We start from the raw sequence: 72089 nt of genomic DNA, 5'->3' as shown, positions 1-72089 counted from the left end.
ACTTATTTTAAGTATAATTTTAATTGCTTCTATAAGTGAATAACGAGTGTGACATTTTATAAATAGATGGTAACTGGAAAACAAATGTTTTTACAGTGCCAATAAATCCTACTTCGGTTTTCTTGTCTGACAAAGGCTTTGAAAATAAGACCTGATTTCTTTTCATGAAAAACAGAAATATGTTGGAGGGGTGTTCAAGACAGCTTTGCACCAAGAAATTTTCTCTATCTTATGGGGATTAAAAGAGAATTTGCAAAGGGAATAATCTTTTCTCTATGTGATTCAAATAAGTTGAAAGTCGTGGTTCATGTTTCTGCACTGGGAAACACTGCAGTAAATGATTATGAAGAGTTTTTCCAACTCTTGTATTACAACTATATATTCCAAAAACTATATTGTTTTTCTAAGTGTATTTTGCAACTATAGTATTCTATTATCACTGTATTGCCCCAACTCGGGCAAAGGAAATAAAAGACTGGAATATTCCCAGAGGACAGGAAGGGTCTTCTCTTACCATGTCCCCATGGCTATTTCTGATTTAAAAGGAGGCAACAAAGTCAGTGATCTGAAGAAAGAAAGATTTGGTAGCTATGCAGAAGGTAGGTTAAGTTTTCTAGTGGCAGAAAAAGATTCTGGAAAGCAAAATGCCCTGTAAATGGCATGTGGAATTAGACTGTCTATAGGATGGTCTACAGCCAGTGCATTGCCACTAGGCTCGTTAAATTAATACATATTGTATGGCTGGCTGATTTCTCTCTTGCTCATGAGAAGAGTTATCTTCTTTATTTCACACTCTCTGGACCTCAAAGGTAAGAAATCAAAGTCATTTACCCAACTAAAGGAGCAGAAGTTGCCATCTTACGATATTCCCCAAAGGCTATGAATCCAATTCAGGCTATTAAGCCTGCCAGGTTTCCTGTCTTTCATCTCTCAGCCCTGTCTCACAGGACTAGAAAAGTCAAACTCCCTCAGGCTGATGCTGTCTCAAGTAAGTCCCCTATTATTGCTGTTTGATACTGCATTCTGGAGGCTGCACTCCATTTGGTATATCTACACTCACCACCAAGCTGCACCATCTTTTATCAGGCACCATCTTTTAAAACTCTCATTACTGACTGTATTTAAGTCACAAAATATATATATATAATTTCAACATGACTTTTATACCTATGACTAAAGCTAAGGGGAAGTCTGTCACGGAAAGCGATTCTGCCACTTAAATTAAATGATGATAAATGTTGAAACTGTTCAGTTCTCTGTCATCCAAGGCCCTGGTGTGGCTATTGTTCAGGGGAAAAAAATCAAATCATTTACTTTGAAAATTCTGTGGGCATACTTAGTATTACCCAAGTATAGTATACAAGTTTTTAAGCATTTTCTGTAAAATAAAATGCTCCAAAAAGGAACAGATTTTAGAATTATATATTTTAATTTAAAGCCTATTTGTACTATTAGAGTGGTCCTTCTTTTAGAATTGAATGTCAGCTTTACCTTATTTTGACTCTCAATCGGTTGTATTCTCGAATGCTGAGTAAAACTGGGTTACGATAAATTTCAAAGAAAGACAATACTGAATGAAAGGGATGATATTATAAATTGACAGAAAAATGTGATCTGTAAAAATAAAAGTAGAAAGAAAAGAGAAATATGCTACTTATATGGAAACATTCTTAGAAATATACGTATGAGAATTTATGTAGATATATATACATATGCTTTCTAAATGGAAACTTTTAGGAAAAATGTTACAAGATGTGGCTTGTAGAGTAAGTGGTGATTGTAGAGAAGGTTAGAAAAAAAAAAGTTAGCCCTGCACATTGACCAATGTTCCTTCTTATTTTCAATGAACTCATCCAGCTGTTATGACAATCAGATAATGTAATGTGCATGGACATGTTTTGTAAATTCTAAATCATGGTTCAAATATATGGTATGATTTATTTTATTATTATTTTTAAATGATGGAAATAGTCTCATCTACCAAGCATGGAAAGAACTTCTTTGGCCATTGAGAGGTAAGCACTTGAATACTGCAGATGCAGATTCAGGTCTTAATTTGTACTTAGTTAACAAACCACCTATTAAATGTGGCCCAAACGTTTGCCTTAGATTTTCCAGGAAATAAAACATTCTGAGCCTATCGGTAGCATCTAATACAGGCTATACATCAGGATTACCAGGAAAACTAAGAGCTCAAGAGCTAAGAAATCACAAAAATAGGCCCCCAAAAGACCTCTAGGGGCCAGGTGCAGTGGCTTATGCCAGTAATCCCAGCAGTTTGGGAGGCTGTAATGGGAGAATCACTTAGTCCAGGAGTTCAAGACTGGCCTGGGCAGCATAGTGAGACCACATCTGTACAAAAAAGTGTAAAAAAAAAATTAGCTGTGTGTGATGGGCACGTGCCTCTAGTCCTGGCTGCTCCAGAGGAGACTGTGGTAGGAGGATCACTCGACCCTGGGAGTTCGAAGTTGCACTGAGCTATGATCATGCCACACTGCACTCCAGCCTGGGCAACATAGTGAACGCTGTCCAAAAAAAACAAACAAACAACAACAACAACGACAACAAAAACCCTCTAGGAACACAGAACAATGCTCAGCTGTTATACCTTACTGTGACTAAATAGAAAATCAAGAAACTAAAAATAAGTAAGATGCCTTCCCTCTTCCCCCACAAACTTCTTTAAATGAACCCGAGACCTGTTTCTCAAATGTTTATATCATCAGTATTCATAGGTGTGCTAAATGACACGGCCAGTATATTTAAAGTTATCAAAGTAAATTTTAAAAGGTCCTTTTAGTTTTGTAACTTTGACTCAATTTCTTTTTTAAAAAATTTACTAATTTGTTTACAAAAATAGGTAAGCATCCCTCACATATCATTGGTGTAATTTAAAAGAGATTTTTAATGAGTAATGTGTCATCTTGTAGTACATGTAAATGGTCTGCATAATTTCCAATTAGACTTGAATTTATAATATTTATGGATGTTTGCAGAATTTAAACTAATTGGAATAATCATTCAAGTTGTTGATCAAATTAGAAATACCATCAAAACTTTTTGAGCCTTGATTTAAAAAATATATTCATTCTTTCCTATTTCAAAAAAGTAGATATTTGTCTGTCTATATTGGATAATGGAATATTAGACAGTTTAGATCAACCCTGCCCTGAAGTCAATTGAAAAACAAGAGTAAAATTTTAAAAGTTTTTGTAGAAGCACTGATTATATGGCAAAAGAAGAATTATCAGGCCAAAATAAAGTGGAAAAAATGGAATGCAGAGGGATAAGGGTGCACAGATGCTTTAGCCTTGAGGGCATTTCAGATGCAGGGGTGAGTGTAGGAATTGGTAGACTATTTGCTTTGACAGTCTATGGGAGAACAGGATGGAAGGCTGGCAGAAGGTACAGAAGACTCTCCCAACAGTAAGCTAGGATTCTACAATGTTATTTCCCAGGGTGAAGGTGAACCAGAGGTGGAGCAAATCACAGGAAACACAGCCAAGATCAAATCAACTGTCTCAAGCCTTCAACCTGGTTTATAGAGAAACCAAGCTCTAGGAAAAAAGCAAATGCAAATCTTCTCTGAAGAAAAGTATCTTCATTTTAAACCTGAAATTGTTTCTATGTATTTTATTTTAAGCATTTCTTACAGGATAATAATACTAATAATAAAGCACAAGAGGAAATTCCATGAGTGAGAACCAGCAGAAGCAACAGAAAAGATCTTTAAAATTTTGAGGAATTGGAATGATCAGACTCAGACTGTAAATTAACTATGCTGATTATGTACAAAGAAATAAAATGCAAGTTTCAAAATATGTGCAGAGAAAAGAAAGTGATAAAGAGGAACATAAAAGATTAGAAAAAGAACTAAGTGAAACCGTTAGAAAAATCTCAGTGGGGGAACTTTGACTTCTGCCCAAGATGTAGTAACAGGAACTGGATTTACCCTCTTACCACAACAGCAAGCAAACAAAATATATAAAAGTTCAATTGGCAGGTTTAAGAGCAGACTAGACACACCTCAAAAGAGAGTTAGTGAGCTGGAAGATAAGTGTGAACAAACTCTTCAAAGTGTGAAATGGAGAAATGAAAAGATATGACACAGAAGAGGGTAAGACATGTATGTAAGAGATGTATACATTTAATCATAACCCCAGAAGAAGAGACAGAGAGAGAATACAGGGCTATGAATTTTATAATAATTCGTTTTAAAATGAAACTGCATTTTGAGATAATTACAGATTCACACATAGTTGTAAGTCATAATACAGAGAGATCCCCTGTGTCCTTTACTCAGTTACCCCCAATAGCAACATCTTGCAAAATTATATTACAATATCAGAATGAGAAAACTGAAATTGATGCAGGAAAAAACAGTTCCATCATGCAAGGATCTCTCTTATTGTCCTGTTATAGCCACATCTACCTTCCTTGTCTCCCCTTTCCTAACCCTCAGCAATCACTAAACTGGGTTCCACTTCTAAAATTTGTCGTTTTATATAAGTATTGTATAAATGGAATCATAGAGTGTGTGACCTTTTAGTATTGGATTTTCTCATTCAGTATCACTCCCTAGAGATTCATCCGAGCTGTGTGCATCAACAGTTCATTCCACAGTGTGGATATACCTGAGGCTATTTAACATTCATCCACTGGATACTTTTCAGTTTTTAGCTGTTACAAATAAAGTTGCTATGGACATTAATGTACCGGTTGTCATTTCTCTGGGGAAAATGCTTAAGAGTGCAATTGTTGAGTCTCCTAGTAGTTTCCCATTTAGTTTTATAAGAAACTTGAAACTGTTTTCCAGATTAGCTGTAGTATTTTACATTGCCACCAAAATATATAAATGATTTCATTTCTTTGCCTCTTCTCCAGCATTTGGTGTTGTCGTTGTTGCTTATTTTGGCCATTCTGACCGGTATGTGGTAGTCTCTCATCCTAATTTTAGTTTGCATTTCCCAAATGGATAATGATGCTAAATATAATTTAATGTGCTTATTTGCTAATTATATATCCTCTTTGTTGAAATCTCTCTTCAAATCTTTTTCCAACTTTCTAACCGGATTACTTGATTTTTTTTTCACTGTTGTGTCTTGAGAGTTGTAGCTTCTAGATACCAGTACTTCATCTGGTATGTGGTTTGCAAATACATTCTCCCAGTCTATAGGTTGTCTTTTCATCGTTTTAATAGGCTTGTTGTAAAGAAAAAAGTTTTAATTTTTATGAGTTCCAATTTATCAAATTTTCCTTTTATGGATCATGCTTTCGATGTCAAGTCTGATAACTATTGGCCTAGCTCTAGATTAGATTCTAGAGATTTTCTCCTGTGTTTCTTAAAGTTTTTTGAGATGGAGTTTCGCTTTTGTTGCCCAGGCTGGAGTACAATGGTGGAATCTCCGCTCACTGCAACCTCCGCCCCCCTGGGTTCAAAAGATTCTCCTGCCTCGGTCTCTGGAGTAGCTGGGATTACGGGCACGTGCCAACACGTCCAGCTAATTTTTGTATTTTTAGGAGAGACTGGGTTTCACCACTTTGACCAGGCTGGTCTCGAACTCCTAACCTAAGGTGCTCCTCCTGCCTCAGCCTCCCAAAGTGCTAGGATTATAGGCTTGAGCCACCATGTCCAGCTTTTCTAAAAGTTTTATATTTTTACATTTTACATTTAAGTCCATGATCCATTTTGAGTTAGATTTTGTACAAGATGTGAGGTTTGAGTTGAGGTTCATTTTTTTTTTTCTTTCTGGCTATGGAAATCCAATTTCTTTAGCATTGTTTATTAAAAATATTACATTTTCCTTCCTCCACTAAACTCCTTTTGCATCTTTGTCAAAACCAGTTTACCATACTTGTGTGAATATATATTTTTCTCTGTTCTGTTCCATTAATCTTTGTGTCTATTCCTCCACTTAAATCTTTATTGCTGTATCTACACATTTTATTAAACCTTAATATCAGTTTCCTCCTACTTCTCTCTTCTTTTTCAAGACTGTTTTAGCTATTCTGAGACCTCTGCCTTTCCATATAAATTTTAGGTTAAACTTATCTATGTCTACAAAATACCATCTTCTGGAATTTTGAAAGGAATTACACTAAATCTCCGGGTCAATACTGGGAGAATTGACATCTTCACTATGTGGAGTCTTCCTATCCATAACACAGTATGTCTCTTCATTTGCTTAGATATTCTTTGGTTTCTTTCACCAGCATTTTGTGGTTGTCAGCACACAAATCCTGTACATGTTTTATCAGATTTATAATGAAATATTTCATGTTATTTGCTGTGATTGTAAATGGTATTGTGTTTTCATTTCAGTTTCCACACATTCATTGTTATATGTAGAAATGTGATTGATTTTTTGTGTTAACCTTATATGCTGCAAACTTGTTAAACTAACTTATTAGTTCTAGAAGTGGACATTTTTGGGAAGGAGATCGATTTCTTGGAATTTTCTGCATAGATGATCATGCCGTTGGCAAATAGGAACAGTTTCATTTCTTCCTCTCCAATCTGTATGACTTTGATTTGTCTTACTTGCCTTACTGTTGTGGCTGATTTTCACTTTGTTGTTTAAAGGGTGAAAGCAGATATCCTTACTTTGTTCTCAATATTAGAGACAAAGCAATCATTCCATTACCATTAAATGTGATGTTAACTGCACGTTTTTTGCAAATGTGCCTTATCAAGTTGATGAGGAGCCCTCTATTCCTAGGTTACTAAGAGTTTTTATTATTAATGGATGTTAGAATTTGTCAAATGTTTTCTCTTTGTCAAATGATATGATTATATGATTTTTCTTCTTTAGCTTGTTGATATGGTAGGTTTCACTGATTGACTTTTGAATGTCAAAGTAGCGTTGCACAAAATCCAGTCCATTTGCCATGGTATATAATTCTTTTATGTACTGCTGAATTGAAATTGCTAGTATTTTGTTGATAATTTTTACCTGTAAGTTCATGGGAGATATTAGTCTGTAGCTTTCCTTATTTTTGTGGTCTTGGCCTGGTTTCGGTTTCAGAGAAATAAATAGCATGTAAAATGAGTTGGCAGTGTTTCTTCCACCAGTTCTTTCTACAAGAGATTTTCAAAATTTGATGATAATTACTCATGAGAGTGCCAGCTAGCCATCCTTGGCACTGCCTTTTTTACTTCCTTGATGATAGGTGGATGTGGAACTTTAGCTCACCACTGTGCCTTGCTGACCCAGAGATGGGGTACAGGAACCTGCTTACTAGTCCTAACACCACCATCAGTGTAGATGATGCTGAGTAGGAGCGGAGGCTCAGTTGCAGCTGAGTACTGCCTGCTTCTTCCGGACAAGTGATGGAAGGTCAGCTGCATGCTGTCCCTATAGATACCACTAGGCAGGGAACTGGAGTGCTCATCCCACATCAGACTCTACAGAGCGGTGTTGGTAGTCAGATGGGCCAAGAGATCAACTTCTCCTTTGATTGCCTCATGAAACCATGGGGGTGGGGTTGGGGGAATAGTTTTATCCATGAGTATTTACTTGGAGTAGGATGGGTATTGTCCAAATAATTTTCTGTTGTTAGGCCATGCCTTTCCTGGTACTTTCATGAGGGGCAGTAGGCTTTGGAGATATTTTTGTCTGTCTGCTAGAGCCTTTTGCAGCAGCTTGTCAAAGATATATGGGAGGCAATAAGGAAACTCAAGGAAGTCACCACTATGTCTCCTTGAATCCCAAAGTCCCCAGGCATCCTGCCTCCTTTTTTCCACAGTTCAAAGTCTTCCTGTGCTTGTTATTGTGTTTTGTTAAGGGCTTTTTAATTGCAGGAGGACAACCTGAAGGAATGTGAATAATCCATCATGGTAGAACCAAAAGTTCTTCAAGACTTTAAAGACACCAATCTACACTGTTTTTATAGAAACACTGCAACACAGACACAAGGAGTTTGGTTTGGCTGATCTAAAAAGCTAGTGGCATTATGGAAGAGCAGCTACGGGCCTCCTTCTCCCCCTGCAATGTGCCAGTCCATGGATTGGATCCTCGACGGCTCTGGTTCCCCCTCCCTGCACAGTGATTCAAATCCTTCCTTTGGGATCCCAGAGAATTTGAGTCAGTTAACAATTCTTTCCAGACATTTAGTGGTTTAAGTCGCCTGAAAGAAGATGTTTCATGTCAAGGTGGACTCACAGCTGGCTCCCTATAAGGCAGGAAGGTTTCAAGGAAAAAGGGAGACAGCTGAGGTTGGGGGAAGCTGATTTTCTATACTCCAGATAGGTGGGACCTCTGTGTTAGCCTTTTCTCTGGTGCAAGCTGGGTACTGCAATTGAAAACTATGAATTCCAAACTTACTATCTGAAATAGACATAACTAAATACAATGCATGCAAGTAATTACAAAGCACCTAAGTAACTATAAAAACAAATAACTTTCTCCAGAAGCAGAACAATAGTAGTGAGGGGCACTGACAGAGGAGTGTGGCAGAAGCGGATAATCTTAGCAAATTTAGGCAAGTGTCTTGGATATTCCTTATGAAGGGATTAGGGGATAGTAGCAGAACCTACCTTAACACCAGGTGAGAATTACATGAGGTAGTTCATTTAAGGCACCCATCAATAGTAAAGTACCCCCCTAAGCAGTAGCTACCGCCATTGTTATTACTCTTGAGTGCTGAATCTGTGACTTACAGACTTTTTTTGACCCTTAAAAAATATTGTCTTGTTTTTCATTTTACAGAAAAATACTGGAAAGGTATCTATATTCTGAAGCTCAAGTAGGTGCTAGATGAGAAAACTGGATTTAGACCTGAAGCACAGGACCACCATGCTCTTGCCATTAAATCACACCACCTTCTTCAGACAGAAAATTGGTGCCCATGAGATATGGAGATAAAAGGCTTGCAGGCCTCCCAGGAGACAAGGTTCACTCATAAAAGGGCAAAGATAGGCGGACTTCATGGCAAAGGAAGTTTTTAAGCAGGGCTTTTAAAAATCAGAAACATTTACAAATGCAAAAAACAGTGAATGGGCTTTCCAGGTGGTAGAATATGACTGAGGTCACAGCTGCAACCTGCCTCTTTCCGTTAAGGTCACACTATCCTCCCATAAAGTGACAGCAAGATGGCTAAGGCCAGGAAACTGCAAGGGTCTCTTAGGAACTTACACGTAAGTATTTTGGCAGAACCATACCCTCCATTGGCAGGAAATGGCATTTTATACCACATGTCTCTGAAGCTTGGTTTCACTGTGCAGAGTTTTACTATAGAAAAAAAATTATGAAAAACTTAAAATGCATTACAGACAACTATGCAAAACTTTTGAGCTTGTGTCTTTTAAAATACAGGAGTTGATTTTAAAATTACAGTTTTTCTGGTGAATACACTTATTACTTAGATTGTCCGTGTCATATCCTAGCCTCAGCTTTGTCGGTTATGCACCAGCAAAAATATCCTGCATTTATTTCTCTCCCCTGCTTCCCTGCTATTGGTCATATAACAATTCAAATGCAATTTCATGCAATTTTTCAACTTAACAAAAACAGTATTTGAAGCTTCTTAAATGCCTTTTCAGAAACTCATTGTTAATATAGCCCTTGTATCTTTTATTATATCTGAAAAAGGAAACTGCATAGAAAAGGTCAGGTTTTTATTCTTCTGTGGCTGAGTCTTCTTATTAAATAAAAGTATTTATCTATGTTCATAACCTGAGAAAAAGGCTTGCCTGCTATGAGTCATAATCAGAATTTGAACTGTGAGTCACTGGAACATACTGACAGGGAAATTGATTATCCAAAGAAAGTGTGAAGGTGACACTGTATATCATTTTTAATATATAATACATATATGAAAGAAAGATAAACCAAATGAAAACCACATGCAGACACAGCCCGGGTCTCATCCTTCTTCCTGGCTGACAGCAAGCCTCCTCCCTCCCCTGTACCTGCAACTTTTGAATCAAGGGACTTCTGATATTTTCAGTGGCCTCTGAATAACTTTCTTGCTCTTTAAGTAGGAGGCTCCCCTAAGACGAGTCCTGGTTTGAGGTCTCTAAACACATGAGTAGTCTTCTGTCAGGATACAACTGCGAATTTTTCCACCTGCCTTATTATTCAGTGCTCACTATTATTGCCAGTTTATTATCATCATTTGCAGCTCCCAAATTCACAGGTGCTCACTCAGTGTCAGGCTTCATGGACATTTTATTCGTGGTGTCTCATGTCATCCCTGCCCTGATGCCTGGAGGTGCCGTTTTACAGGACAAGGCAACAAGCCACTAAAAGGGACAAATAGGGTGCCCAGGGAGAGCCAGGAAACTCTCGGATCTGGGGGATAACAGGGTGCCTCCCCCTCTTCACTTCTGTGAGCATCCTCTTTAAAGTCAGATCTGCTTCCCTTTCACCAGAAAGGACATTGCTGATGGTGTTATTCATGATTTGTTGCGTTTATACATTCACTGATTCTTGGTGAAATTTAATACACAATTTATATCATTATGAAAACAGAAAAAAGAACTTAGAAGCAAGTTACGCATTACCACCAACTCACAGTGTGACCCTGGAATGCAATTCAACCTCTCCGGGCACTGGATTTCTAAAATACCTAATTAGATGACTCTAATCACTTGCTTCCCACTCTAATCTTCTGATTTGTCTAAGTCAAGAAGGCCAATGTTCTCTCTCTTCATCAAACAGTTTTATGATGGTTACTTTTGTTGTCAGGTGCCTCCCAAAATAGCAATGTGGCCTCTATGGACTGCAGAAAAATTCAACAGGTGAGGCCCTCCACGGCATGCCTTGGACCCCCTTGACTCCTCTGCTCTCTGCTCTGTCCAGCCTCCAGCCACACCGAGCCACTTTCAGGTGCTGAGCACAATGACTCTGGTCCCCTGTGGGCCTCGGCCCTGGCTTTCTCCTCTACACTTGGCTAGCCTTACTGGTGCTCAGGATTTGCTCAGCCAGCACCTGCTCCCCGTCTTCCCTGCCCCACCCCAGGGCAAGAGACCTGTCTATGAATTCCTCCTATGAATCCGTCTTATGAATTACACTTGAGTACTTAACCAGCCTGGAAGTTCTTGAGAACAGGGACAAGATCTTGTCCTTCATGGTAACTGCAGTGCCCAGCACAATATCTGGCACATAGTAGATCTTCAGCAAATCCATGAACAAACTGGTGAATGAACCACCCAAATGCCACCCTGCTTCTGACCACCACTGTGCCAAGAGCTGTTACTCCTGGGCAAATCTCCAATCCATTAGTCATTGTGGAAAAACTCCCATAAAGCATTTTCTTAAAACAAGCAAACAACAACAAAAAATCTCCATGCCCAAAGCCTGCTCCTAATAGCACAAGGTCTGGTTTCCCTTACATATTTTTCACTGCAGCCCTTCTGTGCTGTCTGAGATAAGAGGTCTCAGGCTAGGAGAAGTGAGGTGTATTCTCTAGTGCACAGCTCTATTGCTTAAGCCTCTGAACAAACCTCAAAACTCAAACCATCCACAGCTTTGGGAATGGGAAAGTGCTAACTTAGAAAAAATGATTAGCTATTAAGTCATAGGCATGTTGACTTTTGCAATAGCTAATAACTCCCTCAGAGGATTTCAGACCATGCCCAACATATTGGCATCAGTAGCAGAGGAGGAATTCTCAACATCACTAGCACTTTGGACACTCCTGTACCTTCCTCTGAGATTCACTCATACATTTGCTTACTCTTATAGCGCCACATCAATAACTATGAGTAAGTATTATTCTAGGATTTCAGATACAGTAGGGAGCAAAACAGGAGAAGCTTCAGTCTTCATGGCACTCACCTTCTAGTGAGGGAAAACAGGCAGCAAACAAAAGAAATAGACAAAGCAGGTAATGTCTGGGGTGGGTAACAATGCTGGAGGAGAGTAAAGTAGGGATGGTGGTCAGGGAAGGCCTCACTAAGAAGGTAACACTTTAGTAGGACCTGGAAGCTGCTGAGGAAGAGCCAGGAGGGTGTCTGAGAAAAAGTTTCCTGGCAGAGTGGGAACCAAGTGCAAAGACCTGAGGAAGAAACAGGCTGAGAACATCAGAGGAATAGCAAGGAGCCCAGATTGACTAGACAGGAATAAGGGATGGGTGAGTGAGCAGATGGGAGAGGGGCAGGAGGCAGGCAGTGAGAGGCCATGGTTAAACAGAGGGCTAGGGAAAGTTTTGAGCAACCAATAGCTGATTTGCATTTCCACTGGTTTCCTTTGACTGTGTATTAACAGTCAACTAAAGGAGGCAAAGGCAGAGTAGAAAGACAGGTTAGGGTTTTTTGTTTTTTTTAATCTAGTGGGAGCAGGGTGGTAGTTGTGAAGGTGTTGAAATGTTGTTCACAATGAAATATGAAATATCGTTTCACTCCAGCTAGAATGTCTATTATCAAAACAACCAAAAATAACATATGATGGCAAGGATGCAGAGAAAAGGGAATTCTTACACACTGTTGGTGGGAATGTAAACTAGTATAGCTACTATGGAGAACAGTATGGAGGTGTATCAGTCTGTTGTCATGCTGCTATGAAGAGATACCCAAGACTGGGTAATTTATAAAGAAAAAAGGTTTAATTGACTCACAGTCAATTTCTGCATGGCTGGGGAAGCCTCAGGAAACTTATAATCATAGTGGAAGGCACCTCTTCACAGGGCAGCAGGAGAGAAAATGAGAGAAGGGGGAAAAGCCCCTTATATTATGTGTTACATTTATATATATATAATATTTATATTTATTATATTATAATAAAACAACCAGATCTCACAGAAACTCACTCACTATCACAAGAATAGCATGGGGGGACCACCCCCATGATCTAATCACTTCCCATGGGGTCTCTCCCCCAACACGTGGGGATGACAATTTGGATTACAATGCAAGATGAGATTTGGGTGGTGACATAGAGCCAGACCATATCAGGAGGTTCCTCAAAAGACTACAAATAGAACTAGCATACAATCCAGCCATCCCACTGCTGGGCATTTTCCCAAAGGAAAGGAAATCACTGTGTCAGACATCTGCACCCTCATGTTTATTGTAGCTTTATTCACAACAGAAAAGATAGGGAGTCAACCTAGGTGTCCAAGAACAAATGAATGGATTTAAAATGTGGCATATATACACAATGGAGTATTATTCAGCCATTAAAACAATGATATCCTGTCATTTGAAGCAATGTGGATGAGCCTGGAGGATATTATGTTAAGTAAAATAAGCTGGAAACAGAAAGTTAAACACCACATGTTCTCACTCATGTGTAGAAACTAAAAAAAGTTGATCTCATAGAAGTAAAAATTAGAACAGAAAATACTAGAAGCTGGAAAGCGTAGAAAGAAAGGAAGGATAGGGACAGACTATCCTCCGTAACCTTTTGTTAAAGGCTACAAAATTACAGCAGATAAGAGGAATAAGTTCTCATGTTCTATAGCACTGTAGGATGACTACAGTTAACAATAATAGTTTCAAATAGCCGGAAGGAAGATATTGACTCTTCCCTACACAAATAAATGATAAATGTTTGAGATGATGGATGTGCTAATTACCCAGATCTGATCACTGAACATTATATGTATCAAAACATCACTAAATACCAAATAAATCTGTGTAATTTTTATTTGTTGATTTTAAAAAGTAAAATTGGACTAGAAACAGCTGTGCTCAGAGGCTCCCACCAAGAAGAAAGAAAATGGCAAGTGAATCCTGCACTGGCAACTGAGGTATGCAGGTTCTCTCACTGGGGCTGAGTGGGCAGTTGGCATGACCCATGGAGAGTGAGGAAAAACAGGGTGGTGCAACGGCCTATCTGGGAGTCACACGGGGCGAGGGGAGTGCCCACCCCCAGCATAGGGAGGTGGTGAGCGATCATGCTACCCTGCTTAGGAAATCACGCTTTTTCCATGGATCCCTGCACCCTGTGGATCAGGAGATCCCCCTCGTGAGCCCACACCATCAGGGCTTTGGGTCCCAAGCACAAAGCTGTGCAGATTCTCAGCAGCCACTCAGTTGGAGACTGCCTAAGATTACCAAGTTCCTGGGGGGAAGTATGGCCACCATCACTGCGGCTGCCTGCTGCCTAAGATGACTGAGCTCCCAGGGAGAAGGGTGGCAGCCATCACTGCAGCTCCTTGTCTGCCATTTTTTCCCTCCTGGTGCTGGGGAGACTGGACAGTTTGGACACAGGAGGAATTCACAGAACAGTACAGTAGCAGTGCCAGGTCATGACTAGACTGCCTCTTTAGGCCAGACCCTGGCCCATCCCTTTTCACTGGGTGGGGCTTCCCTGCAGGAATTTTGGCAACTTCAACCAGGGGTTTAGGGATAGAACTCTAATCTCCCTGGGGCTGAGCCCCTGGGGAGAGGGGCAACCACAGTCTTCACATATCAGCAGACTTAGTCTTTACTCCTGCTAGCTCGGAGGAATCCAGGCAGTCCAGAGGAGTAGGATTTCCCCCAGCACAGCACACTCCCTCCACCAAGGGGCAACCAGAGTGCTTCATTAAGTGGGTCCTGGATCTCCTACCTCCTGACTGGGTGAGAACTCCGCAACAGGGATTGTCAGACACATTGTGCGGGAGTGTTCTTGCTGGCATTAGGTCAGTGCCCCTCTGGGACAGAGATTCCAGAGGAAGGAGCAGGTAGCTATCTTCGCTGTTCTGCAGTCTCCACAGGTGACACCTCTAGGTGCAGGAGGGACCCAGGCCAATAGGGTCTGGAGTGGACCTCCAGCAAACTGCAGTAGTCCTATCGAAGTGGAGCCTGGCTGGTAAAAGAAAAACAAATGGATAAATTGACAGAAGTAGGCTTCAGAAGGTGGATAATAACAAGCTTTGCTGAGCTAAGGGAGCATGTTCTAACCCAATGCAAAGAAGCTGAGAACCATTATAAAGCATTACAGGAGCTGTTAACCAGAATAACCAGTTTTGAGAGAAACATAAATGACCTGATGGAGGTGGAAAACACAACACAATGTAACCACAAGTATCAATAACGAAATAGACTAACCAAAGGAAAGAATTTCAGAGCTTGAAGACTACCTTGTTGAAATAAGACAGGCAGCCAAAATTAGAAAAAAAAAGAATGAAAAGGACTGAACAAAACCTGCAAGAACTATGAGATTACATAAAAAGACCAAACCTACAACTGATTGAGATACCTGAAAGAGACTGGGAAAATGGAACCAAGTTAGAAAACATACTTCAGGATATTATCCAGGGGAACTTCCCCAACCTAACAAGACCTGCCAACATTCAAATTCAGGCAATGCAGAGAAGCCACGTAAAATACTCCATGTAAAGATCAACCCCAAGACACGTAATCATCAGAGTCTCCAAGGTTGAAATGAAATAAAAAATGTTAAGGGAAGCCAGAGAGAAAGGCCAGGTCACCTACAAAGGGAGGCCCATCAGACTAACAGTGGACCTCTCAGCAGAAACCCTACAAGCCAGAAGAGACTGGGGAGTTAATATTAAACATTCTTAAAGAAAAGAATTTCCAAACCAGAATTTCATATCTGGCCAAACTAAGCTTCACAAGCAAAGGACAAACAAAATCCTCTTCAGATAAGCAAATGCTGAGGGAATTTGTCACAACCAGGCCTGCCTTGCAAGATCTCCTGAAGGAACCACTGAATATGGAAAGGAAAAACCATTGCCAGCCACTGCAAAAACACACTGAAGTGCAAAGACCAATGATACTATGAAGCAACTATATCAGTAAGTCTGCAAAATAAACAGCTAGGATCATGATGACAAGATCCAAATTCACACATAACAATATTAATCTTAAATGTAAATGGGCTAAATATCCCAATTAAAAGACACACAGTAGCAAGCTGGATAAACAACCAAGACCTATTGGGATGCTGTACTCAAGAAAATCTCACATGTAAAGACACACACAGGCTCAAAATAAAGGGATGGTGGAAAATTTACCAAGCAAATGGAAAGTAGAAAAAAACAGGTGTTGCAATCCGGTTTCTGACAAAACAAACTTAAATCAACAATGATAAAAAAAAAAAAAAAAAAAAAAAAAAGAAGGGCATTACATAATGGTACAGGGATCAAATTCAACAAGAAGAACTAACTATCCCTCTCCTAAATATACATGCACCAAATACAGGAGCATCCAGATTCATAAAACAAGTTCTTAGAGATCTACAAAGAGACTTAGACTCCCTCACAGTAATAATGGGAGGCTTTAACAACCCACTGTCAATATTAGACAGATTGACAAGACAGAAAATTAACAAGGGTATTCAGAACTTGAACTCAGCTCTGGATCAAGTGGACTGAATAGATATCTATAGAACTCTCCACCCAAAAACAATGGAATATACATTCTTCTAGGTGCCACATGGCACCTACCCTAAAATCAATCACATAATTGGAAGTAAAACACTCCTCAGCAAATGCAAAAGAACTGAAATCATAACAAACTGTCTCTCAGACCACAGCACAATCAAATTAGAACTCAAGATTAAGAAACCCACTCAAAACCACACCACTACATAGAAATTGGACAACCTGTTCCTGAATGACTCCTGGGTAAATAATGAAATTAAGGCAGAAATCGAGAAGTTCTTTAAAACCAATGAGAACAAAGAGACAATATACTGGAATCTCTGGGATGCAGCTAAAGCAGTGTTAAAAAGGAAATTTATTCCAAGTCTTTTCTATTGTGAATAGTGCCACAATAAACATACGCGTGCATGTGTCTTTGTAGCAGCATGACTTCTAATCCTTTGGGTATATCCCCAGTAATGGGATGGCTGGGTCAAATGTATTTCTAGTTCTAGATCCTTGAGGAATCGCCACACTGTTTTCCACAATGGTTGAACTAGTTTACAGTACCACCAACACTGTAAAAGTTTTCCTATTTCTCCACATCCTCTCCAGCACCTGTTGTTTCCTGATTTTTTAATGATTGCCATTCTAACTGGTGTGAGATGGTATCTCATTGTGGTTTTGATTTGCATTTCTCTGATGGCGAGTGATGATGAGCATTTTTTCATGTGTCTGTTGGCTGTATGAATGTCTTCTTTTGAGAAATATCTGTTCATATCCTTTGCCCACTTTTTGATGGGGTTGTTTGTTTTTTTCTTGTAAATTTGTTTGAGTTCTTTATAGGTTCTGGATATTAGCCCTTTGTCTGATGACTAGATTGCAAAAATGTTCTCCCATTCTGTAGGTTGCCTGTTCATTCTGATGGTAGTTTCTTTTGCTGTGCAGAAGCTCTTTAGTTTAATTAGATCCCATTTGTCAATTTTGGCTTTTGTTGCCATTGCTTTTGGTGTTTTAGACATGAAGTCCTTGCCCATGGCTATGTCCTGAATGGTTTTACCTAAGTTTTCTTCTAGGGTTTCTATGGTTTTAGGTCTAACATTTAAGTCTCTAATCCATCTTGAATTAATTTTCATATACGGAGTAATGAAAGGATCCAGTTTCAGCTTTCTACTTATGGCTAGCCAATTTTCCCAGCACCATTTATTAAATAAGGAATCCTTTGCCCTTTTCTTGTTTTTGTCAGGTTTGTCAAAGATCAGATGGCTGTAGATGGTGTGGTGTTCTTCCCAAATGTCCATCAGTGACAGACAGAAAATGTGGCACATATACACCATGGAATACTATGCAGCCATTAAGAAAGATGAGTTCGTGTCCTTTGTAGGGACATGGATGCAGCTGGAAACCATCATTCTCAGCACACTATCACAAGAACAGAAAACCAAATACCGCTTGTTCTCACTCATAGGTGGGAATTGAACAATGAGATCACTTGGACACAGGAAGGGGAACATCACACACCGGGTCCTATTGTGGGGAGCGGGGGAGAGGGATAGCATTAGGAGATATACCTAGTGTAAGTGATGAGTTAATGGGTGCAGCATACCGACATGGCACATGTATACATATGTAACAAACCTGCACGTTGTGTACATGTACCCTAGAACTTAAAGTATAATAAAAATAAAACAATGAAATAAAAAATAAAAAGGAAATTTATAGCACTAAATTCTCATATCAGAAAGCTAGAAAGATCCCAAATTAACACCCTAACATCACAACTAAAAGAACTAGAGAACCAAGAGCAAACTCAAAAGCTAGCAGAAGACAAGAAATAACCAATATCAGAGTGGAACTGAAGGAGATAGAGACTTGAAAAACCCTTCAAAAAAATCAATAAATTCAGGAGCTGGTTTTTTGGAAAAAAAAAAAATGACATAGATAGACTGCTAGCTAAACTAATGAAGAATAAAAGAGAGAAGAATCAAATAGACACAATAAAAATTATAAAGGGGATATGACCACTGACCCAACAGAAATACAAAGGACCATCAGAGAATACTATAAACACCACTATGCAAATAAACTAGAAAATCTAGAAGAAATGAATAAATTCCTGGACACATATACCCTCTCAAGACAGAACCAGGAAGAACGTGAATTCCTGATTAGACCATTAAACAAGTTTTGAAATTGAGGCAGTAACAAATAGCCTAACAACCAAAAAAAGCCCAGGACAGATGGATTTACAGCTGAATGCTACCAGAGGTACAAAGAGAAGCTGGTACCATTTTTTCTGAAACTATTCCAGACAACTGAAAAGGAGGGACTTCTACCAATGGAACAGAAGAGAGGTCTCAGAAATAAGACTGCACATCTACAGCCACCTGATCTTCCACAAACCTGACAAAAACAAGCAATTGGGACAGGATTCCCTGTTTGATAAATGGTGCTGAGAAAACTGGCTAGCCATATGCAGAAAATTGAAACTGGATCCCTTCCTTACACTTTATGCAAAAATTAACTCAAGATGGATTAAAGACTTAAATGTAAAACCCAAAACTACAAAAACCCTAGAAGAAAATCAGGCAATACCATTTAGGACATAGGCAGGAGCAAAGATTTCACTGAGAACATCAAAAGCAATTGCAACAAAAGCAAAAATTGACAAATGAGATTTAATTAAACTAAAGGGTTTCTGCACAGCAAAATAAACTATCATCAGAGTGATCAGACAACCTACAGAATAGGGGAAAATTTTTGCAATCTATCCATCTGACAAAGGTCTAATTTCCAGAATCTACAAGGAACTTAAACATATTTACAAGAAAAAAACAAATTACCCCATTAAAAAGTAGACAAATGACATGAACAGACACTTCTCAAAAGAAGATATTTATGCAGCCAACAAACATATGAAAAAAAGCTCAACATCACTGATCATTAGAGAAATGCAAATCTAAACCACGAGATACCATCTCACACCAGTCAGAATGGCTATTACTAAAAAGTCAAGAAACAACAGATGCTGGTGAGGCTGTGGAGAAATAGGAATGCTTTTACACTGTTGGTGGGAATGCAAATTAGTTCAACCATTGTGGAAGACACTGTGGTGATTCCTCAAAAACCTAGAACCAGAAATACCATTTGACCCAGGAATCTCATTACTGGGTATATACCCGAAAGAAGACAAATCATTTTATTATAAAGATATATACATATGTATGTTCATTGCAGCACTTTTCACAATAGCAAAAACATGGAGCAACCCAAATGCCCGTTAAATATAGACTGACTGGATAAAGAAAATGTGGTACATATACACCATGGAATATTATGCAGCCATAAAAAGGAATAAGGTCATGTCCTTTGCAGGGACATGAATGGAGCTGGAAGCCAAGATCTTCAGCAAACTAACACCAGAACAGAAAACCAAATACCACATGTTATAAGTGGGAGCTGAACAATGAGAACACATGGACACAGGGAGGGGAACAACACACACTGGGCCCTGTCAGGGAGAGCATCAGGATAAATAGCTAATGGGATAAATAGCTAATGCATGTGGGGCTTAATACCTAGGTGATAGGTTGATTGGTGTAGCAAACCACCATGGCACACGTTTACCTATGTAACAAACTTGCACATCTTGTACATGTATCCGAGAACTTAAAATAAAATTAAATTTAAAAAATAAATAAAAAGTAAAGTAAAGCAAAAAATAGGCCAGATGCAGTGGCTCACGCCTGTAATCCCAGCACTTTGAGAAGCCACAGTGGAAGGATTGCCTGAGCCCAGGAGTTCAAGACCAGCCTGGGCAACACAGTGAGACCCGTTCTGCACAAGAAAATCAAAAAATTCCTGGGCATGGTGGTGCATGCCTGTGGTCCCAGGTACTTCCAGCTACTTGGGAGGCTAAGCTGGGAGGATTGCTTAAGCCTGGGAGTTTGAGGCTGCAGCAAGCCATGACTGGGCCACTGCACTGCAGCCTGGGCAACAGAGCAAACTGTGGTTAGATTCTGGATGAGTTTTGAACATAGAAATGACAAAAATTGCTTAGTAAGTTGGATGTAAGGTATGAAGAAAGTGAAGAGTGAAAGATCACTCCAGAATGTTAGGCTTGAGCCACCTGAGTGGCCATTAACTGTGATGCAAAGCATTGCAGAAGAGGCAAGCCATGGAGGGAAGTGAGGGGGCAGAGGATGAAATCAGGAAGCAGGGCATGGGCACAGTAAGTCTGAGAAGCTAACTTAGAACATATGGTATCCTCGTCTGACAGTCAAACATTCCCCACTCAAGTACTTGGCTGGGGAGGGCCAGTGCCATCACCATTAACCTGTGTGAGTCTCGGGAGGTACACTGACATTTTTTGATGAATTTTCAATTCCAATGGTGTTACCCAATCCAGCCTCAAGCTTTCAGCATGTAAATGACTGAAAACTCTGCTAAGATTACTTGAAGATATTTAGTAAAACAGCATTTGGATATTACAGAAGAAAAACAACAAAGTCTCAGCTTGAATGTGAACAAGTGTGCATGGCCACCATCCATTGGGAGATTTAACACTTGATGGAGACTGGGCGGCAGGAAGGACTCACTCAACCTCAAGAACAGGGCAAGATCCCACAGATGCATAAAGTCAGTTTGCTATGCTCCGAGTGTGCCATTTTAACAGATTTTGAAGTGCAGTTAATTTTAAAACTCTGATTTGTTGTATGCTTGCTATTTTGCTTCCTGCTTTGAAAATTACATGTTTGTTTCAAGACAACCTGGATGGAGTCCGCCTTAATGTCATTGATAAGCAATGCACACGCCTGTCACGTTTTCCATTCATTCGACACTGGCTGACTGGCTCTGCTGAAGCAGAGGAAGTTAATGCAATAATATCATGAAGAAGACAGAGGAAGACTGTACAGGGAGGTAATTATCATCAACTAGGGAAAGCCTAGTTCTTGATATGCAATTATTTCAAGGAACGAAGAAAGCACTGACTTCTGCCTTGTGACCTGTTTCCCTTCTTAAGTTTGACCAAAGGAGAAATGGCCTTCCAAAACACTAGGAGTGAGCGGCTGTGGTAGGTAGCTCATTGTTAGTAGATATTTTTTGAGATTTTTGAGGTGGATTGTCATCATCACTCCCTCACTTAGCATTTTGGGTTTTTTTCCCTTCTTTTTTTCCCCACTGGAAATTACTTTTAGAAAATGTATTGGTTATTTATTACTAGCATAAGAATTTTGCTCAAAGTTAGTGGCTTAAAACAATACAGATTTATCATCTCATAGTTCTGTAGTTCAGGTGTCCAAACTGGGTCTCACTGGGCTCACATCAAGGTGTTGGAGGGGCTATGTTTCTTTAAGGCGGCTCTAGGGGAGAATTCATTTCCTTGCTGTCGTGAGTTGAATTGTGTTCCCTCCAAAATGAGTGCTAAGGTCCTAACTCCCTGCCTCAGAATGTGAGTTTACTTGGAAACAGAACCTTTGCAGATGATCAAGTTAAGTTGAGCCCGTTAGGATGGGCCTTAATCCAATATGACTGTGTTCTTATAAAAAGGGAAAGCCTGGGAGTAGATACCGGAAGACCACCATGTGAAGAATGGACTTACCCTGCCACGTCCAGGGAACCACCAGAGGCTGGGAGAGAGTACTGGAGCAGATCCTTAGCGTCCTGCGGACACTGTGATCTCAGACTTCTGGGCTCCAGAACTGAGACAGAATAAACTTCTCTTGTTTGACCCACTCATTTTGTAATACTTTGTCACGGCAGCCCTACAACATTAATATGCTCTTTTTTTCCAGCCGTGGAAGCTGCCTGCATTCCTTGCTTTCGTCTCCTTCCTCCGTCTTTAAAGCCGGCAGCATTGCATCTCTCTGACTTCTTTCATAGCTGCGTCTCCCCCCAACCACAGCCAGAACATCTTCTCCAATTTTAAAAACTCATGTAACAATATTAGGCCCATCTAGGTAATCCAGAATAATCTCTCCACATCAAGGTATTTAATTTAATCCCACCTACAAAGTCTCTTTTGCAATGTAAGGTAACATATTCAGAAGTTCCGGGATTAGGACATAGGCAGCTTTGGGCGGTGGGCATTATTCTGCCCACCTGAGAAGAATACATTTTAAAATATCATGATGAAATAGATTAACAGATATTTTTCTCTAGGGGGGCTTGCTGAAAGCCGAGGTCAAGAATTGGGGGAAATGCCTGGGGTGGGAAGAGATGATGTTGGAGGAGGTGGCATCAGGAGACACACCTGGGAAAGGCAGGCCTAGGCAGAAGCCATGTAGGAGAAGCAAATATCCAGGTGCAGTGGAGGACTGCCAAGTAAAGTTCAAAGCCAAAACATTTGCTCAAATCCTTGCTCTGCCAAGTAGAGCATTACTTATACCCACGGATAGAGCTATCTGACTTCGAATTTATTACTTATCTTCTTTGCATCTCAGTATCTTATATAAAGTAAAGGAATATCATCTACCTTTCAGAGCTATAGCAAGACACAAATGAGATCATAATAAATGGACATCTATGAAGTGTGTGGCAGGCATTATATGTGTTACGTCCTGTACACTATAAAGCTCTCTAACAATGACGATATTATTGCCCCCTGCCTCCCGGAAAAAAACAGGAATGCCAAAGGAGAGGAGAGACACTCAGAAAGATACAAACTTGTATATTCCCACAACTTGGCTTAGAATAAGTTATAGCACTGAGACACATTTCAGGAAAAGGGGAGAAGGAGAAAGGGAATGAAAACCTACCGACCATCCACAGTTGGCCAGGTGTTGTGATAACACATTGCCTATATTTTCACATCTGCTTTCATACTAAACATCAGCTGGGGTTGTCACTAACCATTGGCAGTTGAGGAAGTCAGGTCTTAAACTGCAGTGCTAAGGGGCAGATCTGACTTCCCTTCCAGCCTGTCAGACTCCTAAACACTGTCCGCCCCACTATGTAGATAATCCAGGATAACCTTTGCATCTCAAAGTTAGAAGCACAGTTAGAAGAGGGTCCCAAGGAACTACCTTATCCAATAAACTCATTACATAGAGAGTCAGAGGTAAATTTGTTGCAGGATCATTGTTTTGTCTTGAGTAATTTAAGGGTAGAGTATAATTCCCACATAAAAGATAAATTATTGGCTGAGCACGGTGGCTCACGCCTATAATCCCTGCACTTTGGAAGGCTGAGGTGGGCAGATCACGAGATCAGGAGTTCGAGACCAGCCTGTCCAATACGGTGAAACCCCCTCTCTACTAAAAAATACAAAGAAATTAGCTGGGCATGGTGGTGCACACCTGTAGTCCCAGATATGCCAGAGGCTAAGGCAGGAGAATTGCTTGAACCTGGGAGGTGGAGGTTGCAGTGAGCCGAGATTGCACCACTGCATTCCAGTCTGGGTGACAGAGTGAGACTCTGTCTCAAAAAAAAAAAAAAAAAGATAAAAAGATAAATTTTCATATTCCGTATTTCCATAGTTTTCCTACAATATTAGAGGCCTTGATCTTTTCATTTCAAGTAGACAGGTATTTCCCAAATTAAAAGACTATTATCTAAACTATTTGCTCAAACCACAACTTTCAAGGGTAATGTGGATATTCTTCTGACAAATACACATTTTTTCCTATTCCTTTCAAAATTACAAGAAATTTTTCTTTTCTTTTCTTTCTATTTATTTATTTATTTTTTGAGATGGAGTCTCGCTCTATCACCCAGACTTGAGTGCAGTGGAGCATTCTCGGCTCACTGTAAGCTCCGCCTCCCGGGTTCAAGCCATTCTCCTGCCTCAGTCTCCTGAGTATCTAGGACTACAGGCATCCGCCACCAAGCCCAGCTAATTTTTTGTATTTTTAGTAGAGACAGGGTTTCATCGTGTTAGCCAGGATGGTCTCAATCTCCTGACCTTGGGATCTGCCTGCCTCGGCCTCCCAAAGTGCTGGGATTACAGGCGAGAGCCACTGTGCCCAGCCAAAGATTTTTGAAACTCAGAAAGACATGCATAATGCAGTGGAAATGTACCTAATTAAAATTCTGTTGGACCAGTTTCATTTTCTTGGTCTGTTGCAAAACAAATGATTAAATGTAAGTGCCAACAACACATCTTCCTGATGATATTGGTATATTTTTTTCCTTTAAAATTAAAGTAATTATTTGCTTATGAAGCAATTTGTTTCTGCAGTTCATCAACTGTAGTCTTGATAGCCTTAGAACCCAAACCATTTAATACACTTTGCAAAGGCTTATTCGTTTTAGCTGAGACACGGTTGTTCTCAATTACATAGTTTTCATGAATTATTCTGGACTCTAAATAATTTTGGATGTCTCCAGTGAATATACTTTCTTTATAACTTCTCTGATTACATCTGTTTATGTTCTGAATGCCAGCCCAAACAATCTCTCCCTCTTCTCTCCATTTCCTTACCCACCTCCCCCCACTACCTCCTCATACACACACTCCTGCCACTCTCCCCTCTGAAATCACTTCCAAATACAAGAGGTTTAATGCAGTCTCTCTTCAGAGTGCCTCCACTGTTCCAAACCCCTTGGTCACTCATTTGATAAGCCTCTTCTTAAAAAGATGTTGTCTGTCACCACCCACATCCAATCCATCCCAATTTCCCATGTGAAACTTTCTCTAACCCTTCCCCTACTCCACATCTTTCCCAGTGCCATCATCTCTCACATTAATAATTGCAATAATCCCTTATCTGTTTTCCCTTTTACCAGCATGATCATCTTAAATTTGTCCCCACTCAATTTCCAGAGTTATTGACTGAAGCAGAAACCTGGCTAATTCATTCAACCATTAAATCTCTTTGGCCTGTCACTCACAGAGTAATTTTTCAAATGTTTGGAATCTTAAAAGATTCTGGGGAAGAACATCTTGGGGTTCAAAAAAATCAAGAGTTGGGGGTGGCAGCTGGGGACCACGAATATCCTAGACCCCTTTTGACTTGAAGAAGTCCTCTTTTTTTGTTTTGTGATTTATATCTAAAATTTCACTGAAGAGAATGAGTTACAGGGATTAAAACAGTTTGAGAACCTGGCTACTGGCTGAAGTACATACCCTCAGGAATCCATGGCCAAGTCCTGTCCTGACCACTTTCTGACTCATACACCCACTAGTAACACGCAGGGGAAGGGCTGATACTTTCCTGAACACGCTGTGTTTTTTTGTGCCTCTCAGCTCTGTCAGTGCTGTTCCCTACGTCCCTGCCCTTCCCTCGTTTTCTAAATCCTCCTGTGAGCATGAACTAAGATGTACCCCTTCCAGGCAGGCTTACTGGAAGCCCTGAGTTGTGTAATGATGTTTGAGTCTTTGCTTCCACTTTGTATCATGCTTTGTCATTTTTGACTGGATGCTGGACATTGTGTATTAAAATTAGTAGATCTTCTGAAATGAAATGTGTTTTCTTCCTTCTAAAATGATTAAGTTTTATTCTGAGAGGCAGATAGACAACAAGCAGATTACCTACTAGCTTTAAGTTTGTTAGGGTTGATCTATTTCTGTGGCACTTCTGTGATGTCAACTGAGAACCTGGGGTGTTGACCAGGGTTCTTCTATTTTCAAGAGAACTTGAACTGTACCTCTGTCCTCCAAGCACCTTGTGGCTGCTAAGATATCTGCTCAGTACTTTATTGGCCCAATTACTGTTTTCTGCAGGATCTCTTGGAGTTTTAAATTGAACAGCTTAGGAGTTGGTTAACACCTCAATGGGAGATTGCACACAGATTTGGGTGCTCACCTAGCTGAGTTTCCCTCTTTTCCTGTATCCAGGCTCAGCTTCTTTGACGATCTGGATCCAACCTCTCCCCTCAACCTAGCAGAACTGCAAACTTCTGACAAAAATCTTCCATGGCATTTTGACTTAACAAGTACTCTCAAGGCAGAAGCAGGGTGAATGGAGCTTGCTTCTGTGTGTCTGCCTGCCCTCAGGGACTATAGTGTTTTGAGTCCTGCCAACTTGATTGCTCTCATGCTTTTCAACAGCAATCATAATTTCGTGGATTCTTTACAGTTTTTATAGTTGTGTTTTGTACGAAGCCTATCTAATGCAAGCCACTTCATCATGATCAGAGCAGGAAATGCATGTGTTTAGCTTTGATTTGCATATGATGTTATAAATTAGTTTATATTACCATATCCATTGTTATATATTGTGTTTATCACATCATCCCTGTCTATAGGCATAAAAGTTGGCTTCAACCATAGAAACAAAAGCATGACAAAAAGATAACGGCCTTGTTAGTAGAATCAGAAATCAGTGAACTCAGGGTTTCTAAAATTCCCCTTTACACAGAGTAAGATTGGCTCCAATGCTAATATAAAGACAGATCCAAAAGGTGAAAAGTATCCCAGATATTTGGATTGGTGTTAGACTAATACACACACCTAATGCACACACACACACATACACACACGCCTGCACACAAACACACTTCTTTACTTGCTACTTCTCCAAGATGGTAGAAATTCTAATTTATCACATTTTCATAGTTTATGTGGTCCATCCTTTATTACTTCTTTATTTTTTACAGTAAATATTCTCCAAACTGTCCATTTCTTTTTTTCACTGGTAAATAGGTTTGTATGTACTATTTTAGAAAGATTCCAAATGCTAGGGGAAATTAAGGCAAATTGTTTTTCTTTACTCTTCATTTTATAAAACCTATACTATATATCATTCAGCTCTATTGTATCATATTGACAGCATAATGACTTCCTTAGAAAATCAAGTTGACTTTCATCCCAAATCTTTAATACATCATTAAGACTCTGTATCAAGACTTACTATATTTTTTGGATTTTATCAAAATTGGTGGCTCAGTATTACAGAAAGATGCCAGGTAGGTCAAAAAGTGCTCAAACCAGGAAGTCTAAGATCTTGGGCCCGTTTCCATTCTGGAGGACAATAATTAATCAAACACCAACACCAAAGATAGAGTTCACAACAACAATATCTTGCATTCCTCTTGTCTGAGGCGTCATTGCTGACATTTTGTTTTGTTTTGTTTTTGGTCACTGAGGTGACCAAAACTCTCTGCCGTTGTCCAAGATAAAGAGAGCATCATTTAATTACTGTATATGCCCCTCCTTTTAAATATTTTTCCACTGAACCTTGCAAAAAAGATCATAATAAGCCATAGTTGTTGTTGCTTCATCTTAAAAGAGGGTGGAGAAGGACTATGGTTTTGATGATGTCATAAAGGTTATGAAACACTGTTTAACAGTAATAGGTTCTCTAATAATGATCTAACACAAAAACTATAAAACGAATAGCTTAGTTGGAGTGAGGGGAACATGAATTTTAAAAAGTAGAAGAAAACATAATTTTATACACAAATGAGAGAAAAATTTTCAGATAGAAAACATCACTGGTGTCATCAGTTTGCTTTGATTATAATTTAAGGAAAGAAATTGCTTAAGGAAAAAGTTTAAGTAACTTTATATTCTCATTTCTTGGATGTTGTCATCTCCTCCAGAAACCCAAAGATATGTTAGAGTTAAAGTTTCTTAAAAAATAAACTGGAAAATGTACTCTGTCTGCAGTAGACAACACCAATGTTTTAAAAACTGGATTATGGCAATTCTTTGTTGTTCATTTGCTTTCACACTGCTCATGGCTCTCTAAAGTGGTCCCTGCCCCTTACTTTTCTTTGCCGTGTCAGATGTGCGAGGGGCACCCTGGCATCTGCTGCCTACCCCTGGTCTCCTCCCAGATGCGCTTCCTGGCCTCTGAGATAACAAGTATCTTCTCCTCCCACCCGGTTCCCTGACAAAAAACCGAACCTATTCTCCACTGCCTAAACAGTTTCTTCCCATCTTTTCCAATTGCATAGAAGAAAATCGACCTAAGCCCTAGTGACTCTTCCGGTTTTTTTCTCTAATGTTCTTTAATATGTAAAATTGGATGGTTTTTCATTTTCAGAAAGACTTTGTGAAATCATGTGTTTCATAAACTTTGCCTTGATTTCCAAATGAAATTATGTATATATAATTCACTATGGAAAATAGGTTTATATATACTATTCTGGAAAGACTCCAAATGCTAGGGCAAATTAAGGTGAGTTGTTTTTCTTTACTTTTCATTTCATACAATCTACTCTGTATCATTCAGCTGTGTTGTATCATGCTGAAAGAAATATGGTATGGAACAACAGATCACAAAGAAAACCTTTGGCAGGAAGAATGGATCTAGAGCACTTAACATAGTACTTTGCATAAAAGACCTCAAATAGCTGTGGGATTCAAGGGTGTTGAAGTGTGAGCAAGTTTCATCTTGGGACACTTTGGGTAGTGTTGTACAAATCCCAATATATACTGGGAATAGTTATAACTTCACAAGAAAAATGCATTTTTGATCTTAGTAATAATAATAATATACATTTGATGTACGGTTTTTTGACACACAAAAAGATTTTTATCTGTCCTGGATAGTTTAACTTTCAGAAGCAGTATACAATCATTATCACCATCTACATGATCAAAGGAAGTTTAGAGAACCCAGCAACGCGCTGGCTCTGAGCATCTCAGCTGCTGGTCAGGCAGTGATGGTGCTGGCACTCAGCACAGTCAGGCCAGTGAGAAGCACTTCCAGGCAGGGGTCCATGACCTTGCAGTCCCCTCCAAGGAAGGTGCTGGTGTCATCTCAGCCTGCAGCCAAGGAAAAGGATCTTGGCAGAGATCCAGAGACTCAGCTCAGGTCACAGAGGTTGGGGACCACATTTGTGTCCGCTTTGGTTTCAGTTCCCGGGTGACATGGAGGACAAAGTTTGGATGTCGAGTCAGGTGAATTTTTGTGAAATACTCCTCTGAGTATTTCTGTGAAACCTAAGTTAAAAACATAGTTCTTTAAATAAATAAAAAAAAATTGTTGGATACAAATCGTAGCTAACATGTCCTGAAATTTCACTAGGTGCCTCCTAAGATCGACTCATTTAATTTTTCATAACCACCTCATAAGGTATATTAGTCTGTTCTGGTTGCCATAATAAAATACCATAAATTGAGTGACTTAAACAACACATAAGTATTTCTCACAGTTCTGTAGTCTTGGAAGTCCAGGAACAAGGCATTTGCAGATGTACTTCCTGGTGACGGCCCAATTTTTGGTCCTTGGGGTGTCCTTGCGTGGTGCACAGACGGAGGGAAAAAGAGAGGGAGAGAGGAGAGAAAGCTCTCCTTTTGTAAGAGCAACAATCCCATCTTGAGGGCTCCACCCTCATGACCTAATCACCTCCCAAAGGCCTCAGCTCCACATTGGCGGTTGGGGCTTCAATATATGAATTTGCTGGGAGATGTCAATATTCAGTCCATAACATGAGGTGTGTCTACTATTACTCTCATTTTACAAATAGGGCCAGTGTTTCCCAGACAAGAACACTGAGGTACAGAGAGATGAGATTCCTTTCCCATTGTTCACACAGCCTCTATGTGGTAGAGGCTGATGTGAATTCCATCAATTTTCAGTGCGCGTGTGTGCTCACTCTACTACATGGTCTCCCTTCTACAGGGTTTGCATGCAGGCTGGTCTGCTGGCATGTCCTGGCTCTGTTTCTCAGTAGCTGTACAGCTAGTCAGTTTCTTTGACTAACTGAAGGTCAGTATCCTTAGCTGGGTATAGCAGAAGATGATAAAACCTATCTTGTGTGTAACTTCAAGTCCTAAATGCAACAATGCACATAAAATGTATAACATAGTGCCTGGCTCATTGTATGTGCTCAATAAAAGTTAATTAGTAAGGCCTTCAATAATAAATACTGAATAAAAGATAACAATTGTTATAGCTGTCATTACACCACATCATCTCTTAAATTTAAGAGATACTCTTCTAGCTTGCCCTGCACTGTTCTGGAAAAAAAACGGAAAAAGGGCCAGGCACAGTGGCTCACGCCTGTAATCCCAGCACTTTGGGAGGCCGAGACTGGAAGATCATGAGGTCAAGAGATGGAGACCATCCTGCCCAACATGGTGAAACCCCGTCTCTACTAAAAATACAAGAAAAAATTAGCTGGGTGAGGTGTTGCACCCCTGTAGTCCCAGCTACTTGGGAGGCTGAGGCAGGAGAATTGCTTGAACTCGGGAGGCAGAGGTTGTAGTGAGCCGAGATTGCACCACTGCACTCCAGCCTGGGGACAGAGCAAGATTCTGTATCAAAAAAAAAAAAAAAAAACTGGAGAAAGATGGAAATATTAATATATATACACAATACACCACAAATATGTATATATTCATTGTTAAAATATAAAATATTCTATTCAATATAGAAATACGTGGAGTAAAAGTGACAATCTCGCTTACGCTCCCTCTGTTCCAGTTCCTTCCCCAGTGATAAGTGCCATTCATTACAGAGAACATGATTAGGCATAATTTGGGGGAAAGTAGAATACTTTTCCTTATAGCTTTAAAATTTTTTGTGAAGTAACTTTAAAACTGACTACTCAAGTGCAGCTAGCTAATTTTTTCAGACACTGTGACATTCAGCTTCCTAGTGAGTTAAACGAAAATAGCAGAAGCAGTTAGAAATTTCATTTTTCTCAAGGATGTACAAAAAAGTGACCGTGGAGTTTCTCCTCAGATTAATTCCACAAGCATTCAGGAAGGCCACTCTACAATTCAAACTTAATCATTATGGTTTCAAATGCAATCCCATTCAAAGTTACTCAAGGGAAAGTCATTTACCAGAGCAAAATATCAGGATAAAATCAGCAATAGTCAAGACTGGAATCCTGCCTTCCTGTCCTGAAGCCGTGCTTGTCTTCCATAATTCCTTGAAGACAGACTTCCCAAACTGGGTGAGGATTACACCCAGATGTCAAAAGGCAGAGTGTACATGGTGAGTGTGTTAGAAATGGTGAGATAGTAGGTGGCAGAAAGAAATTTTTTGCCCCGCTGGCCTCTTAGTTCTCTCTCTTCTTTTCTCTGGTGATAAGAAAGTCTTTGTAACATAGAACGCAGAAGCCACAATTTTGCTGGCAATTTCTGCTTTGACGTTCTGCTGTGAGAGGCAGGCAGTGTTAGCAGGTGAGAGGCTTGTTTGTATCTTAGACCTGCCACGCCAAAGAATGGAAAAGGCCTGCCTCTTACAGCTGCCCTTTCTTTGTGGATCTGGCACCACAATCAACATGATTTTAAGACTTTTTAGAACCCCACTGGGCTGGATCCAAGATCCTGGAGAAGCGAACTGACGAGCAGAAGAGATCAAAGCAAACGAAGGTGAGAAGAGGAAGAGGAAGACAGGCAAGGGACCACCCAACCAAAAGATATCCTGAAACAAGGAAGGAAACCTTGGGGCCTCCTCTGTGCTTGGAATATTCAGAGTCAGCTGGTTTTCTCTCGGGGTAGACTTGGCCTGAATGCCTTTCCAGACACTGCAGAGCGTCACTGAGGAGCTACATTTACAGTACCCTTTATAGTTCTGCCCACAGATAATGATCCCTGTGGTCTGAACTTCAAACTGATATGAAGGACAACTGATCTCTGTATGAGATAAAATGCATTAATTCTCAGTGGCAAGCTGCGGTTGAAAAACTTGGAAATATTAAAGAAGCAGGTAAACCTACAATCCCCTGAACAAATGGTCACTCTGTGCTGATGGTCTATGTTAAATAAGACACTTGGTGCTCGGGGAAAATGAGCCATGTTTAAGATACAGAATCAACCGTACAAATAAAAGGCAAACGTGTTGCTCATGGATAAACATCATATAAGCTGTACCCCACAGTGTGAATATCAATTTGGCCTGTTTCTGCCTAGAGATAGAGTGAGGGCATTTGTAGACACAGCATGTGTGCAGGAGAGTTAACATAGCAGGGCTAACGTCTCTCCTTTGAAAGGCCCACTGGCAAGGCTGGCCCTTGCCTGGTGTCTGGGAACTGAGAACTGGGAGTCTTCCTGCAATTCTTGAAATGATACCAACAAGCTCAATGTACCTAAACTGTTTATACAGACGATGTGGTTTGTGCTGAACACCTGCTTTCCTTCTGGAAGTCTAGAATTTGGTTATGTCCTAGGCAAGGGTTGGCTGTAAGCCCAGGACCCAATAAAATACCCCTGGGCTCTGAGTCTCAAATGAGCTTCCATGATTGGTAGCATTTCCCACGTGGTGTTAAAGCTCATTTCTGCGGAGTCAAACACACCCTGTGTGACTCCACTGGGAAAATACCCTGAAATCTTGTACTTGGTTTCCCCTGACTTTCCCCCAATGTCCTTTTCACTTTCATGATTTTCCTTGAGCCCTGCTTCTGTAATCCAACTTAGCCATGAGTACAGCTATGTGCTGGGTCCTGTGGATCCTCCTAGCAAATCGTCAAACCTGGGGGGTGTTTTGGGAATCCACGGCCCACTATGACACTTAGATTTCTGAGAAGCTACATCTTTATGTTTGGCAAAGCATCTTTGAAATTTCATATATAAGAAGAAAACTTTATGTGCTAGATAGTCGCTACTTCCCCATCCTCTGTCCCTGCTAAGGGAAGCGGTCGTGCCTCTAACAGGCCCGGCAAAAGCCTTGCCCACAGGGCATGTTTGGGCAGTCCTACCACTCTGAACTGCCCGCTGCTCACTGACCTAAGGGTGGACACCTGACTCAAGCTGAGTCCATCAGATTTTCTTCCCCCAAATTTGAATGAGGGTGCTGAGAGGCTGAGTCTACCAGTTAGACCTTGGAGAAAAGCTGACGATCATGATCGTTTTCTTTCTGCTTGTCTCTGCACTGCCTAATGGAATAGTGCAGTTGAAGTGTCTGCCTTAGGAAGGGCTTCATTACCCTCAACTTGCTTCTGTTCCCCTGCTTTGCAGAGTGGTTCCTCCTTGTATTTGCCCAATTTAATATTCTTTACATATCATTGAACTTGCCTATTCAACATCTCTCCCCTCTCCTGTGTGGAGGGCCCATGCATACGTTGTTTCTCCTGGCACCCTTGAGGCCAAGTACTGGTCAAACTCTATTAGGAACTAAATAAATGCTTGACAGTAAATGATTGAATAATGCCTGTCCTCAGGGCTCATGCTGGGTGAAACCCTGGCAAGGTTTGTTTTTACTACAGAAAAAAAAAATCCCAAGATTTCTTTACCTCTGCAGTGAATTTCCTTCATCTGTACGTTTGGTGTAAGAGATTTTATTAAAGGTCAGACTTAAGGTGTTAAATTTTTTTTCAGAAAAAAGAAGTGAGCTGAAGTCTAGCAGCACAAAACTTATACTATGGACAGGAAATATTTCAGCTGATACACTAGGTAGAGTCAGTGTTGGAGATTTTCAACCCTGTGAAGTATAGCTAGTAGCTTTTAAAACAAGTGAAAAAATAACATATTAGAGAATATACAGGTCTAGCATTTACGGAGAGAGGGTGGCTTTTTGTAAATTTAAGTTCATAAACTAAATTATCTGGAATTCTTTTACATGCCTCTGCTGATTACAATGGAATGGTAATCAGTGTGTCCAATATGTCAGGCTCCGTCCTGAAATTTACCAAGAAAAGGCATCTAAACTGATAAATATGGGTGTCCTATGGTGTCAGGGGCAGCTATCTAACCAGGCAAGCAGGAAATGCAGGGCAGCCTCACCTACCCTTGCCAGGAGAAACTGTGCTTTTGATTACATGGAAATCCAGAACCTTGGCTTCTAACTCATCACTCAGAGGAGTGAACCAATTATATTACGTAGAAGTTTTCTTCATAAACCTTTAACTTGCAATTCTGTTCTTGCCCCTGTTGGATTATTTTAGTTCTCTTTTGCACTTTTATTTCTTCATTCATCATTTATTTGGCTCTTGTTAACAACCAGGTACTGCTTGGGACACTGGAGTTATAGCACTAAACAGGACAGACGCTCCCTGAATGTTATGAGGCTTACTCTCTACTAGAAAAAGATAGACGTAAATAAGTGAAAAATAAACAGGATTAACTTATAAAGAAAATTGAAAATTTTGATATAAAAATGTGACTTCTGAGACAAGAATTGACAAAATACTAATTTTCCAATATCCATAAAGAATTATAGGAGAGCATTGCTGTGTTCATCTCTGCTTAACATAATATTTCTAATAAGGTTTCATGGTTTTTACAATAACAGAGAACAGCTAATTGTACTTCAACCATAGGCAAAATTGAGTTAACTCATGCTATGATTGTTAATCTTCTTAAGCAATTGCTTGAATATTAATTGATGGCAACGGGTCAGGATACAGAGTCATGCTGCCAGACTCCAGGGAGAATACAGTAACTTAATAGCAATTTGCCATCTAATATGATTAAATTTGACTTTCTATTCCAGAAACGAAGCAACATAATGCCTTCCTTTGCCACATTTAATGATATGTGTCTGAGAAATCCTGTTTATCATTACTGAGTTATTTCATTAAATTTATTGACATAACCTTTCCTTAACAATGAACACAATCAGTTATAATTACTTAGGATCTTTTTTCTTATAAAGTTTCAAAATTTCAGCTTGCATCAAATTATGTAATTAACATCAACAATAATATACAATGCCTGCTTCTACTGAAATAAAAATTTTTTAGTGAAAATGGGAATAGATGGTCTGTCCTAATTTAGTTTTTTTGCTATTATTAATGTTTTTCAGGAATAGCGCTCCATATTTAGAATTTTTATTACTTTATTTTTCATTACTCGGTAATGGAGAAGAGTGGGAAACAGAAGCGATCACAATCCCTTCCATCCCGCAGCAGTATGCGCTTCACCTGAGGCCAGTGGACCTCCTGTGATGTGGCTGAACTCACTAAAATCTTTAATCTATTGTAGAAGAGTGGAAAAGGGGTGGCCCTCCCAATTTCTGAAGTTATATTTGTCACCTATATTATTTGTCACATCCCAAGCCTTGTAAGTTACATCAACACCATTTTCTACTGAAATCTGCCCTAATGTTCCAGTGCACTGGGAAGTCTGGAAATATGTTTTGAACATTTAGACACCTTTTCCCAAGGATAAGAACAGAATTCCAGTCTCCCAGGTGGCACTATTGGAGCTATCCTTGATTCTCCCCTCTCTTCTGCTCTTCATTCAGCCATCAGGCCCTATTCCCTGCACAGTGGATCTCAGTTGCTTTTTTTTCTTTGTTCTCCTTTTCAGTGCTCCCAGTTTCTCCTCCTGCCTTCAGTCTCTCATCTTCGAGTCAACCTATGGGATGGAAAGTAAAAGGGAAGGCAGGGAAAGAACAGTGGAGTGCTGCACTTCATTTAACAAAAAAGAATTCTCTTAAGAATTTAGATAAATGCAGGACTTTGAGCCACAAGGAAACAATAAACACTTTCTTGTTAATGAGTAAGTGTGCGGCTGATGAAGTGGCCACAGATGTCCCTTTTCAGTCCTTAGTGTCACCCTCACGCTCTAGGAGGCGAAGTTCCAGTAAAAACGGAGACACTTAAACTGAAGCACAAAACAGATCCTGCCCAGATAAGAATGTGGCTCATCACTAGTGACAATAAAAAGAAAAACTGAGAGGTCTTTGCAAACAAAGAGGAAAACAATGCTATATCATTTATTATTTATTCTAATTCAGGTTGAGCCAAACTCAACATTCTTATTAAAATTCCTTTTACATCTTTAAAATGAATGCTGCTTCCAAGGTTAGACAGAAATATGCCTGCAATTAATTTTCAAACATCAACAGGCAGATTATTGTTTGTGAATTATTCAATCCCATTTTTAAACCTGGTTTTGTCCACTATTTGTACACATCTCAGAAAAAGAGTTGAAGTCAGGAAATGGATGCATAATTCTGAAAGTTTCAATGGGGACATACATAGAGCTATATTGCTACATGAATATGTAGGATAATCGTCACTTTCACTTACTCATTTTTATTCATATTCTCCATTATTTCTGATAATTAACAATTGTTTTACAGTAATAAGCAATAGAGTAGCATGGAAGTGATCAAGGAATTAGTCCTTTTCTTTGACTAGCAGTGTGATTCTGGACAACTCAACTCATGGATTTGAGTCCTTTGCCATTGAAGTTAGGGCTGTCCACATGGGGTGGTTTGGACGGGCTGAGCCATGGCTGAAGGCAAAGGCAGGCATCTTCCTACAAGACAGTCAATGGGCAAGGTGCGGGCATGTGTAGATGGTATGTCCTCTATAGATGGCTGTGAAGCAAGTTCCTAACTGAGCTCTGCAGTGTCTGCAGTGCAGGACTGCTGTGGAACTCACTACAATGGATACTGAATGATTGTGTCCACCCCGTAAATTCATATGTTGAAGTCCCAACCCTGAAGCAACTATATTTGCAAACAGGGTTTTTAAGGAGATATAGTTGAATGAGATAATAACAGCAGTGCCCTGTACTAGTCTACCTGGGCTGCTATAGCAAAACACCACAGGCTGGGTGGTTTAAATGACAGAAATTTATTTCTCAGAGTTCTGGAGTCTGGAAAGTACAAGATCAAGGTTCCAGCTGATTCCATTTCTAGTGAAGGCTCTCTTCTTACCTTGCAGATGGCCACCTTCTTACTGTGCCCTCATGTGGCAGACAGAGAAAGCTTTGGTGTTTCTTTTCTTCTAAGGATACTAGTTCTATTGGTTCAGGGCCACGTCCTTATCAGCTCATTGAACCTTACTTACCTCCTTGTAGGCCCTATCTCCAAATGCAATAAATTTACAGTTAGGGCTTCAATGTAAGAATTTTGGGAGGACACAATTTAGTTTATAGCAGGCCCTGATCCAATAGAATTAGTGTCCTTATAAGAAGAGACACAAAAGAACTTGCTCTTTCTTGTTCTTTCCATGCATACACACTGAGGAGAGGCCCTGTGAGAAGTCAGGAAGAGAGGCCTCATGAGAAACCAAATCCATGGGAATATTAATCTTGAAATTCTAGCCTCCAAAACCATGAGAAAATATGTTGCTTACACTACCCAGCTTATGTATTTTTTAATGACAGCCCCAGAAGACTAATATAGACATATGGGTGATTTTCTTGGTGTAGCCCAAGTGGTGGGTGCTGGCCATAGATTATCTTACAGAGCTGCACAGTCTCTGATGCTGATGCCCTCTTCTGCCTGAGGTCCCTCATGATCCACATGTCCCTTGGTCTCTTTTCTCTTGTCTCTTTCATCTCCCAGCCCTTCCAAACTGGTCAACCCTAATCCCTTCCTCCAGAATCATCTGGTTGTCTATCAATTCTCTTAACTATTGATTGTTTTTAACTGTAAGTGACACATGCTTTTGTAGGGCATTATCTTTTAATTAACACACACACCCTTTTCTCTAAAAAGAGGCTCTCTTTTGTAATTTGGAAAATCTCTGATGTATATTATATTGTCTCTCATATGAATATTGACCCTTTTTTTGAGACAGGTTCTTACTCTGTCACCTACGCTGGAGTGCAGTGGTGCAATCTCTTACTCTGTCACCTACGCTGGAGTGCAGTGGTGCAATCTTGGCTCACTGCAGCCTTGACTTCCTGGGTTCAAGTAGTCCTTCCACTTCAGCTTCCCAAGTAGCTGGGACTACAGGTATGTGCCATCATGCCTAGCTAATTTTTTTTATATATATATATTTTTGTAGAGACAAGAGTTTTGCCATGTTGCCCAGGCTGGTCCTGCCTGGGCTCAAGTAATCTGCCCTCCTTGACCTCCCTCCATGCTGGGACAACAGGGATAAGCCATATGGCCAGCCAACTCTTTCTTTTTGCCCAGCCAACTCTTTCTTTTTGCATTTCTACTAGAACAATACTCTTTCTCCCCAGCCCAACACATGTCTATGGCTAAAAAAAGGGAGTGTCTCCATGAAGAATGTGTGAATAAAAATAGTACTTTAGTATATTTGAATGTTATTTCCTTTCTCCTAATACTTGAAAAAAACAAAACAAAACAAAAACAAAACCTGATCTGCAAAGACTTGCAGGCTAGAAGGGACAGTACACAAACACAGAAACAACTATGCCAAACAAAACAAGTGATTAATGCTGAAAAAGAAGTTCAATTACCCTAAAATAGAAAACTAATTAAGGTTAGGAAATTTGGGAAATGTTGCCTAGGAAATGTATTATTTAACTTACACTTTGAAGAATGAATAGGAGTTTGAAAATGGGGCATGATAATATAAGGCCTCCTAGGAGATAATACATATATAAGTGAAACTATTCTTAAATATTTAAGGTGAAATTTTCTATAAATGTGCTCATTATAAATATGTCTATTCTTTTATTTAAAACAGTTTTATCTGGAATTCCACTTGGAAACAGTCTGTTAGTTGCTGTTTATGTTACTTATCACTTGTACTTGGAAGTTTAGAGAAAGCTCTTTACTTATTTAATACATTCTTATTCAGGCATTTCATTATTCCATATTTCTTTTCTTCACATGCTCAGCAAATTAAAGTAAGATTTAACAGGCAGCCTATAAAATGGGAGAAAATATTTGCAAACTATGCATTTGACAAAGGTTTAATATCCAAAATCTGTAAGGAACTTAAACAACTCAACAAATAAAAAACAAATAACCCCTTTAAAAAGCAGGCAAAGGATACGAACAGAAACTTCTCAAAAGAAGACACACAAGTGGCCAAAACAAACATAAAAAAATGCTCAACATCACTAATCATCAGAGAAATGCAAATTGAGACCATAATGAGATACCATCTCATATCAGTCAGAATAGATATTATTAAAAAATCAAAAAACAACAGATGCTGGAGAAGCTGCAGAGAAAAGGGATCATTTATCCACTGCTAGTGGGAAGGTAAATTAGTTCAGCCACTGTGGAAAGCAGTTTGGAAATTTTTCAAAGAAATTAAAACAGAACTGTCATTCAACCCAGCAATCTCAATCCTGAGTATATACCCAAAGGAAAATAAGTTGTTCTACAAAAAAACACACATGCCCTTATATGTTCATTGCAGCACTATTCACAATAGCAAAGACATGGACTAAACCCACATGCCCATCAGTGGTGGACTGGGGACAGATAATGTGGTACATATATACATGGAACACTATGCAGCCATAGAAAAAGAAACCATGTCCTTTGCAGCAACACAGATGCAGCTGGAGGCCATTATCCTAAGCAAGTTAATGCAGGAACAAAAAAAAACAAATACCACATGTTCTTAGTTATAAGTGGAAGCTAAACACTGGGTACACATTGGACATAAAGATGGGAACGCAGCAGACCACTAGATGGGGGAGGATAGAAGGGGAGTAGGGGATGAAAAACTACCTGTTGGACACTATGCCCGCTACCTGGGTGCTAGGATCATTTATACCCCAAACCTCAGTATCACGAAATAAACTCATGTAACAAACCTGCACAGTACCTTCTAAATCTAAAATAAAATTTGAAATTATGAAGAAAAGTAAGATTTGACTTCAGTAAAAGAGGAATTTTTCTACCCGTGCTCAAGATACTCTACCACAAACTTTTTTCAGGGAGGCAAGTCCTTGCTATCAGTTCTTGTTGAAATAGAATCTAAAGCTCGTGATCCAAAGACTGGAGAGACTCAGTCAAGTTATCTCAAGCAATGGGAGCAGGAGGATGGTTAATGGGAGATGATATGAGCACAGGACCAAGGAAATCCCAAACAACAAGGTCCTAGTAAAAGCACACCGTGGCTCTATATTCAGCTGCTCCACTCTCAAGGGCCTCAGCTATGCTTTAATGAGATGGCTCAAGTTCTCAGCCTCTATCCACAGCCTGCATCTGGTTTTCATGGTTTCTACTTCCTCATCACTTCAGCTTCCACATGACAACTTGTCTAGTTCCTGTCTACATCATAGACCCTTTTTGCTATCATGCTAACTTCTCGTCTCTATTTTTTCCCTTTAATTTGAATTATTGAGAGAAGAAATATATTTAGTTTTGCTAATCATTTTCTACCAGGTCTCATCTTGTTTTCCAGCCATACTCTACCGACAGCCAACCGTTGTGTGAGAAGTCTATTTCTGGTACCTTCAACTTGACTCTGGGTGATGTGAAATAAGGGTCCCCTGGCCTTTACAGGGTTTTCTTTTTAGCAGAGGGGAGAGATTATTTCACTTGGAATCGAATTTAGTCTGAAAAGTGATTGACATCTTTGGCACAACAACAGAAATATTGAGTAACTAAGAATGAAACATTAAGCTTTTCTGTCTCCCGGATCTGGTTTAGTTAAAGAAGCCAAAGAATTCTAACAGGAAACAAGTAAAGCTGCTCAATCGCACGCAAACATATGTCATCCTAACATCATCATAATTTGCTTCAAAGTCAACCTCTTTTAAGTTTAAATACAAAATTGAAGCTAGTATTGGGTGTTGTTTCTTGTTATTTTATATCGGTAAGTTCTAGCCAATATTGAGAGAGAGATACTGGGTTTCTGTGTTCTTTGCTTAAAGCACAATCTGCTTTGTTTTTCTTAAACTTAGAAGGAAAGATTGCTCAAATTCCTTAGCAGTTCCCTCCCTTATGCTATGCATAATATCATGTAAGTATACTATACATTTAGAGGGTAATCATGCCAGGGCTTGGCTTATATTTTTTAGTGATGTATTTTTACTTCATATTGAAATTTAAGAGAAAGTCTGCAGAATAAATATATTATGCATAGCAGGCTTTATATTTTATTTTCATTTTACAAGAAGCTTTACATTGCGGCATTGCCAGAAGTAAAAGAGAATTGCATTTAGAATCAGAAAAGTGAATTCATGAACTGATTTTGCCACTAACCTCTTCTGTGCCTGTGGCCATTTCCTGTGTCACCCCTTCCTCAACTCTACAATGACAGGATTGGACCAACTGGTCTGGGAGCTCACTTCCAGCCCTGAGAGAGAGATTAATGTGGGCAAAGAGATGAACTGCACCAGTTCTCCCAAGCTCTCTTGTGCAGCTCAGCTCACTGATGTATACGTGTGAGGATGAGGAAGACTTCATTCTCAGAAGTCTATGAATTGTGTTATTGTACACATATTTTCAAAATCATTGCTGATTTTTGCTAAATGAAAGCCACCAGACTTAAAAGCTACATACTGTCCAATTCCATTTAAACAACATTCTGGGAAAGGCAAAAACTTAGATATGGAGAAAAGATTAGTGGTTGCAAGTGGTTTAGGGATTGGGAGATATTTGACTACAAATGGGGAGCACAAAAAAATTTCAGGAGTTGTGGGAACTTTTCTGTCTTGACAGTGGCAGTTACATGACTATGCATATGTTAAAACTCACAATTATACCTCAATAAAGTAAGTTCTACTGTGTGTAAATTATGCAGTAAAGTTTAAAAATTCATTCCTGGTCAGTATTTCCTTATATGTAAATATCAATGTGTTAAAATTGATAACCCACCTTTGATACAAAGTGCTGTGCCCTCGCTGATAACACAGCTATTTTTTCTTTATCACCAGCCAGATGGTTTCATTTGTAGTGCTCTCCTAAGTCTCCAACACTGACCTATTTTTTAAGGCAGGATTTAGAATTCCTGCTGTTCAAGGTAATGAGGTAGAAACATCTTGCCTCTCAGGGAGTGAGTTTGGCTGACCAACGAGCCTGCCGTTAGACTATCGGCAATGACACCATAACCTCAAGTGCTGCCAATTTCCCACTCGGGCACAGATTGAATACTGGAATGATTACCACGGGTGAAGACTGTTGATTGGGACCAAAGAGGAGAAAAACAGTAGTTAATAAAAGCAAAGTTTTTTTTTTCTATAATGCAAGTAAGAAGATGGTTCAACAAGAACAGAGAGTAGGAAGCTCCCTTTGGAATATTGATGTTGTTTTGAAGTTTTCAGAGGTTTTCAGAGTCACTGTCACAGCATGGGAAGTGGGTGCCAATTTTGATGGGAGATTTAACCTTTTCCTGAAAAATCAGATGTTAAGGGTTAACCACACATCATATCCTGTTGCTCTGCCTTGTTGCTCTATAGTAAATCCTGTGTTGTCCAGTTAACTTTCCCTCTGAGCTCATCACATACTGTTCTTCCGTGGGATTTTGCCAGTGTGTGGCTGAATCACACTTAGACATCTATCCTGATTCATCATGGAATGCCCTGTGAAGATGTGAGAGAGAGAAGGAGGGAGGGTGGGAGAGAGACAGAGAGAGAGAGAGGAAAATAAGAAGACCCGTGTCTTGTCTCAACTCAGCTTCTGACTGGTTATAATTCTTGGGATGAATCCCTGAGTTTCTGTGAGTCCATTTTCCTATCATTCAAAATTGAAGGAAATAATAATTGTTGTGCTTCCTTGCAATATCTTTAAAAGTATATTAAAAATAGGCTGTGCGTGGTGGTTCACGCCTGTAATCCCAGCACTTTGGGAGTGCTGGGAGTGCATGGAGGCAGGTGGATCACTTGAGGTCAGGAGTTTGAGATCAGCCTGGCTGACATGATGAAACTCCGTCTCTACTAAAAATATAAAAAATTAGCTGGGAGTGGTGGCAGGTGCCTGTAATCCCAGCTACTCAGGAAGCTGAGACGGTAGAATTGCTTGGGCCTGGGAGGCGGAGATTGCCATGAGCTGAGATCGCACCACTGCACTCCAGCCTGGGCAACAGAGTGAGGCTCCGCCTCAAAAATCAATCAATCAATCAATCACGCCTTACAATTGTCACCTGCTTGTTGTTGTTGCTATTATAACAGGTATTAAGAGTGGTATGAAGAAAACAAAGTAATTCTCTCTGTCCCTTAGACTTGCCATGAAGAATCCGAACAATTGACCACACGCCCAGTGCTCCATTTTCCTTCCTTAGATTCAGGCCCTGGGACTGCACACCCGTGCTACAGCAGCAGCTCTAGTCTTGCGAGAGGATCTCTCCAGGCCTGCCACTATTTTATCACCCCCAAATCACCATTTTGAGATCCTAACATTGAGGATCCTCCTGACCTTTCTCCTGCTGAGAATCCTTCTTGGGTTTTAGTTTGCCTGCCCAGGATAATACTCAAGCTCCTAAGTCATTTCATAAAGTCAGGCTCCTAAATCATTTCATAAAGTCAAGCACCTAAATCCAATAACAGTTATCTTTATTTCCTCTCATGTGACAGATTTTCCAAGAATCAGAATTATCTCTAATTCTCAGGGTTTCATAAATTTTTTTAAACACAGAATATACATAAAATTAATAAGCAGTCTAGCAATCCAGAAAATCCAGTTTTTAGACTTCAGATTTAATTTCCATAATTTGCCTTCCCACAGGCCTTTCACAGAAGCATTTACTCTGAAAAAAATCACAATCGTGATTTATCTTAAATGCATCTTTATTCAAGTAATTTCTCACAATATTCACCAAATTCAAGATGAAGCATCAATTTGATAAACTTAACTTGAATAATTGGGCACTCTTTCTTTTCAATAATAAATTTAGAGAGATTTTAATGCAGCAATTAATTTTTTACTGCCAAAAATACAGTTTTTCTTAAAAATTTGTGTTTAAAGGACAATATAAATGAATTGCAATGTTAGACTCTAACCAAAGAATTTAGCTCTTTTTTTTTTTTTTTTTTTTTTTTTTTTTTTTTTTTTTTTTTTGAGACGGAGTCTCGCGCTGTGTCACCCAGGCTGGAGTGCAGTGGCGCGATCTCGGCTCACTGCAAGCTCCGCCTCCCAGGTTCACGCCATTCTCCTGCCTCAGCCTCCGAGTAGCTGGGACTACAGGCGCCCGCCACCACGCCCGGCTAGTTTTTTGTATTTTTAGTAGAGACGGGGTTTCACCATGTTAGCCAGGATGGTCTCGATCTCCTGACCTCGTGATCCACCCGCCTCGGCCTCCCAAAGTGCTGGGATTACAGGCTTGAGCCACCGCGCCCGGCCTGAATTTAGCTCTTTTTAAAATTGCCCTGGTGAAAATTTATTTCATAAAAATTATATTTTGGGGGCTTTCTTTTTCTTCTAGATGTTTATTTCTCAAAACGATTTTCCAGACAAAATGAAATTGAGTGTGCCTTCTCCCTCTTTATGACAGTTACATTGAGTGAAAATGACAGTATTTATCAACCCTCTGGCCTCTCCGGGGCTGTCCTTTCTGAATCAATTGTCATGATTTACAAGGAGAACACTATCTTGATTTTCCACTTTTCCCTGGTTATTCTTTCAGTCCTAGTGAAAATTTTGCTTATATGGGAGATAATAACACTACCTCAGACAGCTCCCTAAACTAAGATCATTCAGAATTAACAGGAAGACGTAACCCCAACTTTTTCTCCTGCCCACCCAAAGCAGGGGATTATAAAGACCAAGTAAATTTTAGTTTCTCCCCTCAATTCCTTGTGTTTCTAGAGTTAGATATAGTATAGATTTAATACCTTGATCTACACTCCAGAGTAAATAATTTACCTTTTAATGACTTCTAAAATTTTTGATATGTCATTTTCTAATTGTATATGAGTTGGCTTATCAAAATATGGTTGGCCTTAAGATGAGTTTGGTTTCTGGTTTTTATTTGTTTGTTTTCAAATTATTTTCTTCTAAGTGCATGGGATTCCTTTCTAGTATGCCATAGAAAGAAGAGATTAATGATTTGCTTCATGCTGTGCTAGAGTTGGTTTTAAAAGTGTTTTAGTTGGTGAAGACATAATGTAATGTATCAGCTTAGGTCCTCTGAGAAACAGACACTAAGGCAGAATTTCAAAACATGCAAAACACTTATGGGGAGGTGCCTGTAAAGGAGAGAGAAAGAGGTAGTAGGTGGGGAGAGTGGTGATGGACACCCATGAAAGCATCAGACTGTGGCGCTTCCCTGTGAAGGTGTTAGCCAGGCTGAAGGGGAGCCCCTGAGCTTAGAAGGGCATCATGTCAGGAGGAAAAGACTTGGCTCTGACACTCTTATCTCATTCAGGTATTTTCTGGGAGCAGCCCACAGGAAGTATGGCTTTGGCATGAGCCATAGCAGGTTAAAGGTATAACAGCTCACAATGCACCTTGCAGGAAGTTCTTTTGGATGGAGATTAGAGCAGTCTATCTTCATAGCCACTGCATGTGCCCAGAAAAGTCACATGCGATGGCCATCAATGGGAAGTAATCCAAAATATTTCAGTTATATTCTTTCTTCATTAGCTGAACAAGGCTCTAAGGAACCATCTTAAGAAAAACCATGTCATAACTGGCTTAGAGTAAATAATTTTTGTCCAAGAATTTAAGTCATGTTTTGCTTATGACTTAAGTCAATGTACCAAGCTAACCAGATAGGTCCATGGGCTTAAAGCATATTGAGTCTCTAAACGTGAACTGAAATCCATTATATTTCTTAAACATAATCTTTATGTTAGAGTATGTGTGGGCAAAGAGTAGTACAAGTACTTAATAATATTACATAATGTTTGTTTTGTTATATAATTTTATCACATTAAGAGTATAGCCCTGGATAGACATTTAGCAATTGACCATCATGATTTGGGCTATTCAGACACTCAGGACAGGTCAAGAATGAAAAAGTAGAGGAAGCTTGTGTAAACTGAGGCAGACTTGTTGGGATGGGAGAATGGGTCATGGAAAAGAAAAGAAAGTCCAGGTCAAAAAATAACAAAAGGGTCAATGAGGGAACTAAGGAGAGACCCATTTGCTACACCTGGGCACAGAGTGGGATTTTAGTCACAGTCAAATGACCTAATTGCAGGAATTGAGTCACCAAGTCAGAGAAGAAAAAAATAGCAAAATCAACCTGATGTGATTCAGAGGTCCAAGAAGTGTATACCATTCCTTCTGTCCAGAGACAGGATCCATCTTAGAGTCTGCGTTTGGGGACTAGTGGTCTCATTCATGAATGTTAGAGGAAAGGAGAGAGTGGGAAGAGACGAATCAACAAATCACTGCACAACTGGATGAGCTGTCCACTAGGCTAGGAAAAGGAAGTATAAATGTATTCTAAGATTTGTCAGCCTTTATTTTTTATGAGACTTTCTACGTAACTTGACAAGTCAAATTATATTCATCATCAATTTTTAAGCTTATTTCAGTGATGTTGAATCTTTGCTCTGCCCCAAATATCATAGAGATGAGTAATATACATGAGTTGTATGCCTAACTGGAAGGCCAGATACTCAGCCTAGAAGGGCCCACGGGGGGGTTATCAAGATCCCTTTTCCTAGGTATCCACAAGGCAGGACAGAAATGGCTTTCCTAACACCAGAGGTGCCAAAAGAGGCTGAATGCCTGGAGTCCTTAGGGAAATTTACAGAGGTGAAGGGATATTAAAGAAGAAATCTTTGATAAGATTTGGAGACTGAGCATGGGGAAAAAGGCTACTAAGTTTCCTCTTAAATGATGACCGTCCACCTGTGATTTTAAGCATCTCTTTTACTCCACTGTGGCCCAAGATTCCGGCATAATGAGAGTCAAGTTAGATTTTTTTAAGCCAAGTAGTTGAAAATAATAGAAGTCTTTAAAAACATGGAAATTAGGCCTACTTCCCCAAATGGCATAATTGAAGTAATTCCACTTATTTTTTGAGTAGAGTATTCAGTGTGAAAAAACAAAACAAAACATAAAGAAAGCCATCTCATTGGTGAAGGCATAAAGTAAGTCTGTTAAGAGACCAGCAAGGACAAAATGATTCTGTTCAAAAGCCAATTTTCCAAAGGACATAAGAAACATCTATGTATAAAATTTATGCTTTAATAAAATTAAAATACAACTATAATGAATCTCAATCTGATTTACCAGAATCAAACACTTTATAGAAAAACCAATATCAACAAAACAGCAAAGAAAGCAAGTTACTCAATAGAATGAAAAGATCTATCAGCATTTGTCAGCATTTATCATTACACTTGAAACAAAACACAAAAAAAACATTCATTTGAAAACATTGGCATTTGTCACATCTGTTGGTTTAATATTGTGAAGTAGCACCTACTACAATGTTATACATTTAGTTTTCTAAATAACAGTAATTGAAATTAATGTGATTTTAGAAATTTTTAGGGATTGATGGAAAGAAAGTCTGGTGCTACAGATCAAGGATATGAATCACTATTGTAAAAGATGAGAGAGGAACTTTGAAAGAAATGGAAATGACTTTGTTATGGCTTTAAGTTAAAGTATAGCTCCTCCCCTCAATCCTAATGTGTTCTGTGTCCCATGTGTAGCATGTCACTGTAAAACATCATTCAATTTCATTTAATATAGTAGTGTGTGCCTTGGCTACTAGAAAAACTTCAAAATCAAAAAAGTTTAAATGTGAATTAAACTGAGTATCAATGTGTAGCTGTTAGATATTTTATTTTTCTATTGCAGCCATCATACAGCTTCCATAGGGAATGGTTTAGAACTCTGAGTGTGTAGTGAGGAATTTAGCTTGAACTGCTTTAGGTTACAACTGGTTGCTTCAGCAGAGGGTGAATGGAGGGGTAAGAGGCATCCGAGTCAGCTCACAGGGCGTGTCTTCTTTACTGGACAGAGGTGTCACTTTTCATTTCAAGCATCCTTTGAAAATGCCCACTTTTACCAATTTTCCTATTATTCATTGGATATTCCTAAAAGGGGAAAAGAATAGAAGATAAGAAGACTTGAAGAGAGGTTGTAGCAGCAAAAATCTTCACTACCAAGTAGATATTTTGCTATAATCAGAAGACATTTAAGCCTTTTAGATTAAAAAGTGCAATTTGATCTGAAAAAAAATTGCTTATAATTTTTGCACAAACTCAGAATGTTAACAGTTAGTAATGGAAGTGGTGCAGAGAATAAAGCCGTGTTCTTACTGTGATACTGGCCCTGTGATTTGGGTAAACTACTGACCATACCCTTAGGCTGTTACATGTTGGTAGGAAAAACCCACCATCTAAGTACTGTGAAGTTTAAATGCTCTATTTTATGTGGGTCCTCAGCATGGTAATGAGAGCACAGTTTGCTTCTCTGAAAATTCACTCTTTCTCTCTCTGAGGTTGTCAACACCCTAAGTGACAAGAAGGTGTGGAGGAGGTAGAGCTGTCTACGGAGAGATAGTGCACTTTCAGAGGTACAAGCAATGTGATTTCCACTTTTATCTACTGCCGAGAATTTCATTATATCCATCTTTTTAGAACAGAAGTCCTCAAATTTCAGTGTGATAAGAACCACATGGGAGTCTATTACAATACAGTTATCTGGGCCCCACTGTCTCTCTCAGGACTGCTGCACCAAAAGCAACTAGGGATTGTCCTAGAATCTAGAACTCTGAGGTAATCATACACACTCATTCAGGATTTGAAATCCTGTTCAAATTTTCATCTTTACTATACTTCCTCATGCTTGCCTTGAAATCTTATGCCAGGCTTCAAAATGGGAAAGTTGGGGAAATGTCCATATTATCTGAGAAGACAGTAAAGAACACTGGATTGTCAGTTTCTAGGCTCAAGTAAGCTATGTTGAAGGTATTGCAGGAGATGGCAGGTGTGACATCAAAGTCACTGTGGTAATTTTTTTTTTTTTTTTTTGAGACGGAGTCTTGCTCTGTCACCCAGGCTGGAGTGGTGCAGTGGCCAGATCTCGGCTCACTGCAAGCTCCCCTTCCCAGGTTCACGCCATTCTCCTGCCTCAGCCTCCCGAGTAGCTGGGACTACAGGCGCCCGCCACCTCGCCCGGCTAATTTTTTGTATTTTTTAGTAGAGATGGGGTTTCACCGTGTTAGCCAGGATGGTCTCGATCTCCTGACCTCGTGATCCGCCCGTCTCGGCCTCCCAAAGTGCTGGGATTACAGGCTTGAGCCACTGCGCCCGGCCGTCACTGTGGTAATTATTTGAAAAGCACAGAGCCCGGGAGAGATGCCAAAACTGGAAAAAAGCAAATGTCTTTATTTTTAAGGGGAAAATCAAAGGATAGAAATAGAAAGTACAGATAGATGACTTTAGTACACAATTTTTAAAGGATAATTAAAGGAAATGTTTATGAGCCATTAAAGAGAATGTGGAATCAACATAAGTTCATTAAGAAACAGTCATGCCAAAAAAATCATTTCTTTTCTACATAAAAAAAGAGGGAGATCATCTATTTCTGGCAATATGGCAGAGTAGATGAACAGAAAAACTTCTCATAGAACAAAATATTAGATTTATTAAAAAAAATTTTTAAATATCATTATTAGGGTTGGTTGAACTGAGAGTCAAAGAAGACAGTCTACACCAGAAAGCAGGATTGCACATGGATAAGTAGGGTAAAAGCTCTGTTCATCTGGGGACATCTGCCTGTTTGATGGCCCAGACATGGGCTTTAAGAGGCAGGTGTGGGTGGGCACCAAGACAAAGCCTAAGACCCAAGCCCAGAGGGAGATCAGATCAGATACCACCATGTGTCTGCCTTAGAACTTCGGGATGAGGTGAAATTTCTGGATTCTTAATCACAAGCCACCATGTGCACAATTTGCAGGCAGAATTTGAACTACATGTTTGGCCTGAAATTTCCCAGTGGAATATCTGGTTTAAAGTGGCCCCATGTGCTGGAGGAACACAATCTGTCACTGGGAACAACTCTAAACATAAGTCACAGGTATTCTCCAAGATAAAGATGCAAGAACATTTAGAAAATGCAACACTGAAAATGATACCTTTTAAACTAACTACTCAGACATAAAAAGGAACAAAATAATAGCACTCACAGCAACCTGGATGGAACTGGAGACTACTATTCTAAGTGAGGTAACTTAGGAATGGAAAATCAAGCATCTTATGTTCTCACTCATAAGTGGGAGCTATGAGAATGAGGAGGTATAAGAATGATACAATGGACTTTGGGGATTCAGGGGAAAGGGTGGGAGGCAGGTGAGGGATAAAAGACTATACACTGGGTACAGTGTACACTGCTTGGGTGATGGGTGCAGCAAAATCTCAGTAATCACCACTAAAGAACTTATTCATGTAACAAAACATCACCAGTTCCCCATAAACCTACTGAAATTAGAAAATAAATAAATAAAATAAAGATTCAATATCTTAGAAGAAATCCAGCAAAAATGTCCAAGTCTTTTAGGGGAGAAAAGTATGCCACATTCTTGAAAGATATTTGAAGGTATTTCATGTTCCATGATAGGAAGACTTAATATTGTAAAGATATTAATTCTTTCCAAACTGGTGAATCAATGAACTTTGCAAGCATAATCCCAATAGGGTTTTATATGGAAGTTGATAAACTAATTCTATTAATGTGGAAAAGCAGAGACCTCTAAAGAGCCAAAACCCCCTTTATTGAGAAGAATAGGTAGTAATGGAGGTGGAGAGAGGACTTAGCCTTCTGGGAATCAATAACTGGTAATTATGACAGTATGGTTGGGTGTGGTGGCTCATGCCTGTAATCCCAGCACTTTGGGAGCCTGAGGTGGGTGAATCATCTGAGGTCAGGAGTTCAAGACCAGCCTGGCCAACATGGTGAGTGAAACCCCGTCTCTACAAAAATACAAAAAATGTTATCTGGGCATGATGGTGGGTGCCTATAATGCCAGCTACTCGGAAAGCTGAGGCGGGAGAATCACTTGAACCCAGGAGGCAGAGGTTGTGGTGAGCCAAGATCATGCCATTGCACTCCAGCTGGGGTGACAGGGCGAGACTCCGTCTCAACAAAAAAAAAAAAAAAAAAAAAAAAAAAGACAGTTGATCCTGAGGCAAGGATAGATCAATGGAAGAGAATACAGAGGCCAAAAATTGACTTGTACTTATGTTGAGTTTTGATGATTGCAGAGCTGCTGTCATAGCTCGGTGTTCAATACATGGCACCGAGGCCGTTGGTTATCTATTAAGATAAAAATCTAAGACAACTACTTTATGACCTAGTTGATAGAGTTGTTTCTTTTAAAGACAATGAATACCATAAGGAAAATTTTAGCAAACTCAAGTATATCTGAATTAAGATCTTCTTTATATTAAAAGACACTACAACAAAAATGAAGAAACAAGCCAAAAACTGGAAAAAAGGCATTTCCACACATTATTGTCAGAAGGTCAATGTCTAGAATATATGCAGAACTCCTAAATATCAACAAGAAGACAACAACCAACCCAATCAAAGAATGAGAAGCACACGTGAACAGGGATTCCACTGAAAAGGAACCACAAAGACCTATCAATGCACAGTCAGGTGGGTAACCAAAGTAAAACCACAGTGAGGTATCATGTTGCATTAGCCATGGTGGCACAGATTTAAAGTATCAAAGTGTGACCAGTTTGTAGGGTAATAGGAACCTTTAAGCCCTGCTATGGAGTGTAAATTGATACAATCATTGTGAAAATCCTTTTAATATTACTTAGTAAACCTGAACATGAAAATGCACTATAAGCAGCAACTGTATTCCTAGTTATACTCCCTAGAGAAACTCTTGTCCAACAGAGCACAGGTATGAGAATGTTCAAAGTGTTAGTCATAATAGCAAAGAACTAGATATAAGTAAAAAGTTAAATTGATATAAAAATAGTATATGAAAATGAATGAAATCCATGTGGATGTATCTAAAAATATTATATTAATGGGGCGAAAAGTAAGTCACATGAGAACACATGGGGTATTGTGATTCCATTTATATAAATTCTGAAAAAGAAAAATTTAACAATAGTATTTCCAGATACATACATACATATGTGGTAAAAATTTAAAATACAGGAAAGTTAATAATAACACTAAACTCAGGTTAGCAGCTATCTCTGGGGGAAGTTGGGAAATGAAATCATGAAACAGTAGTACCCAGAGAGCATCAAATATACTGACACTGACCTATTTTTTAGGCTTGAGATAGATATATGAGTGCCTGCTTATGATTATTTTTTGAACAGTACCTATATGTTAGTTGCACATTTTTGTTTATGACATGTTAAATTTTAAGTGCTGTGTGGATGATTAATACGTATATGGTAATAGTCATAGTGCATATTAATTTTATTATACACAAAGCTTTGACACTTGGGCTTATTTAAAGATAATTAACTATTTACCTGAGAATATTTTTTGGATGTTTTCAAGTATGCCATGGGACTTTGGCCTAGGGTCTGAACTCCTTGTTAATAACTTGTGCAGGTGTTTACCTGGGGGGCCCGATCACCCCCTCATTAAAGTGTTTACCTACCACGAGATTATCACATGAACCGCTGCTGAATTGACAGTTTCTTATGCTAAGACTGCCTAAATTTCCTCTATTAGTGTGTCTTAGGATCTAGGACCAGGCGGATAGAAAGGAAAATGAAACAAGGTGTAGGAAATAAAGATCTGAAATCATAGTGGGTGAGCAGGTCATTACAACATAGATGACAGTGCCCTGCACGTATTAGAATTCAGTTACATGAAAAGGCAAGGAGACTGCTGCATTGCTCCTGAGGAGTTCTTTGCACATTTCAGGGAGGCAGAATTTGGCACATTATGAGAAAGAACTTTGCAAAAATTCTAGTTATTCAACCAAAGCTGAAAAATGAGGCAAGAAGTTCTCTAGTAGGTATTTTATTCCTGCTGACAGTCCCACTTCCCCTGATTTTAAACCAGATTATTATGACTATCTTTACCCCATAAATGTGGAGCATGTTGAGTAGAAAGGCAGAGTCTCATATACTTGTCATTGCAGCTCCATAAGATAGCATTGTGTATGGCCTATCATAGATGCTCCAAACTAAACAGACCTGGTGCAAGTGAGTTAAGTTGAGGCTGAACTGCTTTGCTCCAGCAATCAATGCCAGTTCTTTCCCTTGATAAAAACCTTACCTTCGGTTTATACCAGTTTGATTCTCAGTTCCAGTGTCTCTTTTATATCTACATATCCTGATCACAGTCTGGAAGTAGTACTGAGGATTGATTGAGGAGCATGTGAACTCCACCAACAGAGATGGAGAAAGGGGATCAGGACTACGAGAAAGATGCTGAGGAGGCCAGAGAGAAAGCAAATGCAGATGTTGAGGAAAGGATGGGTATTTCCATAAGTCATGATGAATGACATCACTTCAAACATTCATATGACATATAACTCCTATAAACTACTTTACCAGCTCAGGATACAGATATGCCATCACCTCTTACATCCTCAGATTATCATTTAAATCCTCTGAACTGTTAGTAGAAAATACAGAATTATTTTTAAGACCTCTCCTACCCTAACACCACATCCAATTGCAAAAGGGGGAAAGTCCTGGGAGTCTACACTCTGCTAGTTTGGGTTCAGAAGGGACAGTTGCAGTTCTGCCTCTAAATACAGGTTTCTGATTCTTTCCTGCCTCTTGTTGCCACATGGTATCACATTAGAGGACTGTCCTGCATGGTCTTGCAAAAGTGAGTCCCTCTGCCATGATGTTCCACGTAGTCCCTGATGGTAACTCACACCTGGATCTTTGTCCACGTATAGATAGATGCTCAGCATTGTTTCCCAAATGACAATATTATGCCAGGTTAGCTAGATCCTCAGGGGTCTGAGACTCAGTAGCATGCTGTTCCAAAACCAGACCTCACTCTCAAATCCTTAGGCCCAGCGTCCTGAACCAGGGTCTTCCATTCAGATACCCCCTGACAGTTTAAGTACATTGCGTTTTGTACCACTTGGTGTCTGTTACCCCAGAGTCTTCCAGGTAAACCCAATACAGTTTTCCAACTTTGGATCTCAGGGAGGGAGCATTAGCTAGCGTTGTTTCCTTTCCTATCAGAAAGCACTTCCTTCCTTTGGCATCACATGGCATGTTTATCATCTGGGGTGTCTCCCTCTGAAGTGGGTCCCACTAAAACAATTCTTCAAGCAGCAAAGACATCAACCTCAAAAAATAACAAAGTTCTGAAAAGTAACAGCTGAGCCAGGTGTCCCATTAAATCTCCACCTTGATTTACAAATAAAGCTCAAGGTGAACAAACACCCAAATGAACAAGGGCCATTTTAAGGTATTCTCCTATTGCCCTAAGGCAAATGGATGTCCCAAAAACAAACTCCATGAACTCAACTCCAAAAGCACTCAAGTCTAAACTAGCTTGTCCCTACAGCTGTCTTTACTGTTATTTCTCACACTACTCCACACAACTCTTTAAAATTCTTTTTTTCTAGTTCAAACTTTCTCATTTTATTTTCCTCAAACTATAATTTTGAAAAATTCAATCCTATAGGAAAGTTATAGGAAAAGCGTGATGAAAAGTCCTATACTCTTCATCTAGATTCACTAATCTCTTTCTGCACATATACGTGTGTGTGTGTTTATGCAAGAGTATTTGATGAACCATTTGACAATTAGTTCCAGATATCTCAATATTTCAGCACACATCTCCTAAGAATAAGAATGCCCTCCTGTATTACACAGTACAATGATCTCTCTCTCTCAGGAAATTAACATTGCTTCAACACCATTACAGTTCATATTCAGATTCTTCCTTTTTTCCCCACTTTTCTCTCTCTTTCCAATCAAAGCGCTTGTATTGCATTTAGTTGTCGTGTTTCTCCAATCTTCTCTATCTGTTAATGTATTCACATGACTGATGAACAATTCCTCAAACTGTTACGTAGTTCGTATTGTTGATATTTTTGAAGACTTCAGGCCTGCTATTTTGTGAATGTCCCTTTGTCTGTATTTGTACAGCTCCTCCCCAATAATTAGATTCAGATTAGACATTGTTGGCAGTTATATTGTATAAGTATTAAACATCCTCTTTAAATATCTCTGTTTCTCTAAAATGCCTTTCCTCAAGGCAGCTTTCACATCTCTGTGGCTCTCTCCAGGACTTCATGATGACTTTAATGGGCCCTGGGCACGTTTCCCTTTGTGGGCCTCTTTCTCCATAAAAATATTAATAATTATATTTTACAATTGTGTTGGTATAAGGGCTAATATAATCCATCTGTATTCATTATTACATATTATTATTATATTCATTTATTTATCCTGATTTTAAAAGAAATTAAAAGTAAAGTGTCCCATGAGCCCCTAAATGTACCAGGGACCTGAGGCCCTGAGCACAATGGGCAAGGTGGCCCTTGCTCTTCCTCCCTTGCCCCAACTGCTCTCTGTCTGTCTCTGTCTCTCTGTCACTCTCACCAAATTCCCCAACCCCACCAGCTGTGTGTCTTATTCCCTGCTTCTGCTGATAGAGAATACATCTCTCTCCTAGGGGCCCAGTTCAGCTTCCCTCAGCTCCCCCTTTTCTCCTCCAGGTGTGCCCATCACCTTCTCTACCCGAGACTCCGCTTCCTCAGGCAGGCTTCAGGGAAGGAGTCAGTCATGTATTCTGCCCTGAATTTACTAGCAGAAATTGGATCCCACAGTCCCTGGCAGTTTTTTGTGGCTTTTTGGTTTTTTTGTTTTTTGTGTTTTTTTTTTTTTTTTTTTGCCATCTTCCTCCTCTGTCAGTTTAACTTTCGTCACTATGGGGAATTCACAAGAGGAAATCAGCTAACTCATAGCACAAAAGACATCAGTTTGAGGCAGAGAACTTTTCTTCAGTCAAGACTGTGAATATCTAAACAATGTTAATGAATATGAGTTTGCTGACTGATGCTGTGAGAGCCCTTTCTTTGGAATGTATAGATGTTTAATATTCGTTACTGACACCCAGGGACAGCCTGAAGCCTCTTGCTTCTTCCTAACCTAATCTGAGCTTCCACTTGTTTAGCAATTATTATGTTCCAGGCCCCCTGCAAAGCACTGTGTATCAGCTCACTTAATTTCCACACAAGATCCTCTTACAGGGATACCATGACCCCCATTATATAGATGGAGCGGCTGAGGCTTCCACATTTTTAAGTAACTTGCCCCAGCTCTCCTGTGATAAGAGACAGGCAGGATTCATTCCAGGTCTACCTCACTCCCACTTTCCCAAGGTCGATCTGCAGGGAGGCCATGGACCTGGAGATGGGGTAATGGATGAGGGAAGTGGGTGGGAAATGTGATTCTCTTCTGGGTGTTCTCTCTCTTCCCCAGAGGGAAAGCACAATCTGTCCTGTATTTTAATCCATTTCCTTACTTATTGGGTCCTTGGAAATTCTTAGGGTAGATTTCCATAAGAAAAAAAAAGTTTTTTGTGCAGCCTCATTCTATTACTGAAATACAATCATTCTCTTCTTAGTCTCAGGTTCTCTACTTGTAAATCAGTACGTTCTGACTCACAGAATAGACCTCTACATAGCAAGCGTCGAGCACTTAATAAATGCCTCTTACTGTCAGCACTAAATATCACATTTTAGTAATTGGCAACATTCTAAAGTTCTAAAGTTAAAGTTATAAAATAAAAAGAGTTTAGATGGAGAAAAAGGAAAAAATGAAATACTAACAAAAAAAAAAGAAAAATGAAACTCATTGGAAATTGCTCTGATGTGCAGCTAAACACTTCAGTCATTATTTGACTCTAGTATTTTTTTGGAGAAGGACATATTTCTGGACTTGAGGAGGTATATTCATTAGGTTCCCTGCTATCTATACAATAAAAGCCAAGGATGCAGCATTTTCTTTACTAATAAAAAGAACACAAAAAGCAAATGGCTTGGTTTTTTGATGATGCCCAGCACCCCTATGAACAGAGACGAGCCAAGCACGTCTCCGTGAGTAACAAAAGCCTGTTCATTAACGGGCTGAGCTATGGCTCGCCAGCCAACACTCAGCACTGGGTAATGAAGGAAATTGCTGTGTGGGCAGGCAGTAAAAGGTGTCTGCGGGAAAGGCTGTGACTAAGTCTCCCCTAATCAGTGTATCATCAGTGCAGCTGGGGCGGGAACAGTATCGGCGAGGGGCCTTCCACGGTCACACTCCTGTTCCCGCTCCCACGTGAAAGCTCTGCCCCGGGGCTCTGCTTGCTCCAATCCCAGGGGATCGGGGTTGTGTTTTGGGACATTTAAACTTAGTTTGCTTAAAAGTCAAAGTATGAAATAAATATACATGAATCCACACTGATATAAATAAATGACTGAATAAACAAATGAGTGCGGGAGAAGAGACAACTCTTCCTTATAGAAAAATTCCTAGTACTTCCTTCGTCAGGAGACAGAGTTTAATTTGTTCCACCCTTACCCCCTTGGGGATGGGCTAGACCTAGAGATGAATGTCCATATAATAGAGTAGGGAAGAGCAAAATGGTAACTTTGCAGTGGAGAAATGTGGCAGACATCACCTTAACCAAGAGATGGAGGTCAGCATCACCAAGGATGTTGCATCGGTCTCATGTACCCCCTGATGCTATGTGATGAGAAGGGGCTTCACCTCTGTGGTACCCTTTCCAAAAATTCCCAACCCCAGTCTAATCTTGAGGAAAACATCAGATGAACCCAGATTTTCTGGATTCCTAGACAGTACGCCTTAACACTGTTAAGGTCAGGAAAGACAAGATAGAAAATCTGTCACAGACCATAGAAGACTAAGGAGACATGACGACTGGATGCAATGTGGTGTCCAGAACTGGATCCTGGAACGGGAGGAGGCCATTCCTCAAAAACCTGGTAAAACCAAATAAAGTCAGTCCTAACTGTAAATTCTGCAACAACTCTCAGGCAGGGCTTGCATTTCATGACATTCAAGTCAGAGGCATTGCCAGGTAGAGGATGTGTTGTTAATAAGCATATTGGTATTGCAGGAGGTGGGAAAACAAGATTGAGACATGAAATAATTGGGTGCTTTCCTATCATGGAGCCCTCTTTCAAAATGGAAATGTCTATCTTCATTTTCCTTCATGCATTGCAACAGTGAGTTATACATATATCATGAGAATTGAATGACTATACAGAAAAATATCCTCCTAGGGTACAAATGGAAGAATGGGATTTAAATTGCATTATGAGTTTCTCTATAGGAAATCACTTTAAAACAGAAAGTCACGTTCATAATCTGATGATATGGATACATACTTGGAAAGATGAACATTCTTTATTTTACCGTGCCATGAAAAAGCAACTCAAAACTTTGGAAACTTTCTGCATTCATCAGATAATTCCTTTTCAAAATCCTATTGAGTTTTATACTTCTGTACTATTCTTGTTTGTGATCAATAGATTGGTCTCCTCTGATAAGCTGTAGGATAAAAATATGTCAGTGTATTACAGTGAGGGAAAATTAAAGTTCAATTTTCATTTCCTGAAAAAAAAAAAAAAAGAAAAACAAAGGCCACAGTTTTAAAGCCCGAGTGAGGGCCCTGCATCAGGAAGCCCTCATTCCAGACACTTCTATTTCAGAGCTGTGGACTGTGGCGCTGGACAAAACTAGGAAATGGAGAGTGTGATCAGTTGATCTTCTAATCTGCCATTTCCCCTAAGGCACAATTACTGCATCTGTATTAAAAAAATCATTGTGTTTGCTTTGTTGGACCCTGGTTGTCAGAGGTCTTTAATGCAATTAGCCTACTCAGAGCACATGGGGCTGGACTAATGTGCACATGAGGTAGGTGAAGAAGCCAAATTCTCAAAAGTCTTAAATCTCAGATGGGCATTGTACTGTGAGTTTCCTGTAGCATCCTCTCTATTAGAAGGGTTAGGAAATCCAGTGGAAAAAGTTCCTCTTACATACTCCTGCCCCAGAACCTTTAGTCCATGAAGTAAACTGTTAACCCATCGATGCTCCTGAAGCAGGGTCCCCTCAGCTACTGTGGTCTTTCTGAAGCTGGGGTAAAGGGACAGCTAGAGGACTGTTTAGATAGGAGAGCCTAGTCAGAATTTTCTGACATCATGAAGCCCATCAACATTGTACATATAGGAAATAAAAAGGTATCAAATGCAGCTCACAAGTGAGCTTTTCCAAAATTTCATATAATCAAAGCCTCTCTCCACAATGTAACAGATTTACAATTCCCTCTTCTGCTTCCTACCTCACCACTAACACTCCACGTCATACAACTGGGAATAGAGGCTATTAATAGAAAAGTAAAAGGAGAAGACATTTTCAGCGTTTATCTTGGTGTTTAATCTAGTGATAGTATCTTCCACTGGGGACACTGAATATGTGATAATATGCATATGTGTATCCTTATTTCTTTTCTCAGCATCGATGATTTTGTGAATCCCCTGTGTGTGAAAGTTTGTGTAAATAAAAGTGTTTCTGCACAGAAGGTCCATCTCTTTCAACAGATTTTTTTTTTTTTTTTTTTTTTTGAGACGGAGTCTTGCTGTGTCTCCCAGGCTGGAGTGCAGTGGCGTGATCTCGGCTCACTGCAAGCTCCGCCTCCCGGGTTCACGCCATTCTCCCGCCTCAGCCTCCCAAGTAGCTGAGACTACAGGCGCCCGCCACCACGCCCGGCTAGTTTTTTGTATTTTTAGTAGAGACGGGGTTTCACCATGTTAGCCAGGATAGTCTCGATCTCCTGACCTCGTGATCCACCCGCCTCGGCCTCCCAAAGTGCTGGGATTACAGGCTTGAGCCACCGCGCCCGGCCTTTCAACAGATTTTTAAAAAGGGTTTTCTTAAACCAAAGTTCAGGAATCATTACTATAAGCTACACCTATAGTTGTATTTTGTTTTGTGTTTATGTAATATATGTCACACACACATACATATACATATCTATGTATGACATATTAGCATATATTTGTCTTAAGTTAATTGTTAAAACTATATTTGTTCTATTATTCAATATTGCGTTAGTACTCAGTCTCTTTTTTTCCTCTGAGATTTTAGATTTAAAGAATCACTTCAGCTATATCTACGAAGTCATTTCCATAGCCATTCCTTCAAGAGATACATGGAAGTTAAACCAGATGAGAGTCACGGCAAGTGTTTGCAGCTAGCTAGTTACACTGTGAAATTCCGTTCACGGTGCCTGCATTAGGTAATTATGGAGATCTGAGGATAAATATCAGAGGCCCGGCTGAGAGGCAGTCAGTGCTGAATCCGGGGAGAGGGCAGCGGTGGCAATGAGAGCCGGACTGCTTTTCTGGCCCCGTGCAGGTGGCACAACGCTAGCCTGTCCTGATTTAAAGGTGCTGCTGATGAATCCAGATGAACCGAATCAGGCCCCAGTCTAGGGTCTGGACAGAGTAAGTTCTTTACAGGACATAGGGCAAGCATTCTTGTACTGCCTCCAGACCATACACAATCAGAAAAACTCATTTATGGGTATTTTCAGGAAAACAAAGTATACTAAATAAAAAGTATTATTATTTGACAGATGTTACTAGCTTTGCACAAAAATATGTTACCTGATCTGGACTCTGTTTTTTGGTCTAAAATTTTTGTGTTATTTACATTTATGAGAATAAGCATTTTCTACAAACAGTTGAGGAGAACCTCACTATTTAAATATAAAATAACAGTAAAGTGAACATGTAAATAAATATACATATATGCAGGCATATACAAAAATATAGAACTAATCTATGACAACTTTACAAAATCTGCAAAACTAAACTTAAAGGTCTTTGGATATTCATGATTGGAGCCAACTGTAAATAGTACATACAGATATAATTAATGATATTTAAAAGAATACATTTCATATGTACAGACTCCAACAAAGCAATCATCCTTTCTATAACATCATTCAGTATTATTTTTAACTTGTTGGAAACTTCCTCATTATATATGAGTTATCTCAAAAGTTATTTTCAAGATCACTGTTCTTAAACCCACCCTCCTTAGAAAGAGGCCTTAAAGAGAAGTTAGTAATTTAAATGGTTTTGAGTATAACAGATATAACTTTGATAGCGATTACATTTACTCAGAAAGGCATCATAATCAAAATACCTTTGAGGAAAAAATGTTCTTGGCATAAAACTAAACACATAAGAGCTGCTCTAATTATGTTTAATATTTCTGGCATAGTGACAAATTCCTGTGGTATTTAAAATTACAGTGGGAAAGCTTTTTTCCAAAGTGGTTTCTAAAACAAATAAAACCCGTACACAACAGGCGTGCACGTATTGCGACAATCTCACGTGGAGCAAAAGGCTTCTTCATCCACAGAGGAAGATGATGAACCCAACCCAAGCTCAGTCCCCAGATAAGAGGCAAGGGCCACAGCTAGCAGGACACACAGCGCCCAAAGGGGGCCTCCAAATCATTGGCCATAGGAGACCAAAAACTCGTGTGGCAGCAACAGCAGGAAATCTTCACTCAAGAAAAATGTATTAATTCATTGGTTGAAACATTCAATCATTCATTCAGCAGATGTCATTAATAAGCTTACTGTTTGTCAGACATTATGCTAGGGGTTGAAGGATATCACCACCCTGCCTTGTGAAGATTTCAGTCTGATGAAAGAGAAAACAAGCCACTAGAGTTCAAGGAATAAGTCCAATGATGAGGAAATTTGTTCAAATCGGAGCATGGATGCCAAGATAGAAGTTGTCTCACAAGCCTAGGTAAGCACAGGTCAGGCAAGAGGCTTTGGAAAGCCACCATGTGGCCACCTAGTGGAATTCGGACTCACGTGATTGGTTGTCAGAACATTCGTGGAGCAATATAAGTAGCCTAGTGATCTGTTTTAAAGCACTGATTCCTACCAGGTCATGACCTAAACTTCCAATAAGAATAGTGAGAGCTACAAGTTATGAAATGCTAGTCACAATGTTTGCCACTATTTATTAAGAACTGGTTATGTACCAGGAATTAGGCTACACGCCTTAAGGGCATATTTTACCTCATATACAGACACAGTTTTGAGAATTTACCATGTATTATTACTACTTACTACCACCTTGTGTGATTGTTATTATTATTCCATCTTTTAGATGGGAAAGCAAAGGAAAAATGAGATTTAATAACATGTTCAAGCTTGTACATGACATATTCAGGATTCATCCCTGGGCCCATCTAGCAGAAAATCTCTCTCCTTAGTGTTCGCTCTGCATCAAAATACTCCTGTCCCAAGAATGACTGATTTGGAACTTGGGGTTTTAAAGCTAACTGCAGACAAATCTTGGAGAAGCCAGGAGAAATGAAGCAAAAGTGAACACACAACATATTTTAAACATCTCCGATTCAGTTAACAGTATTATAACATCAACAACAAAAACAATCACAATGGCAGCTCTAACGTACTGGGCTTGTACTATGTGCTGGTTGTAAAATGATAGCAAACATCTGGTATTTTCACCAACCAGTATCTATTCATCCTTTTTCTGATAACAGAACCTCATCTATTTTGGGTGGGATCTATCTGCCCACCTTGGGCTCCCATCTGAAACTTCAGGCTTGAGTGCATGATCCAGGTCTAGTCACACAACATCATGGTGGATTTTATGGAACTGCCACATGACCCATCTTAGGCCATTTGAGAGTCATCTCAAGGACTTTGCCTGGGGTTGTCCACAAAAATACTCATACTGGTCAGATAAAATACCAAACCTGGAATACCCGACCTTCACGATTAATCTGTGAATTAGAAAACAAACATAATTAATAACTCAATGGGGTATTTAGCCATATTAAATTCTCAATAAACCTTCTGCACTTTTTTTTGAAACTCCATAAAATTACCATACGAAGGTTTACCAGTTGTTACCAATATTAGAACATACTACCAAATTTTGATTGAAAAATAATCTTCCTCTCTTTATCAGTGAAATACAAAAATAAAATTTATATGTTTGACTTCATTTACTCGTCATATTTTATTTCTAAATATTAGTTAAGATGTATAAAAATATTTATTCTATTTATTTGTCTGTGGTTTGTTGTTTGCTGGAGGCAGTCTATACTGTGGATTTAGTGTCACATAATCCTGATTTTAAATCCTGGTTCTACAAAGGCAAAAACTGACAAATGGGATCTAATTAAATTAAAGAACTTCTGCACAGCAAAAGAAACTACCATCATAGTGAACAGACAATCTACAGAATGGGAGAAAATTTTTGCAATCTATCCATCTGACAAAGGTCTAATATCCAGAATCTACAAGGAACTTAAACACATTTACAAGAAAAAACAATTCCATTAAAAAGTGGGCAAAGAAAATAAGCAGACACTTCTCAAAAGAAGACATTTATACAGCCAACAAACACACAAAAAAGCTCAACATCACTGATCATTAGAGAAACGCAAATCAAATCCACAATGAGATACCATCTCACGCCAGTCAGAATGACAATTATGAAAAAGTCAAGAAACAACAGACGCTGGCGAGACTGTGGAGAAATAGGAAGGCTTTTACACTGTTGTTGGGAATGTAAATTAGTTCAAGCATTGTGGAAGACAATGCGGTGATTCCTCAAAGACCGAGAACCAGAAGTACCATTTGACCCAGCAATCCCATTACTGGGTATATACCCAAAGGATTATAAATCATTCTATTATAAAGATACATCCACATGTATGTTCACTGCAGCATTTTTCACTATAGCAAAGACGTGGAATCAACCCAAATGCCCATCAATGATAGACTGGATAAAGAAAACGTGGTACGTATACACCACGGAATACTATGCAGGAAAGGAATGAGAAAGGAATTAGAAAAGAATGAGAGCATGTCCTTTGCAGGGACATGGATGGAGCTGGAAGCCATCATCCTCAGCAAACTAACACAGGAACAGAAAACCAAACACCACATGTTCTCCCTTCTAAGTGGGAGCTGAACAATGAGAACACATGGATACAGGGCGGGGAACAACACACACTGGGGCCTGTCGGGGGATGTGGGGAGGGAGAGCATCAGGATAAATAGCTAATGCAAACAGGGCTTAATACCTAGGTGATGGGTTGATAGGTGCAGCAAACCACCATGGCACACGTTTACCTATGTAACAAACCTCCTCATCCTGCTCATGTGTCCCAGAACTTAAAATAAAATAAAATTTTAAAAAAAATAGATCCTGGTTCTGCTCATTATTAACTAACCCACCTTTGTAAGTTACTAGGCCACACTATGTCTCATTTTCTTCACTTAAACAATTGAGATAATAATAGTCTTCTACAGGGTTTGAGAGGATTAAGTGAAGTGACATTGGTAATATGGAGTGATGCCTGGCCCAATGCACAATAAAGATTAGGACCTCTCCCTCCTTCTATCTGCTGAGGCAAGACTGTGCTACCCTGTTCAGATTGCATCCTGAAATAGGATGCCTAAGATATGCATTTCCTTTTCCAACTAATCATGGAGAATAATAAGTAATTAAGGAATGTAAGATCAGAATAAACAAAATTCCTGAAGACATTTGGTTTGCAGAATGTCAGTAATTCAATCCAGAAATTAATTCTATAGTTTGTAAAAACCCATGATGTTTGTCTCTAGAGTTCTTGAACTGCATCTCCTCCCAAAATCTGTATAAATAACAGCCCGCAGGAAGGTCCAGGCTCATGAATCAGGGATGTATAATTACCTACTCGAATTTCTACTGTCCCTTTTGTGTGAGAGGTGACAAAGCACCCAGAAATCCCAGGGGGAGAGAGCTGGTGGGTAGCTCCTTGTAGCCATTGACTTTAATATGTCTAATTTTAGTTGTGCCTTTTCTCATGTTCACACAATTGATTTATATTCATTCTTCCTCTCTCTTTACTTCCTCTCCTTTTCTATCTTTGTCTTTTTCCTACCTCTTCCTCTTTCCTAGTTTCCAACTAGATTTTCCCAATTTTCTGTCTTGCCACTTATCATTTGGTAATTTATTTGTCATTTATTCCACATTATCATCTAATTGCCAGTCTTCCCTCAATGGGCTACTCATTGCTTATTGTGAATGCCAAGACTCACCTTAACTTTTAGATTTGTATCTAAAAGTTAGAGTGAGAGGACATCCTTTGTCCTCTGCATAAACCACCTCGAGAGCAGTTTTCATAGATGATCATCTTTACTGAGCCTGTCAAGTGGGGGAAACTTCTTTCTTTAGGATGCCATTCATGGTATTGTCAGAGAGATCTAATAATCAGAAAGACCTTCCCTATATTTATACTAAATTTAACTCCCTGTTATTTCTGCTGACTGATTTAGTGGGGTATACTAGCAGTCTTTTCTTTATGATAGTCTTTTCAATATCTGAAAACACCAATTATGTCCCCATGAGTCTCCTTCTGCTGCAGGAACACATTTTCAATTTGGTTCTTGCCAGTTTGGCCCATGATCATAATCTGTCTGTATAAATTGGATGTTGTTCTTGGGCCCTGGATCTTAGCCTAACCTCCATGTTCTTCCTCCCCACATCATATGCTGAAATAATGCTTAACGTGCATCTATTGTACAGGAAACCTTATATAATTTTAGAACACAGACAACCCAAGCCCACTTTTCCCTAGCTGGTTCCCTAAGGATGCAACGTCACCCTACAGGTATGAAAGAGTGAATATACAGAGAACATACAGACCATACATAAAAATAGACCTTTTAACCCACAATTGGCAGCAACCGACTCAAGAAACCAACCCCTTATCCACAGTGACAGGCCAGGAAGCCACCTACTAAACACAGGTCAGACTATTAGTAACAATCCAGGAAGCCAAAAAGTAACCCCTTTAAAAATGAGCCCAAAATGATGAGGACATGATTAATAACTGACAGCTTTCCTAATTTTGTTCCAACTTCCAAATTAGGACCAACTGAAAAAAGTCAGATGTACCCTCCTAACCATCACATAGCATGTCCCACTTTTAGTTAACCATGTCCAGCTTCCCCCATGCCAATAGCTTCTGCTCAAGGCACACCTGAAGCCTTCCCTTTTCTTCCACTACAAAGTATTCTCCCTTCTCTGCCTCACTTTGAGTCTCTGCCAAAACGCAGTGATGGTGGCTGACTTCCTTGCTATAACAAGCTCTGAATAATTAGCCTTTGTTCTCATTGTGTTGGTGCTCATTTATTTCCACAGGTAGGAGTTTAATGGAATAAAGGGGTGATTTTCCCATGAAGGAAATGTAGACTTTTTTACACGGGGAAAACATGTCACAGAAACAAAAATATTTTCTAATTAACACTGAGAAAGATGCAAGGTTTTATTTGAAAAGGACATTAGGTTCTCCAGATCCAAGTCTGATTTTCTCTCTAGTAGACCACACTGCCTTGATATTAATCCCCTCTTAAAAGCCTTGTTTCAATCTCAGCCATTCTTCCTTCTCCTTTCACTACTCATCTCAACCTACGCCATGATACAGAGGCATTTCAGAGAAAAATAAACAAGAGAAGACATTATTTGCTGCTTTATTTTATAAATACATTGTGAAAATGATTTTCTCACCCCATTTATCCCAGGATATTACTATGTGCCAAGAAAAATATACATCCACTAAATTTTTAGCTAAAAGAGAAAAGACATTGTGAACTAGTTATTTAAGCAGCTATCTCCAGCTTTTGGAAGGTCAGTAAAAGCTTTTTTTTTTTTTTCCTGGAATTTTTTCTATATAAATGTATCATCATAAATGATGATTTAACCTTATAAATGAAAGTTGATTTTATGCTGTTGAACTAGACTCCCACCAAGTCAAGAAAATCAGGGCAGGGCAGGTGGAGCTGGAAAATAAAGGCACTGAAGATAGTATAATTTTAACCATTTTTAAACTAAAAATCTTGATGTTGTGGAAAAGAGAAGGCAGTGATGGTGGGGAAATGGAGGAAGCTTTTTGCAAGGGATGGAGAGATAGCTGCTTGCCTTCACTCTCCAGGGACTTTATAAGATACAGAGCATTGCCAGTGTCCATCCATAGCCAAGGACCAATAACTTCCAAGAGGGTTGTGGTTTAAGGCACCGGTAGAAATAAATGCCAAAAGGCTTTGATCTTTCTATTCTGCAACTTAGAGCTACCATTAGAGTTACCAGTGATTTCATGTCTACTATGTGCTAAATGCTGTATTAGGTATATACACTATCTTATTTCATTTTTATTTAACATTAACTCCATGAGGTGAATGCTGCTAATTACCCTCATTTGGTGGATAAAGAAACTGAGGCTCAAAGAGACTACTGAATTTGTTCAAGGTCAAAAGATTAATTAATAAGAGGCAGAGCTGAGATTTGAACTCAGTTCCATCTGTACTCCTAACTCTGGGGCATAGCCCCACATCTGTCAGTTCACAATCTGGGGTTCGGGTGTGAGGTGCAATACTGCTCTGTGAAGACAGGCAGTCTCGGAATTCTGCATTGCTGTGGTTGAAAGCTTGGTTGCAGGCGCTAATACAAAACTAGGAATACAAGAAGCATCACTAACCCCTACCTGAAAAAACAATAAAATAAACAACAAAGTTGATCCTGATGTTTAACAGCATGTTAAAAACCTTTGGCATTTGTAGCATTGTTCTGAAGACATGACTTATAGAAGGTGTATTTACATGAAGAATACCATCAACTGCTGAGTTGTTCTCTGTCTTTTGATTTTTGCCTCCCCCGCTGAGCTGTGGCAGTGATGAAATTGATGCACCACAGATAAAAGGCATGCATTATTTGTTGACAGCAGTTATCTAACGTATTTTTCAGATGCGTAGGCAGAAAGTGGTTAAGTGACTTACCAGTTTTCATAAAATAAGTCAGAAACGGAATAAGAAGAAGAACTCAGATACTTTATATCATCAGGGCTGGCTTCAGGTTTCCTAGACTACACAGTCTATGTTACAGCAGATAACAGAATTAGTCAGAAAAGAAATATTAAATGGAATCATTTAAAATATCTTTTAAATGTTAAAGGAAATTATCACAAATGCATCTTTGTGGCAGAAACAAATTAAAATTTAATATTAAAACTGAATAGCTTTTATCCTTCCACAGAATGCAATTTTACCTGACAGCTATGTTTTGATAGAATCTTCTATTTGATTTTTGGTGACTTAATGGAATAAAGTCATTATTTCAGTCACAACAGTATGTAGAAAAGATAATTAGAGTAGATAAGTATAAAGACAATTGCAAAAATGAAAAAGTGTGATACTGAAAATTTCTGTTTGGTGGAAAGTGTTCCAAATTCTTGGGCACAAAAAATTAAAAACACAATGAGGCATGTTTTGTTGTTGTTGATACTAGCTAAATGTGCAGGTCAGATTTCACACTGGAACAAGGCAAGTCATAAAGTGACCAGGTTCCAACATCAGAAAACATCTACAAGGAAGCCTCCCAATTTATTCCTTAATAACCTGCATTTTCACTCGTTTCTCTATGTAACACATAATTTACAGATATAGGTAAATATAACATCGATGGTTAAAAATTCTGTAGAAGAAGGTGATGTTGCAAGCTAGTGGAGGCTCCTGTTTATGCTTTCACTGTCTGTACCTATGAGAAGCCCTAAGCACTTGGAAATTAGATTTCCCTTTGAATTTCATACTGTAAATCTCCACACAAAACATATGACATTAACAACTTGTGTCTCTAAACACTCATCCTACAAGTTTGCATCTCAAACCTCAGTGTATCCTGGATTTAACTTCAGGGAGACAAAGATGCAATTATTAATAATGAAATTAATTGATTATACTTATATCCTTCTTGGAGAAAGACTACAAATGGAAAGAAACTGGCTGGATAGAAATGGTAGCCTAAAGATTCCATTCAATCACAGAATATGGTAGAAGATGGCCTCTGGGGCTATCAGAACCATCCTGAATTAATTCTCTCGCTGGGCAGAGCATGCTTCAGAACCCGAAATTACTCAAACTTTGAACCAGCAACCAACTCTTCCCTATGCCCACCAAGAAGACTTCTTGCAGTTAGCCTTCCATATACTAATGAGGTCAGGGCCAGCACCCAATTCACTTTATAGCACTATTTCTTATTAGAAATTAATACCCTACATTCTGGTGATTTTTTTTTTTTTTTTTTTTTTTTTTTTTTTTTAGTATGAATTGGCACCTCCAAGTCAGTTCATTGCTGCAACACTGACAATGTTGTTTCTCAGCCTATAATGTGAAGGACCACACTTTGGGCAAAGTTGAACTCACTGTTAGAGGATTCCTTTTGGTACCACTTCACCAGCCAGAAATCTCTGTGGCTGCCAGGACCTCTGCCTGCGGCCTCACTCCAGACCACCAGGCTCACTCCACCCCCTTCATCCAGCAGGCTGCACTCAGCTCATGCCCCAGCCTGGATCCCATGCCTGAATCCCATGCCTGAACAGGGACTCTGCACTCAGCCCACAGAGGCACTGGGCATGTTGCAAATGGTTTCCACATTGGGCGTCAGCGTCTAGACGAGGGGAGCATGGTGACACCCAAAAACTCAGATGTGCCAGCAACCGCAGAGCTCCAACGGGTGTTACAGCTCTCACTCAGGGAGTCCTGAGGTCTGAGCTCCCAAGAAATGTTGCAGCTTTCATAGTTCAGTGAGCCAGCCCACAGGGAATGGCGCCCAATGGCTTCACTTCTTTGTGCCTACAGATAGGCAAACGGGGGCATGTTACAGCTGTCTCGTTCCCACCACCCACAGCTCGGCAAACAGGTGTGTGTTACAGCTCTCTTCACATCCAACACCAGTAGCTCAGCAAACAGGAGCATGTTACGACGGTGTTTACAGCCACCACCTGCAGCTCGGTGAGTTCTGGGTTCTGCAAGGCAGAGAAAAAGTTTATTGAGCGACAGAAAAGCTCTCCACACGAGAGGGGATCCAAAGTGGGTAGCCCTCTGTGTAAGAGGAGGCCCAAAATCGAGTAGCCCTCCTTGAGACCGAATCCGGGGATTTTACGGGCTCAAAATGGGGGAGTATGTGCTGATTGGTCCATGGGTGGGCTTCGGGGGAAAAAAGCATCATTCGATTGGTCAAAAGGCATCATTATAGAGAGAGAGGGTAAGATGGAGATGAAAGTTATCACTGTGTTTGTGGACACTATCTGGAACTAGCAGCTTGGTTTTCAAGCTTTAAACTGTCTTTGGCTTGAAGATCGGGTTTCACCAGGGACCCATCCCTGTCTGCCTAGGAATTTGCCTGTCTCCTGTCGCTGTCATCACTAATTCTAAAACTATCTTAGTGCCTTTGGGGGATGGAGGACTCTCTAGGTGCCCTCCGACCCACTGCTAGTTTACCTAGGCTCTGTGAAAGACTCCAGCTGCAAATGCTCTGAAGGTAGGTGAAGAATTTGGGGTAAAGAAATAAAGAGAAAGGGACTGCACTCATTAGAGAACATTACAAGGAAATTCAGAAATGAGAAACAGGACTATTTGAAAAATTCAAATTTTAAACTTCCAAGTTCTTTCATGTAAGTAGTGATTTCAACTCTAAAGCATTCTTTGCCTCAGCATTTCAGAATCTAAATGACAAAGTGTCACTTTTTCAATAGTCATTTGCTGTACAAATATGAGTCATTATCATCAGATTTTTAAAGAGTTTCTTTACTGGCTTCTACACACAATTTTGAAGCTTCATGTAGTTGCTGGAAATGGTTTTGTACTAGAATATGTTGCATCAGTAATTTGTTGCTTTTATCTTTAGTTACTTTCTAAAGTCAGCATTTATGCTTTTCATTATCGTAACTTACAAATTATTACAGATTAGTTTATTTTAACATAAAGCTCTTTTCCTTTTATTTAAAAATTTTCTTTAGTACTTTTTGACATAGTGGATGGCAAATATCTAGAGTATAAAACTTACTGTTAGAATAAAAAACCACCTACTTATAAAAATGTCCCCTTTGTGTGATAAATTAACCCTTATTAAGTTGTATTTCATTTTGGTCTCATCTCCAATGTGGTCATCTCTGGTTTGTTATAATTTAATTAGACCCCTCAGGATATTTATATCTTTAAATAACAGTCAAGACGTTCTTATGACTTCCAGTATGTCCTAAGTAAACAGAAAGAGCATAATCTTTTGTGCTCAGAGCTTTATTTAAATGGGCTATGAAGATGAAAACCTAAGTAATGAAGGCGCAAGACTCAAAGCTATATTCCGCAGATCCCAGAGACTGTGAGTGATCAGGTCAAAGCCAAAGTGAACACAGACTTAAAATAGAGTCAGACAAAGCAAAATGGGCTCGTAAGCACCCAATACGTCAGTCAGTCAGTTGGACTTTTGATTAGTAAATTGTTTTAAAGTGCTTTGAAAAGTATCATATCAGAGCATGAATCAGTGGACAAGTATTAGATTTAGATTCAAATACCTCTTAAGAGCCAGTGGTTTTTCTCTGAGCTCTAATCTTCTTACCAGCAGACTTGTTTTAATAGCTAGCTCACAATCAATTTTAGAAGTAAGTAGAATTATATATAAATTATGAGATATAATACCTGACACCTATTAATCCTTCGGTTAGTGTTAGCTATTATTATCACTCAAAGGATACAAAAATTTACCACTATAATTAATTTCACCCATCATCACTGCCACCCTCAGTTTCAGTAACAAAGAGTCCCATCTGCCCCCACACTGCCTGACTTAGAATCCTCCCTTGGGCTCGTTCCTTTCTCTTCACTGTTGAAACTTACTTGCTGATTTTTATTCTCAGACCTTCCCTGGGCCTCCAGAAGACGCGTCATTTTCATTCAATAAATTCATTACTTAGTTATACATATACTATTACTATGTGCCAGGCTGCGTGTCAGGCTCTATGGCTGGATCAAGGTCCAATGGAGAGAAACCTGCCCTTCAGACTGCCATACCAAAACCCCTGACCATCACTGCCATCATCATCATACCTTAGGTACAATAGGGGAATTCCTAAATGGTATGCTTTATCTTAAACCTGTTGGCATACATGTAACATTTTTCTTCCACCATATTTACTGTAATTACAATTGTGGCAAATATTTTATCAATTGGGGTATAATCACAGAAATTATAATCGGAACAGTGAATGTTATTTTATACTGAAACTGCAGCAAATATTGTTAAATTTTGCTTTAGGCTATCATCAAAATGAACTTATACCTCTAGGTTTAGATAAAATATCAAGAAATACTAGTACCAGAGGCAAATGGCAGCTGGTAGGAACCAGTCCATTTGGAAGTTAATCATTATTGTAGGAACTACAAATAGATATTTCAGGATTCAGTAAACAGTTTGGTGGATGAAAATATGGAGAGACAATATGTGAATAGTTCATGCTGTCATTGTCGGTTCATTTTATCTCTTAACATCCCTCAGAATTCTCCCTTTCTTTCCCAGAGAAGATAAGTTCCCCATTATTGATGGCAACCAAGAGCTTGGCTCTGAATGTAAAAGGGAAATGTGCAGAGAAAGCATTACTAAGCCTGGCCTCT

This window comes from Macaca nemestrina, chromosome 8, assembly GCF_043159975.1.
Source record: "Macaca nemestrina isolate mMacNem1 chromosome 8, mMacNem.hap1, whole genome shotgun sequence".
NCBI classification, from domain to species: Eukaryota; Metazoa; Chordata; class Mammalia; order Primates; family Cercopithecidae; genus Macaca; species Macaca nemestrina.
The sequence above is the reverse complement of the archived record's forward strand: the minus strand, read 5'-3'. Positions refer to the sequence as shown.